This window comes from Lolium perenne, unplaced genomic scaffold, assembly GCF_019359855.2.
Source record: "Lolium perenne isolate Kyuss_39 unplaced genomic scaffold, Kyuss_2.0 unplaced101, whole genome shotgun sequence".
In the NCBI taxonomy this organism is placed as follows: domain Eukaryota; kingdom Viridiplantae; phylum Streptophyta; class Magnoliopsida; order Poales; family Poaceae; genus Lolium; species Lolium perenne.
This window is the reverse complement of record NW_027249059.1, coordinates 87,562-159,650: the sequence shown is the minus strand read 5'-3', so window position 1 is coordinate 159,650 and position 72,089 is coordinate 87,562. Positions and strand designations below refer to the sequence as shown.

Here is a 72,089-nt window from a genome sequence, read left to right as displayed (position 1 = left end):
AAACCTCGGTCAATGGAACACTTTTCAAAGATTGGTCCAAAGAAAGAATCGGAAGGGTAAAGTTCTTTTATCTCCTCAAGACCCAAAATGTGAAACTCCAAGCGGGTGAGTAGGAGAGTAATCTTGCGGGAAGTGCGTCGCAACCACATTTTCCTTGCCCTTTTTGTATTTGATAACATAAGGGAAGGACTCGATGAACTCAACCCACTTAGCATGTCTCTTGTTCAAATTGTGTTGACTTTTCAAATACTTCAAGGACTCATGATCCGAATGGATAACAAACTCTTTTGGCCAAAGGTAGTGTTGCCAAACTTCAAGAACACGAACCAAAGCATAAAGCTCCTTGTCATATATAGGATAGTTGAGGCGTGCGCCATCCAACTTCTCGCTATAGTATGCCACGGGTTTTCCATTTTGCATGAGGACACCACCGATTCCAAGGCCACTCGCGTCACATTCTATCTCAAATGTTTTGGCAAAATCGGGAAGAGCAAGTAGTGGTGCCTCGGTGAGTCTCTTTTTCAATTCATCAAAAGCTTTTTGTTGTGCTTTGCCCCAAACGAACGGAACATTCTTTTTTGTAAGCTCGTTTAAAGGGCAAGCAATGGTGCTGAAATCTTTCACAAAACGGCGGTAAAATCCGGCAAGTCCATGGAAGCTTCTAACTTGACCAACATTTGTGGGAGTGGGCCAATTGTGGATGGCCTCAACTTTGGAAGAATCAACTTCAATCCCGTTGGCGGAAACCACAAAACCAAGAAAAACCAATTTGTTTTGAGCGAAATGGCATTTTGGAAGGTTGGCAAAGAGCTTCTCGTGGCGCAAGATGCATAAGACTTCTCTCACATGTTGAACATGGTCCTCGAGATTTTTGCTATAGATGAGAATATCATCAAAGTAGACAACCACGCTCTTGCCAATGAGAGGTCGCAAAATGTGATTCATAAGACGCATGAAAGTGGAAGGAGCATTGGAAAGACCAAACGGCATGACGAGCCATTCATAGAGACCAAGCTTGGTCTTGAATGCCGTCTTCCATTCATCACCAATTGCCATGCGAATTTGGTGGTAGCCACTACGCAAATCAATCTTCGAGAAAATGGTGGCACCACTCAATTCATCAAGCATGTCATCTAAACGCGGAATGGGATGTCGATAACGGACGGTAATGGCATTGATAGGGCGGCAATCCATACACATCCGTTGCGTCTCATCCGGTTTAGGCACAAGAATGACGGGAACGGCACAAGGGCTAAGGCTTTCTCGGACGTACCCTTTAGCGAGGAGGTCTTGTATTTGTCGTTGGATCTCCTTGGTATCTTCGGGGTTGGTGCGGTAGGCGGCGCGGTTTGGTAGGGGAGCGCCGGGTATGAGGTCGATGCGATGCTCGATGCCCCGAAGCGGTGGTAGTCCATGGGGTAGCTCGTCGGGGAAGACGTCTTGGAACTCCTTCAAAAGAGACAACAAAGACGAAGGAATGTTGGTTAAGTCATTAGTCTCCGACGAGAGGCCCTTGCAAATGAGCACGTAGTGTATGGTGGTGGATGGGTTGTCTTTCACTTCTCTCCACTCGCTTTTGGTGGTTAGGAGGACACTCTTTCTCTCACTCATATGTGGGTGGTGGCGCTCACTCTCTTTTTGGTGGGTAGCTCCCTCTCCTCTCAACTCACTATGGTGGATGTGGTGTTGTGCCCTCGCTAAAGCCTTCGCATTGTCGGCGATGATTTGGCTAGGAGTCATTGGGCGAAGCTCGAACTTCCTATCCTTGACCTTGAAGGTGTATGCATTGGAGAAACCATCATGTATGGCCTTCTTGTCAAATTGCCATGGGCGGCCAAGCAACATGTGGCACACGGTCATAGGCACCACGTCACACTCGACGGTGTCTTCATAGGGTCCTATCTTGAAGTTGACGGTGACGGTGTGTTGAATCTTGACATTGCCCTTGTCACTCAACCATTGGACATGGTATGGATGAGGATGCTTGCGAAGCGTGAGGTTGAGCTTCTCACATAGCTCGGTGCTTGCCAAGTTGTGGCAACTCCCACCATCGATGATGACCTTGATTGACTTGCCACCAATGCCGGCACGCGTTTGGAAGATGTTGCATCTTTGGTCTTCCATAGCTTGGGGTTGAGTGGTGAGCACTCGAGTGACCACAAGAGAAGGGCTTGGATCATGTGTGCATAAGAGAGGGTCTTCTCCACTTTCTTCATCATAGTCTTCCTCATTAGCAACGGCGGCTTGCACTAGGGCTTCATATTCACCTTCACTTAGAGTCTCTATGTCACCATTCTCCATAGTGATCATGACCTTGGTGTTCTTGCACTCAAAGGATTTGTGGCCTTGGGTGCCACACTTGAAGCAAGTGACATTGGAGGGTCCCGTAGAGGCCTTAGAGGAGGCGGTGGAGGATACCGTTTGCTTCATGCGACTTTGTATGGAAGGTTGCTTGGAAGGTGTAGAGGATGCGGTTGGCTTGACACTTGTTGTAGGAGTTGATGTGGCAAGCTTGGAGGCGAAGTATTGCTTGGACTTCGAGTACTTGATGTCCTCATTCACTTGACGCTCGGCCTTGGAAGCTTGGTGAACCAACTCAACCATGTTGGAGTATTGTTGGAACTCCACAATCCTCTTGATGGGGTAGTTGAGGCCATTGAAGAACCTAGCGATGGTTTGATTCTCGGACTCTTGGATGTTTGCTCGCATCATGGTTAACTCCATCTCCTTGAAGAATTCCTCAACGGTCTTGGTGCCTTGCTTCAACTTTTGTAGCTTGTTGAAGAGATCGGTCTTGTAGTGTTTAGGAACAAAGCGAGCTTCCATCTCCTCCTTCATGTCTTCCCAAGTATCAATAGGAGGATCACCCTTTTCTTCCCTAAGAGTGACAACTTGTTCCCACCAAGTGTTGGCATAATCTTCAAACTCGAGGGAGGCCATGGCTACTTTCTTGGCACCGGAGTAGTTGTGTATGCGGAAGATCTTGTCAACCTTGAGTGCCCATGAGAGGTAGGCCTCGGCATCGTCTTCACCCTTGAACTTGGGCATGTTGAACTTGAGCTTTCCATACATATTCTCTTCATCTTCCATGTTCCTTCGGCGAGGACGGATGCCTTCATCTCTTGCGACTTGAGGTGGTAGAGGAGGTCTTACACGACCAACCATAGCATTGGGTTGGCGTTGGAGGTGAACACTAGCTTCACTTGGCTCATGTTGAGGATGTTGTTGCGGGTCTTGGTGAGGTTGTTGGCGTTGCCCAATTATGGCCCTCTCATCTTGATCATGTTGTGGTTGCCCTCGGCCCCTTTGGTCATGGCGAGGATGGTTCCGGAGGTCACGCCTTGGTGGATCATGATGACCTTGGTCTTGAGCATCCACATGGGCTTGACGATGAGGTGCCGGGTCCATGTTGTGGAGGACGTTGTCTTGGGGTTGGTCGTCATGCCCATGGTGGGCATGGCGAGCCGCTTGATGACGATCTTGGTGAAGAGCTTGTTCTTGTTGCGGACGTTCATGAGGACGAGCATGGCGATGGAACTCTCCGCGCCTTGAGTTGGAGCGAGAATCATCATGACGAGCGTGCGGTCGACGAGAGCGATGATGATCTCCATGCCTTGAGTCGGAGCTTGAGGACGAATGGTGATCATGGGAGTAGTCATCATGGGAGGTAGTCGATGACGATGAGGAAGTAGAGCGATGTCGATGTCGGCGTCCCAAGTTGTTGATGGCGCGCTCGAGGCTATCCATGCGCCGCTCCATGTTTGCATCATTGGCCGTCACTTGGTCATGCAAGTTGTCCGTAGCTTCACGAAGAAGATTCATATCTTGGTTCACTTGGCCGAAGTTGTGAGCCACTTCTTCATATTGTTGGTCGATGCGTGTCTCGAAGAGTGATAGTTGTTCCTTGAACTCTTGGCGTTGAGTCCATAGGTTGTGTTGAGTAGCTAACCTCTCGGTGTTCCGGAGGACTTCTCCATCCCTTGTTTCATCTCCGTTCCTATCCATGATCACAAGACAAGAACTATGTTGTGGATGTTAGTGGAAGGAGACTACCTCTCACTCTTACCGTGGCAAGATAGTATTGAGGCAATCAACCAAGCCGAAAGTAAGACCAATTGTATCGGGACACACACAAAGGCACACGCAAAAGCTAGCAAATATGGTGTTAGGAATGGATGGTGGAAAGCCAAAAGACGAAATCCAAAATCGAGTATGTTGTTAAGAGTGGGTAAGGTCCAAAAATCCAAGTGTCAAAGTGGCGATCACTATAAACACGGAAAAATGTGGAACTCACACACGGGATGAGCGGGGTTAGTGCAACCAAGGAACGAGCGGAAAAAGGAAAAATCCCTAAGCAAGGGTGCTCAATGTCACACTAACGCAAGAAGAGATCGAAGCTAGGTTGCATAGATTAGAAACACCAAGATTCGCACGAGGTCTCTCTTCTCTATCTCTCTTGCTTGCTTAAAAGCTTTTCACTCTTTTTGTATCGGTGGCACTTTGCACTTTGCACTTTGTTTTTTTGTTTTTTTTTTTTCACTAGCACACTATGCTCTTACTCTTTTGCTGGCCACTCACGAGCTCTACTTACGAGCTTTACTCACACAACGCACACCCTCACGGTCGGGACCTCGTGCGATGTTTCGCAACACTCGGAAGCTTCGCTCGTGGGATAGATCGCAAAAGAAGAGGGCTACAAGGGTTACTGCAAGTTATACCTGCGATGGTGGAGATGGTGGTGGTGGTGGTGGTCGGCGGTGGTGTTAGACGATTTCGAAGACGAGGAGCCCGGTCGGTGGTCCGGTCGGACCGGGTGCTGCGCCGGCTGCTCCGGTCTGGGGTCCGGTTGACCGGCTTACGGACCGGCTGCTCCGGTTTGCGGCGGTTGACTGGTTCTGCGCCGGACGGTCCGGTCTGGGGGCCGGTTGACCGGGTTCGAAACCGGGTTCGTCGATTTGGAGCTTTCTCTCTCCTGTTCTTCCCCAAACCAAAACCAAATCGGCCAAAACGAAGGGAAACGATGGAATTGGAGGCTAAAAGTTGGGGAAATAGTAGATCAAGCACAACAACACCAGATCCACGGAGCAAAACCACTCAAAACTCAACCAAATCACAGATCCGTCCAAAGGCAATTTAGGGCTATTTTTTGGAAAATTTTCTAGAAACGAAATTGGGTGGGTGGAGGGTCAAATCCGCGGAAACCAAAGGCTGCTGATACCATATGATGAGGTATCTCTGGCTCTGATTACCATATGATGCGGTCTGAGACCCCGATTGTGGCCCGATCTCGCGAATGACCCAAGGAATCAAGGGGGAAAGAGGGGGAGAGGTGGAAGAACACTAAGAACACGAAGAACACACGAAGATCCACGCACACCAACCCGATACAATCGATGCTTACCCTCACGGCTCGATGGACCGTGCCAATAGAATCCGCCCGGAAGAGACTCGAGGTAGAATTCCGAGAGGAGAGACCGGTGGGAAGGACGAATCAAGGAGTGGGAGAGAGAGTGTAAAAACACTAGAATCTCACACTACCAAATCCATACATCCACAAGGGTTGCCTTGATTACAGAGGGATGATACCCAAGGGAGACTAAGCTCAAAGTTAGGTTTGAGTTCTAAACAAGTCTAAACAGTAAAGGAGGGGGTCCAGCTACTTAAATAGGCAGGCACAGCCAGCAAGGGCGAACAGGTACGCGAATGGATAAGTCAAGGCAGTTTGGTGGGGTATTCTGTCGGATCCGGTTGTGCGTCCGGTCAGACGGGCCGTGGCCAGGCTGTCGGTCAGTGGGTCCGGTCGACGGGCTGTGACCGGGCTGTCCGGTCATGGATCCGGTCGACCGGTCGCCAACCGGGAATCTGCGAAGAATCCGGTCTTGGGTCCGGTCGTCGTCCGGTACGAGGGAGCTGGCCCGGTTTGCGCCCGGTTGACCGGGCCTGTGGCCGGGGCGTCCGGTCGTGGGTCCGGTCCGACCGGGTCCTGGACCGGCCAGCGTCCTTTTCTTCCTTGGCGATCTTCGGGCGACGGTGGCTTCGGCTTCATGTTCATCTCCAGGTTCTGCTGCTCCTCTCCTTCCCTTGACCATGACGTCTCATCCTCTCCGGGGTCTTGGTGCTCCATGTACCTAATCACACAAAGTGTTTCGGCATGAGGTAGCATTCCATCCAATGTGGAGTCGAGGTCGAGGGTAGTGAGGAGCGAGTTCACCTTGTCATGTATTGCTTTGGCTCGAGCCCGTGTCATGGGTCCACTTGGGGGACTTGTTGGCCTTGATGTAGTGTCGTTGGCGAGCGGGGCTACATCACACGAACTCCACCAACAAATCGAATTATCCTCGTCTCATCGAAAGATCGGCCACCTTTGCCCTATCAGAGCCACGAGGGTAAGAATCGGTTGTATCGGGTTGGTGTGCGTGGGTTTGCTCTTCGAGGTCTTTGTGTTCTTCGTGTTCTTCATCCTCTCCCTCTTTCCCCCTTTTGGATTTGGGTCAATCGCGAGATCGGGCCACAATCTAGGTCTTAGACCACATCACCTACGATGGGATTAACATGATATATATTCTAGTAAATTTTAAGTGAAGGCAGTTGGGTTCATATATGTTTACATTGATCTTGGACCCACCACCATAAATTAGAAGAATAGTAGTGTAGGACAATGGTACGCATTGTCAACGACATACATCATTAGAACTCCCAATCTTAAATAGCTTACCACATCATCATGTAACCATGCATTCAAGACCACATCGTAAATAAGCAGTCTCAGTTCATCAAGAAATGGAGTTGAGGCATACCTAGTGTGGTGCCAGCACCGAGATTGAGCCAGCCCACACACACAATCCTGACAATATTTGGGGCACCTAGGATAATAGAGAAAACAAAAACATCAGTTATGGTCAACACATATCTGCAGCGAGTAACATGAGAATTTTTGTACATCAAGTATATAACAAAATAAAATTTTAGACAAGAATTTTCTGTAGTGCCTATATTACCTTCTCTAGTGAATAACAGCAAATGGCAGCCACATCTACATACAAATGACAAAACCAGGTGATGATTTACTATATTGCTGCACCAAATATTATGTATTTGAACAGAATGGGCCGTAATCATTAAGCACCTATCGTAATCCCACTAAGCTAGACTAATACTACCCCATTTCGTGCTTAATATGTGTAAGAAAACTGATTATCCAATAGCCCTTCACAAAGATTTTGCATAATGCGGTGTTCTCCTCAAACTCGTCATTATATGCATATCTTCAAGAGTGCTACAGAAAATCTGAAAATAACAATGTTAAATCAACCATCCAGCCTGCATGGCAAGACAATTTCTTACTTAATCTGTGTAAGATAACTGGGCATCCAATTAATAGCTGTTCACAAAAAGAAAAAACCGATGAAAACAACAACGAACTTAACATACGCCTCTATGCGGTGGTGTCCTCATGCTCTTCATTACATGCATATGACGTCGAGAGTGCAACCGAAATACTGAAAATAACAATGTTCAGTCTTGGTTTCGCTTTAAACTTTGAGGTGAATATGGGCATCATGAGCAGGCTTTAAAATTCTTCGTTGCTAATGATGGTAAACTATTTTCTTCCAACCTCTATTGTTTTCTCTCCATGTAATGTATGCAAAGTTGGACAAGCTCTTGAGAGCTAGGATCATTGTTCAACATACCATGTATTGTGATTCTCCCATAATTGGCCATGTGTATGTGCTATTTATCAGTCAGATTATCACTCTGAAAATTTCAGTCAAACAAATTATCCATCCATGGCCTGTGAGTTCAGTTTTAAAAGTATCTTTTGCACTCTTGTGAATAGTAATATGAGGAGCTACGATCACGATATTAAATACTCCCTCCGTTCCTTTCTATAGTGCCTATTGTTTTTTGGCACGGAAATTAGCGCAAGCAAATTTATTGACACAAAACCCCCCAGGGCTATTTGAGAGAAAAAAAAGGAAACTGGAAACAGATCGGAGACGTGATCTGCTCCCTACGCGGTCTACTCCTTCCTAATCTCACGTGATATGTATTTGCTATTTCCTTAACAGACGCGTGCGTGATCTACTCCTTCCTATTCTCACGTCCAGATTTTCTCTACGTGATTTGATAGGGCAAAGGTGTCTGATCTTTCGATGAGATGTGGATAAATCGATTTGTTGGTGGAGTTCGTGCTTGACGATCCGACTACACGTGCAAAGCTCGTGCGCCAATGCAATCGCTAGGACAATCTCCGGGAGTTACTGATCTTGCGGGAGCACGATCAGCCTGACCAGCAAGGGTCTTAATTCCTACCTGAAATCGAGAACAAGTAAGAACTAAAGATGCAGTCAGAATATTGCGAATAGAGATGAAAGCTTTATTGAAAAGGTGGGATTCCGAATAGTCGGTCTTGTTCTGGGCGTTGGCCTCAAAAGAAGTACACGAGAGTTGCAGCAATGGCTAACTTTTAGTCTAATCAAAATCCAAGTTCTAATGACGGCTACAGAGGGATATATATGGGGGAAGTCAAGGGATTTTCGTCCAACCAGCTAGGGTTGGCCAAAAACACCCCTAAATGGGCCTTACTCCACTTATATGGCCTCTTAAAATCCCCTAAAATACCTAATCCGAAAATACATGGGCCTGGCCCATTAAATAAGGTGACGCAGCACCAAAAATAACTCTTTGGACGAATTTTATGATGGAGTAACTTGTATAATTCATCCAAGCATCGTTGCTTCACTATGGTGGCTTCAATGTTCTGAAATCCCCGCTTGCAACACCATCCTGAATCCTTGCAGGTCTGCTGCCATCTCCATGCACGTCCCAATGCTTGGCGTCCATGCTAGATCCATTCCTAAATAATATAAATACATTTGATTTAGGCAGCATCATATTCTCATATATATCAGGAAGGATTCCTAGTAATGAAGGTACCTGAGATGTGGTTGTAGGAGTATTGGTTGTATCTATCATAACGATGTCCTCATCATCCTCCCCAACTTGAATTGAAGTCGTCCTCGACGTAGTCTCATCTTTTGCACCAAAATATGCCTTCAAATCGCAGGTAATCATGTCCTCATCATCCTCCCTTTCTTGAAAGAAAAGCCGTCCTCGGCGATGTTTATTCTGTAAACATGCTAACAAAAGAGACAAGGTATATGCATGGTATATGTATAGGTCATCCGTTTTAACATATCTCTCATGTTTTCCATTTAAGTTTGTACATATGCCAGTATTGTAGTAGCGTAGAAGCTTATTAGTTCCCATTAGACATTTATCACAACTCAATTTGCAGATATAAGTGAAGCACATATTAACTCCTTTCAAATTATAATGCTCATCATTAAACCATCCCAAAGTTGGTAAACCAAAATGTAAGGTCTCAAATTTACTAGCCACACAATGTTGAATTAAACAATTTTGCAGCAAGTTATTTGACATAGAATGAATACCAACATTGGAGGTCATATCAAAATGAGAAAGCATATACACAAATTCAGTTTTATTGGAACTATAAAAATCTTCACACATGATGCAAATCCTATGTACCATAAAAGCATTGGTGCTGACATACTCCCCAACCAAATGAAAAGTAACATCAGGGGCGTAGACACTCTTTAAACAAGGAAGTTCATCAATTTTATGTCTAGCATGTGACAAAGATATAGGTGGATCCATCACAACAGAAAACAAAGAATTAGCATGAGAAATCTTAGCCAACACTTCATTGTTCATAACCAGTTTTATATGATCCCTACTAGAGTCATCTTTCAAGTCACAAGGTGCATTATCAGGAGCAAGAATTTCAGTTTGTGCACTCATAGACATGGAAGAATTAGCTTGTACAGTAGGTGTACTCAACATAGTTGGTATATCATTTACACAAGTTCCTAACACATGGTCATCATTGGAAACAAAATTCTCCGTTGGTACACTCATATCAATAGAGGAACGAAAAACAGCACATGGTACACATAAATCTGTAGGTTTGTCATAACTAGAATCAACCAAAAGATTGCTAGTCATATCAATGATAATTTCAGTGGGTGTTCTCATATTCCAAGACAGATTAAAGTGATCAATTGGTTCACCCAACCCAAAATATCTCTTAGCATGTAACTCATTTGGGCCACTCGAATTGATAGATGCATGAATATCCGCAAAAGAAGCACCCAAAACATTTGGTATTGTAGCATGCAATTCAGTGGGTGTACTTAAATCAATAGAAAAATCCAATTCAGCACTAATAATTTCGGTGGACGCGCCCATCATCAAAGAAGAATTGAATACAGGACTAATTGCGCTCACAACAACACCAATCTCAGTGGTACTATCACATGCTACTTGCAAATCAGTAGTATGATCCTCTAATATAGGCGGTGTGGCCAAATCATCAGTGAACTCAACACATGGTATATTAATATCAACATGGCAGTTATCAATTTCAAGTTCATGAACAAAACTAGGCAGCATCTCCATTGTTATATCAGAAGATTGATTCAAAGTGACAACTCTATCCTCAATCAACTCAATAGACAAATCATCACATGACATATGTAGAACATCATGTAATGCATCAGTCACATGTGGAAGGACAAAATCAACACCTTCATTTTTACCTTGTGACTCCCACGTAGAAGATGTTCGCAGCGACGTGTCACAAGTCTGTGGCTGGGCGACTCGCACAACAATATTCATGCGTGGAACGTTGGAAGAAACAACCGGTGCTACTGTGCATGACTTGAAGGAGTTGGAATGGTCCAACGTTTTCTCCTGTATGTGCTTCTCAAAAGAACAAGCTCGAACATATATACCAATAGTAGATTGAGGAATATACGTAAACAAAACCTTAATATGAGGGTTCAAGCCATTGAAAAACATGTTTCTAGTACTTTCCTCAATTTCCTTTATATCACAACGGTACATGTAAAATTTAAATTCCTGATAGTAAACATGCACAGTATTACTACCTTGTTCTAATCGTTCAAGTTTGCGGAGCAGTTCACGTTGATGAGAAAGAGGCACAAATTTACGTCTCAAAACAGATTTTAAATCTACCCAAGTAGTAGGTGTATTATCAATATTTTCTTTATAATTCCAGTCCCACCAAACGGAAGCAAGATCAATAAAAGTTTGGGCGGCAATTCTTACTTTCTCATGTTCATTAAAATCATGGCATCCAAAAATATTGTCAACCTCAAACTCCCAATCAAAATAAGCATCTGTATTATATCTACCCTCATAAACTGGTAAGGATATAACCTGATCATGATCTCCTGTAAATGGTTGCACATGCAGCTCTGTAGTCGTCATGGTACTCGGGTCGATGGCTTGCTCCTCAATTCCTGTCATGGTTAGTACCCAAAAAGCACAAATGTATATGCCTACAAACTACGGAATATGGTAGTTCACGCGCAATTCGTCAAGCAAAATACAAAGCTCTTACAAGTTCTTACCAAACAGGAGGAAGGCGATATGGCAACCAGCAAAGATCAGCTTCTCCAAAGATTGCCAAAGCGATTACCAGGGGTCGACATAGTGCACGTGGAGATATCTGTGGAGCTCTAGGAAGGCAAAGTATAGTGATATGGTGGCACAGTAATCAAATCAGCGATGCAAATTGAGTAAACGCTCAACGAAGGTACTGTGCTGGTCCTAGGCTAGATCGTATTAGAGACGCGAGCCTAAATCACCAACGAGATCACGACGCGGCACAAGATACAAGAGGCAGCAAAACTGGCACTGGAGGATAGAGGCACCTATGGTAAGGCGCGCAGGTTTTTTTTTTGACTCAATCTTGGCGCTTGACCTTAGAGGTCTCTATGGTAGGGCGCCCAGATTTTTTTTTTGCGGATTTTTTTTTTTTGCAGATCTACCCCTTGGCGCTAGACCATAGAGGTCTCTATGGTCGGGCGCCCAGAAAAATTTTTTTTTTGATTTTTTTTTTCGATTTTTTTTTTTGCAGCTAGACTGCTATCAGAATTCCGACGGAAAACGCGAAATTGACCAAGAAAATGGATCTAAAACCCGGAAAAACTCAGAAACAAAGATCAAGAAAGACCCTACGATGATGGGAATCAAAGGGGAACAACAAAGAGTTGATGGCAGATGTGGCGGAAGTGTATGATGGCGGTGATATGGTGAGGACTGCAAGCGGAGATGGTGCGGCGGCGACGTGACTACTATGACCAGAACTCGAAACTCTAACGACTCTAGACGCTAAGACCAGCACGCGACACGACGATTGCAGACGAAGACTCAAAAAGCAAAAAACTGAAAAGATCATGCAATGGCTTGGCAGGGGCTATGGGACGGATGATCTAATCTAACTTCTTTTTGTGGGGCTTTTTCTGGGTTATAGGTAAAATAAATCTACACTAGGAAAACTGTAAATCTCACCGAGCAACCTGAAATCTGATACCACTTGATAGGGCAAAGGTGTCCGATCTTTCGATGAGATGTGGATAAATCGATTTGTTGGTGGAGTTCGTGCTTGACGATCCGACTACACGTGCAAAGCTCGTGCGCCAATGCAATCGCTAGGACAATCTCCGGGAGTTACTGATCTTGCGGGAGCACGATCAGCCTGACCAGCAAGGGTCTTAATTCCTACCTGAAATCGAGAACAAGTAAGAACTAAAGATGCAATCAGAATATTGCGAATAGAGATGAAAGCTTTATTAAAAAGGTGGGATTCTGAATAGTCGGTCTTGTTCTGGGCGTTGGCCACAAAGGAAGTACACGAGAGTTGCATCAATGGCTAACTTTTAGTCTAATCAAAATTCAAGTTCTAATGACGGCTACAGAGGGATATATATGGGGGAAGTCAAGGGATTTTCGTCCAACCAGCTAGGGTTGGCCAAAAACACCCCTAAATGGGCCTTACTCCACTTATATGGCCTCTTAAAATCCCCTAAAATACCTAATCCGAAAATACATGGGCCTGGCCCATTAAATAAGGTGACGCAGCACCAAAAATAACTCTTTGGACGAATTTTATGATGGAGTAACTTGTATAATTCATCCAAGCATCGTTGCTTCACTATGGTGGCTTCAATGTTCTGAAATCCCCGCTTGCAACACCATCCTGAATCCTTGCAGGTCTGCTGCCATCTCCATGCACGTCCCAATGCTTGGCGTCCATGCTAGATCCATTCCTAAATAATATAAATACATTTGATTTAGGCAGCATCATATTCTCATATATATCAGGAAGGATTCCTAGTAATGAAGGTAACTGAGATGTGGTTGTAGGAGTATTGGTTGTATCTATCATAACGATGTCCTCATCATCCTCCCCAACTTGAATTGAAGTCGTCCTCGACGTAGTCTCATCTTTTGCACCAAAATATGCCTTCAAATCGCAGGTAATCATGTCCTCATCATGATTGCATACCAGATTTTCTCAACGTGAACAGATTCGTTCCAGATTTTCTGGACGGAAACAAATCGGTGGAAGGGGTAATTTGCAAAAAAACACAGTTTTCCTCTTATATTCTGAAACAATTGCGAAAAAACAATATGCATTATAGAAAGGAACGGAGGGAGTAGAACATAATGGTAGGCAGTGCAATATGGAAATAATTTATAAGACATAAAAGAGACATGAACATTATGGGGAGAACAAAATTACTGCACGTTTTCTCATTGCAACAGCGTCAATCATGCCGTGGCTCAACCATGTAGCCTGCATGTCATGAGAATTTTTCAATGTGAATAATTAACCACAACTGGAAGGGACAAAATCCTGACCTAAAATATTTACACTTGCTCGACTGATCCGATGTTACCAAAAAATGATGGATGGACCAAATAGCTAAAAAGGGTTCAATGAAAAGAATCAACACTTCAATGTCAGTTTCACGCCTAATATCAACCAATCAGACAAGCTGTTGTCCTATCATTAAAATCTCAATGTATTTATCTACATCATGTGCCTGCCTGAACCCAAAATTTGCAATCCCTAAAATTTACATCATGGAGAGGAGGTAAACCTGAAATCCGTCCTAGGTGCCTCCCCTTAGCGATTATATGCATCCAAGAAGTGCATTGGCGCAGAGGAGTGGGGCTCTCCTAGTCTCCTGCATGATCCCGGTTACGACCTGGTGGTCCGGTAGAGCGGCCGGCTGGGGAGGCTGCGCTGCAGCGGGGCAAAGATATGCAGTGATATAGGAGGGAGAGGACGACACGTGATGCGGCGAGCTCGGCTCCATCCTCAGCTATGTTTGCCTCTCCATAGTGGCGGCGACACCGGGGCTCTGCTTCCATACGTGCCTTAGACGGTTGACCTCGGCGGTGGCCTCCTTCAGCGAGCGGCGATTTCTGGAGAGTGGGGAAGGAGGCGGACGCGTCCACGCCGGAGGGAGCTGATCTGCAGCGGCTAGGTTTTCGTGAGTAGGAGGGTGGCGTCCAGGCCTGAGTCGAAGGAGTGATGCGCGTGCGGGGTAGTTTGTGGCGTAATTTGTGGATCCAATCCCAAGAGTTGCGTCAGCATTGTTTACGCGGGCGTGGTCTGGTAATTGGGCGAGGGGAGAATAGATGATTGTGGACCGTGTGATCTACATATGTGGACGGTGCAGATTCGATTTTTCTACGGCACTTCGTGCCTTTATAAGTAGTAGAGAAGAGATAGAGATAGAGAAGAGATAGAGATATATGGAGTATTATAGAAAGGAAAAAGTTCAAAACCAACCTTGAACTCATAGGCAGAAGCTAAATGGAACCCTCAACTTGAAATCCCTGAAATTGACACTCTGAACTTGTTAATCTCGGTCTATTTTAAACCCTGGATCTGTTTGGTAAACCAGGAAGCTACAATCCCGGCCGGGATTACACGCTACCTCCAATGACAGTGGGATCCACATGTCATATTCATCAAAAAAAAATTACCAATATCAAAAAATCATATTGGTTAACGCCCTCCTCCCGTCTGTCTCTCTCATGTCCGGCACAGTCTAGCGCCGCTCCCCCATCCCTTCGCCGGCAGGTCCTGTACGTCGTCGCCCCGTATCCCGCACCTTGGCCCTCCTTCCCTCCACCAGGCCCACCTCGCACCACCCTCAGTTCGTCCGTCACCACTCTCCCGTGTTAGATCGACACTACACAGAGATGGACCATCGTGGTTGTCGGCCATGGAACAGGGGTGTGTGGCGCGAGACGCTCGTTGCGAAGGAGCGGACGACAGGAGACCGACTCGAGCGCGTGCTGGTGCTCTGCAGCAAGAACTGGAGTTGATGTGGTCTAAGACCCCGTGTGTGGCCCGATCTTGCGGATTGACTTCGAAACCAAGCGGGAGAGATGGGAAAATGCGAGGGGGACGAAGAACACGATGAACTCCGAGACTCACGCACGCACACCAACCCGATACACCCGATGCTTACCTCCGTGGTTCGATGGACCACGCCAATAGAATCTCCGTGGAAGAGGCACGAGGCAGAATTCCCGGAGAGAGATTGGGATTGGAGAGGATGAGCTTGGTGAGGGAGAGAGAGTAACAAGTACTAGAATCTCACTCAACAAGATCAAAGTCAACAACCAAGGTGCCTTGATTACAGAGGGATGATACCCAAGGGAGACTAAGCTCAAAGGTAGGTTTGAGTTCTAAACAAGTCTAACCCTAATCTGGAGGAAGGGGTGAGGTACTTATAGGCCCAGATTCGTACAGGGGTAAAATCGGCACTACATAAATTATCCTGGTCCATAGATGTGAAATGAACGGTTGAGATTAAGTCAACAGGGGTGGGGCCGGCAGTGCCGGTGAGGTTTGGCCGGCAGTGCCGGTGTGGCCGGCAGTGCCGCTGCGCGCTGCCGGCAAAGGCCGGTCGTAGTCTTCTCCGCGTGGGGGCCGGCAGCGTCGGGTGTACCGGCCAGCGATCTTGCCGGGTGCACAGTCGGCGATGCCGGTGCACGGAGGCCGGCAGTGCCGGCCCCGGGGGCGTCCTTCGGCGGCCACTCTTCTCCTCCTTCTTCTGGTCCATCTTCGGTCTGCTGCGACGTCCTTCTCGGCCGTTGCTTCTCTCCTTCCCTCGACCATGGCGTATCCTCTTCTCCGGGGTCTTGATGCTCCACGTACCTAAGAACACAAAGGGTTTCGGCATGAGGTAGCATTCCATCCAATGGGGTATCAAGGTCGAGGGTAGTGAGGAGCGAGTTCACCTTGTCATGTAGAGCTTTAGCTCGAGCCCGTGTCATTGGTCCACTTGGGGGACTTGTTGGCCTTGATGTAGTGTCGTTGGTGAGCGGGGCTACATCATCTCCCCCCCCCTTGGGAGAGAGTCGTCCTCGACTCTTGTTCCTCCTCATCTCCATGATGTGGGGAGAGGTCCGAGATGTTGAAAGTATTGCTCACCAAGTACTTGGATGTTGGTATGTCGATGACGTAGGCGTTGTTGTTGATGCGCTTGAGTACCTTGAAAGGCCCATCTCCTCTTGGCTTGAGCTTGGAGTTCCGTTCTTGAGGGAACCTTTCTTTCCTTAGGTGAACCCAAACTAGGTCTCCTTCTTCAAACACTCGTTCTTTCTTCTTGGCGTTGAGGCGGTTAGCTTGGCGAAGTACATGGTCTTGTATGGTTGCTCTTGTTTCTTCATGTAGTTTCTTCATGGCGGTGGTGCGCTTGTCGAAGTCCATGTTGGTCCTTTGATGAAGAGGGAGTGGAAGGATGTCGGGAGAGTGCTTAGTTGGAGGTTCGAATCCATAGACGACCATGAAGGGACTCCGTAATGTTGTGGAGTGTTTGGCTCGATTGTAGGCGAACTCCGCGTGGGGGAGGCAATCTTCCCATGACTTCAAGTTTTTCTTCACAAGTGTGCGGAGGAGTGTGGAGAGGCTTCGATTGACCACTTCGGTTTGTCCATCGGTTTGGGGGTGCGAGGACGATGAGAACAAGAGCTTCACTCCAAACTTGGCCATGAGCGACTTCCATAGATAACTCATGAACTTGACGTCTCGATCCGACACAATGCTTGCCGGTATCCCATGTAGGCGAACCACTTCCCTGAAAAACAATGAAGCAATGTGTGAAGCATCATCGCTCTTATGACATGGTATAAAATGTGCCATTTTTGAGAACCTATCCACTACCACAAAGATTGAATCATGCCCATGCTTTGTTCTTGGTAAGCCTAACACAAAGTCCATGCTTATATCCGACCAAGGTGCATATGGAATGGGTAAAGGCATGTAAAGACCATGGGGATTGGATGTTGACTTAGCTTGTAAACAAGTGGTGCAACGGTTGCAAAGGCGCTCCACGTCTCGCTTCATGCGTGACCAATAATAGTGCGTGGATAGCATTGAAAGAGTCTTGTCGCGTCCAAAATGACCCATGAGGCCACCTCCATGTGACTCTTGCAAAAGCAACTTACGAAGAGAAGACTCGGGTATGCAAACCTTGTTAGCTTTAAACAAGTAGCCATCATGCAAGTAGAAATCATCTAAACCTCGGTCAATGGAACACTTTTCAAAGATTGGTCCAAAGAAAGAATCGGAGGGGTAAAGTTCTTTGATCTCCTCAAGACCCAAAATGTGAAACTCCAAGCGGGTGAGTAGGAGAGTAATCTTGCGGGAAAGTGCATCCGCAACCACATTTTCCTTGCCCTTTTTGTATTTGATTACATAAGGGAAGGATTCTATGAACTCAACCCACTTAGCATGTCTCTTGTTCAAATTGTGTTGACTTTTCAAATACTTCAAGGACTCATGATCCGAGTGGATGACAAACTCTTTTGGCCAAAGGTAATGTTGCCAAACTTCAAGAACACGAACCAAAGCATAAAGCTCCTTGTCATATATAGGATAGTTGAGGCGTGCGCCATCCAACTTCTCGCTATAGTATGCCACGGGTTTTCCATTTTGCATGAGGACACCACCGATTCCAAGGCCACTCGCATCACATTCTATTTCAAATGTCTTGGCAAAATCGGGAAGAGCAAGTAGTGGTGCCTCGGTGAGTCTCTTTTTCAATTCATCAAAAGCTTTTTGTTGCGCTTTGCCCCAAACGAACGGAACATTCTTTTTTGTAAGCTCGTTTAAAGGGCAAGCAATGGTTCTGAAATCTTTCACAAAGCGGCGGTAAAATCCGGCAAGACCATGGAAGCTTCGAACTTGACCAACATTTGTGGGAGTGGGCCAATTGTGGATGGCCTCAACCTTGGAAGAATCAACTTCAATCCCGTTGGCGGAAACCACAAAACCAAGAAAAACCAATTTGTTTTGAGCGAAATGGCATTTTGGAAGGTTGGCAAAGAGCTTCCCGTGGCGCAAGATGCATAAGACTTCTCTCATATGTTGAACATGGTCCTCGAGATTTTTGCTATAGATGAGAATATCATCAAAGTAGACAACCACGCTCTTGCCAATGAGAGGTCGCAAAATGTGATTCATAAGACGCATGAAAGTGGAAGGAGCATTGGAAAGACCAAACGGCATGACGAGCCATTCATAGAGACCAAGCTTGGTCTTGAATGCCGTCTTCCATTCATCACCAATTGCCATGCGAATTTGGTGGTAGCCACTACGCAAATCAATCTTAGAGAAAATGGTGGCACCACTCAATTCATCAAGCATGTCATCTAAACGCGGAATGGGATGTCGATAACGGACGGTAATGGCATTGATAGGGCGGCAATCCATACACATCCGTTGCGTCTCATCCGGTTTAGGCACAAGAATGACGGGAACGGCACAAGGGCTAAGTCTTTCTCGGACATACCCTTTAGCGAGGAGGTCTTGAATTTGGCGTTGGATCTCCTTGGTATCCTCGGGGTTGGTGCGGTAAGCGGCGCGGTTTGGTAGGGGAGCGCCGGGTATGAGGTCGATGCGATGCTCGATGCCCCGAAGCGGTGGTAGTCCATGAGGGAGCTCGTCGGGGAAGACGTCTTGAAACTCCTTCAAAAGAGACAACAAAGACGAAGGAATGTTGGTTAAGTCATTAGTCTCCGACGAGAGGCCCTTGCAAATGAGCACGTAGTGTATGGTGGTGGATGGGTTGTCTTTCACTTCTCTCCACTCGCTTTTGGTGGCTAGGAGGACACTCTTTCTCTCACTCATATGTGGGTGGTGGTGCTCACTCTCTTTTTGGTGGGTAGCTCCCTCTCCTCTCAACTCACTATGGTGGATGTGGCGTTGTGCCCTCGCTAAAGCCTTCGCATTGTCGGCGATGATTTGGCTAGGAGTCATTGGGCGAAGCTCGAACTTCTTGTCCTTGACCTTGAAGGTGTATGCATTGGAGAAACCATCATGTATGGCCTTCTTGTCAAATTGCCATGGGCGGCCAAGCAACATGTGGCACACGGTCATAGGCACTACATCACACTCGACGGTGTCTTCATAGGGTCCTATCTTGAAGTTGACGGTGACGGTGTGTTGAATCTTGACATTGCCCTTGTCACTCAACCATTGGACATGGTATGGATGAGGATGTTTGCGAAGCGTGAGGTTGAGCTTCTCACATAGCTCGGTGCTTGCCAAGTTGTGGCAACTCCCACCATCGATGATGACCTTGATTGACTTGCCACCAATGCCGGCACGCGTTTGGAAGATGTTGCATCTTTGGTCTTCCATAGCTTGGGGTTGAGTGGTGAGCACTCGAGTGACCACAAGAGAAGGGCTTGGATCATGTGTGCATAAGAGAGGGTCTTCTCCACTTTCTTCATCATAGTCTTCCTCATTAGCAACGGCGGCTTGCACTAGGGCTTCATATTCACCTTCACTTAGAGTCTCTATGTCACCATTCTCCATAGTGATCATGACCTTGGTGTTCTTGCACTCAAAGGACTTGTGGCCTTGGGTGCCACACTTGAAGCAAGTGACATTGGAGGGTCCCGTAGAGGCCTTGGAGGAGGCGGTGGAGGACACCGTTTGCTTCATGCGACTTTGGATAGTCGGTTGCTTGGATGTTGTAGAGGATGCGGTAGGCTTGACACTTGTTGAAGGAGGTGTTGTTGTCGCGAACTTGGAGGCGAAGTATGACTTGGACTTGGAGTACTTGAGGTCCTCATTCACTTGGCGCTCGGCCTTGGAGGCTTGGTGCACCAACTCAACCATGTTGGAATAAGGTTGGAACTCCACAATTCGCTTGATGGGATAGTTGAGGCCATTGAAGAAACGAGCGATGGTTTGTTGCTCGGATTCTTGTATGTTAGCTCGCATCATAGTCAACTCCATCTCCTTGAAGAACTCCTCAACGGTCTTGGTGCCTTGCTTCAACTTTTGGAGCTTGTTGAAGAGGTCGGTCTCATAGTGGGTTGGTACAAAGCGAGCATGCATCTCTTCCTTCATCTCTTCCCAAGTGTCAATTGGAGGTTCACCCTTTTCTTCCCTTAGAGTGAGGACTTGCTCCCACCAAGTGTTGGCGTAGTCTTCAAACTCAAGCGATGCCATGGCCACTTTCTTGGCTCCGGAGTAGTTGTGGATGCGGAAGATCTTGTCCACCTTGAGTGCCCATGAGAGGTAGGCCTCGGCGTCGTCTTCACCCTTGAACTTGGGCATGTTGAACTTGAGTTTGCCATACATATTCTCTTCATCTTCCAAGTTGCGGCGGCGAGGACGGTTGCCTTCATCTCTTGCGGCTTGAGGTGGTAGAGGAGGTCTTTCACGTCCAACCATAGCATTGGGTTGGCGGTGGAGTTGAACACTTGCTTCACTTGGTTCACGTGGAGGATGTTGTTGAGGGTCTTGGCGAGGTTGTTGGCGATGTCCAAGGATGGCCCTCTCATCTTGATCATGTTGTGGGTCTCCTCTTCCACGTTGGTCATGGCGAGGATGATTTCGGAGATCACGCCTTGGTTGCTCTTGACGACCTTGGGCGGGAGCATCACCATGTGGCGCCATGTTGTGGAAGACGTTGTCGTGGGGTTGATCGTCACGCCCATGGTGGGCATGGCGAGCCGCTTGATGACGATCTTGGTGAGGAACTTGTTCTTGTGGAGGTCGTTCATGAGGACGAGCATGGCGATGGAATTCACCTCTCCTTGAGTTAGAGCGAGAGTCTTCTTGACGAGCATGTGGTCGATGAGGACAAGGATGGTCTTCATGCCTTGAGGAGGAGCTTGATGACGAACGGTGGCCATGAGAATAGTAATCTTGTGACGAGCTTGATGATGATGAAGTAGAGCGGTGTCGGCGATGACGACCCAAGTTGGTGATGGCGCGCTCGAGGTTATCCATGCGTCGCTCCATGTTCGCATCATTGGCCGCCATTTGGCCATTCAAGTTGTCCGTAGCTTCACGGAGGAGAGCCAAGTCTTGGTTCACCGTGGAGAAGTTGTGAGCCACTTCTTCATATTGTTCGTCGATGCGGGTCTCGAAGAGTGATAGTTGCTCCTTGAACTCTTGGCGTTGAGTCCATAGGTTGTGTTGAGTAGCCAACCTCTCGGTGTTCCGGAGGACTTCTCCATCCCTTGTTTCATCTCCGTTCCTATCCATGATAGCAAGACAAGAACTATGTTGTGTATGTTAGTGGAAGGAGACTACCTCGCACTCTTACCAAGGTAAGATGGTATTGAGGCAATCCACCAAGCCGAAAGCAAGATCAAGTGTATCGGGAACACACGCAAAACCACACGCAAAAGCTAGCAAATATGGTGTTAGGCGAGTGTTGTGGAAAGCCAAAAGACAAATCCAAGATCGAGTATGTTGTTAAAAGTGGGTAAGGTCCAAAAATTAAATGTCCAAATGGTGATCACGAAAACACGGAAAAGTTGTGGAACACACACACGAGATAAGCGGGGTTAGTGCGACCAAGGAATGAGCGGAAAAGTGTATGTATAAGTGCTCGGTGTCGCAATAACACAAGGAGAGCCAAAGCTTTGGTTGCAACGAAGAGACAACAAGATTCACACGCGGCCTCTCTTCTCGTCTCTCTCTTTGCTTAAAAGCTTTTTCTCTTTCGTGTATGGTGGCACTTGCACTCGTTTGTATCTTTGGTGGCACGTGGACACTTTTTGTATGTATGGGTGTATGGATGTATGGATGTATGGATGTATGGATGTATGGTGCTACTCGCACTCTTTTTGTGTTTTTGGGGCTTTTGCACGCACTATGTTAGCGTTAGCCTCGCTTTTGCTATCTTGCCACACGAGTGTTTGCTTGGATGCTTTACTCAACACGACACACACACCTCACAATGCGGGGCCACGTGCAATGTCTCGCAACACTAAACAAGCAATGCTCGGGAGGGTTGGATCGCAAAAGGAACGAGGAGTTGCAAGTTATACCTAGATGTGGCGTAGGCGGTGATGATCACGCAACTTGCAATATGGTGGAAGGATCAAGAGTACGTTTGCAAGTTGGGGTGCCGAGAGTGTCTTCGCTTGCGTCGTCGCTGCGGGTTAGTGTTACACAAAAGGCACTCAAACCAGAACTAGCAAACACAAAGGTAAAAATGTGGTCGAAAATGGAGCTGGCGAGCTTGTTTGCTCTGGGCGGCAGTGCCGGCCTAGACTTGGCGGCAGTGCCGGCCTCGACGTCTTGGCCCGGACGCGGCGGCGATGCCGGCCTCGGCGGTAGTGCCGGCCTGGATGGGGCGGCGATGCTGTCCTCGATGAACAACTCGAATCGTTCTTCGCGAGATGCGGACCAAAATCGACCAAATCGACCAAAATCGATGGAATTGACGTCTAGAAAGTGGGGAAAACGTAGATCAACCGAGAGGAGCACGAAATCCATGGATCAAAACCACTCAAAACGCAACCAAATCACGAGATCGGTCAAAAGGCAATTTAGGGCTATTTTTTTTTTGGAAAAATTTTCTAGAAACGAAATCGGGTGGGTGGAGGGTCAAATCCGCGGAACCAAAGGTCTGCGATACCATATGATGTGGTCTAAGACCCCGTGTGTGGCCCGATCTTGCGGATTGACTTCGAAACCAAGCGGGAGAGATGGGAAAACGCGAGGGGGACGAAGAACACGATGAACTCCGAGACTCACGCACGCACACCAACCCGATACACCCGATGCTTACCTCCGTGGCTCGATGGACCACGCCAATAGAATCTCCGTGGAAGAGGCACGAGGCAGAATTCCTGAGAGAGATTGGGATTGGAGAGGATGAGCTTGGTGAGGGAGAGAGAGTAACAAGTACTAGAATCTCACTCAACAAGATCAAAGTCAACAACCAAGGTGCCTTGATTACGAGAGGGATGATACCCAAGGGAGACTAAGCTCAAAGGTAGGTTTGAGTTCTAAACAAGTCTAACCCTAACTGGAGGAAGGGGTGAGGTACTTATAGGCCCGCATTCGTACAGGGGTAAAATCGGCACTACATAAATTATCCTGGTCCATAGATGTGAAATGAACGGTTGAGATTAAGTCAACGAGGGGTGGGGCGGCGATGCCGTGAGGTTTGGCCGCGATGCGGTGTGGCCGGCAGCAGCCGCGCGCCCGGGCCGGTAGTGCGGCCGTAGTCTTCTCCGCGTGGGGCCGGCGATCTGGGGTGTACCGGCCGGCGATCTTGGGTGCCTGAGTCGGCGATCTTGGGTGCACGGAGGCCGGCGATCTGCCGGCCACGGGCGTCCTTCGGCGGCCACTCTTCTCCTCCTTCTTCCTGGTCCATCTTCAGGTCTGCTGCGACGTCCTTCTCGGCCAGCTGCTTCTCTCCTTCCCTCGACCATGGCGTATCCTCTTCTCCGGGGTCTTGATGCTCCACGTACCTAATAACACAAAGGGTTTCGGCATGAGGTAGCATTCCATCCAATGGGGTATCAAGGTCGAGGGTAGTGAGGAGCGAGTTCACCTTGTCATGTAGAGCTTTAGCTCGAGCCCGTGTCATTGGTCCACTTGGGGGACTTGTTGGCCTTGATGTAGTGTCGTTGGTGAGCGGGGCTACATCAGGAGTAGAGGAGGGAGAGTTCGCCAGGAAAGTTTCGTCTCCGTGCAACCGCTGCATCAGCTGCGCGCGTGTGACAATGCAGGGAAGGGCCTCGCCAACCGATGATGCCATCAAGACGCAAGGGAGAGAGGGCCCAGCACCTAGCGGCTAAGGGTGAGCTTCGTCGCGCCCACCACGAATGATGGACGGCACGTGTGCAAGAGATGGTGGAAGGGGATTGGGGTTAATGGGATGAAGATGAATATGACAGTGGGCTACGTATGTAAGTGGGAGTAGCTAATTATCTAGGCTAATATGATTTTTTATTTTTTTGGTTTTACTTGCCACGTCAGCAAAATTCCAACTCAGACAGATCTAGGGTTTAAAATAGACCGGGATCGACAAGTTCAGAGTGCAAATTTCAAGGATTAGGAGTTGAGGGTTTCACTTAGCTTTTGCCTATGAGTTCAAGGTTTGTTTTGAACTTTTTCCTTATAGAAATATAATACGGTGGCTTACGTGCAAGATGACTATTGTGTGAAACGTTGGTGTTACCCCTTTTTTTTTATTATTTATTTTATACAGGGACTCTTTCCCCCACTTCATTGCTTCCTCCCCTGCTCTCGTCACTCCGAGGAGGCCAATGGCCTACGCCGACGAGAAGCCCTCTCTCAAATCGGACCACGACGTAGACCCGATCGCTTCGATCTCCCGCTCCTGCCAATCCTTCGGTGCTGGGGATGCCGAGAGAATCGAGAGCCAGTTCGCAGTCTTCACAGTCGCTGATGAGCTACCCAAGCCTTCGGGGTGGGACGATGGCCCCGTCCTCGGTTTCTCCGGCGGCGATGAGATCACCGGCGATAAAGTTCCGGTGCCGGCGAGGCCCGATTCGAGGCCTCGGTTTCCGCGGCGTCCGCAGGAACCGGATTGTGCTTACTACTTGAAGTTCGGGACTTGCCGCTTCGGGATGAAGTGCAAGTTCAACCACCCGGCGCGAAAGAAGAAGAATAGGGTGGGTAGCCTGGGGTTAGGGATATTAATAAAGGATTTTTCTTTTGTTCTCGCTCCTTTTCCACCTATTTGGGGGATTTTTGCGTGGAATTTCGATCTGGTTCTTGTGATGGTGAGTTGGGGTTTGGTAGTTAGTGGATGGGTGAAATAGACCAGGCCGAACTTGTGTATTTTTTTCTCAGATGTGTTGTGGCCTTATGTTGTTTTGTGCATGCATGTGTGTGTTTGTCTACAGGTGAAATCGAGTGGAAGTAGCGGCAGCGGGAGCAACAGCAGCATTAATAAAGCTTCTTCACCCGATGGTGATCAGGTGATTGGCTCTTCACACTTGCTTTTGCATGCGTGTGGTTTTTTCCTGTGCGCATGCATGTCTGTCTAATTTTGGCACCTTGCTGAGATTCTGGGAACAGATTGGCTCTGTGACTGCTGAAGAGGTTGGCTGGATCATGGGATACTAGTCTAATCTAACAGATTGTGTTGCAGATTACTTATTTTAGTTGACCTTGATATTGTGGTCGGTGGGGGTAATGCAGATCAGTTAGAGAATACTTGGAAACACTTTATGCCCTTTTCAATTTGTTCACCGACAGAAACTGAGCGATTTAGAAGCACATAACTTTAATATGTTGTCGAGGTCTAGTAAGATGTATCCCTTGGCACGAGTCTTCGTTCATGTGGTTTAGCCGTTTACATATTCAGTCAAAGTTCATGTGGTTTAGTTGTTTGCCTTTTCAGTCAAAGTTCATGTTTGATCTTATGGCCATGTGAAGTTTATTTACTCATCTGATCGGTGTGCATTCCTTTATGATTGTGTAAGTAGAGCACCTAAATAGGATATATCTTATCTTTATACAAGAGTGCACCTAGATCCTGATTTATTTCCCGAACTAGATTAATTGGAGCCACTTGTTTTGATTTCATATTTCATTTTATGTTTTCAATATTCAATTAGTCACTTTTCAATTCGAGGCTATCCACTTTTTTGTGTGCAAAATACAAACCAATTGTGCAATTACCTTATTGTTTAAGGAGATTTATAAGCACAGACTAGATGGTATTTTGATCTAATTTGTAGCATGCACATGCGGTGAACCTTAACTCTGCTTTTATTTTCCTGGGAAAAGTATGTGGTATTTTGGATTTTTCTTTTCTTCTGGGCTAATATATGGATAAAAAGAACGAACAATTCATAAGCACCCAAGCCCCAAATGACTTTACATAGTTTGAGCCTGGCTGAAAATAGCTCTGCTAGATATTATTCCTTGATGGCTTGACCCTTCAGGTCTTGCACATGTTACTTCTTGTTTCTAAATTATACATGCTGGCCTTATCCCTCATCATCTCACTACATAATCCATTATGACATTCCTATGAAATGATCATCTACTGAAGCTCATTCAATTATCTTTAATTTTTAAGAGAACCTCTATACCAACATGCATATTGCAGTTATGATCAAGGAGAATGAATTTGATTTCCTCCATCCATACTGATATAAAAAGCACGACCCATTGTTGATCCAATCAATCTAAACCATCCAAAGTAAAAGTCAATCCAATTAATGAAAAGAAGTTGGAACCTTGCACCTTTAAAGTAATCACACAGAAATTACCCTCTTAATTGCGCAATTGTTCTTAGTTTTGTGCCAAATAATTTCCTGTACATCTCCCTTCCTTTCAGTTGCGTTATATGTTGTAAAGCATGCATTTGACATACAAAATTGCTAGTATGTTCTAAGGATTACAATAGTTCGATGGCGATTGCATGTATGAAGCAACCAATCCTGAAGTATAGTAGTGTTCAACTCTTGATTGCTATATTCCTGATCCCTCTTTTCATTCATACTCCCTCCAGCCTACCCCAACTTGCCTGGGAAAAAAAGCTTTGATGTTTGTTATCCATAGTCCCTCCATTCATATATTTTTAGTCAAAAGTCAAAATCTTGCAAATTTGACCACTCTTATAGACCAGAAAATATGAACATCCACAATACCAAATCAATAACAATAAATCCACCATAGAATATATTTTCATAGTGTATAGTATATTTTTGTCTATAAGATTGGTCAAACTTATAAGGCATTGACTTTTGACAAAAAATATACACCCTGTTTTGTGGAAAGGAGGTAGCAATTCTTGAACCGTGTGAAAAATTGTGGGCTACTATATGATTTATGTTTGAATTTTGTGTCAGACTCCTAGAGAAGAATATGAAGATCTTGTTCCAGATATATCAGCTCAAGTAGATACGTTGGTGAGTCTTTTTACTTCATTCTAGAAGTGAACATGAATATTTAATTAAACAGTTTATCTATTGTTTGAAAGGATTAAAACTACCATTGTGCTATGTGCTTTTTTCTCTATGAGAAGAGCGCAAACGACTCACGTCTCGATATATTTAGAAGGTAGAATGAAGTTTTAGCCCTAAATGCTGGGTACATCATACAGTAAAAAAAAAGAGCATAAAAATCACAGTACATCCCAAGTAGCTCGCAACACGACGCGCAAACCTAGGGCTCCAGCATGAGCCCATTGATGTGCTTCCTCCTTGATCAAAGCCACAAGCCGACATAGGCTGGTTGATCGCCATCAAAGGTGCTCCCGTTGCGGTGTGGCGTGGTTTGTTTTCTGACCAAGTCTGTTGTCTTCCATAAGGAGCATAAATGAATTTGACTAGTTTCTAAGGAACTGCAAAGGTGTGCTTCCATAATATGTTCCATGGAATTGTTTGAAAGGATTAAACTACTGTTTTCCTATGTGGTTTGTTTCTGACCAAGTATGTTGTCTTCCACAAGGAACATAATGAGTTTAACTAGTTTAAAGGAACTGTGTGACAGTGTGCTTTCACAACATGTTGACATGTAATGAAAAAAATAGCATATCGTACCATACCTAAGTGTCAACTTTGACCATGAATCAAACAGATTGAGCTATCAATGGGGAAAGTTATTGCACACACGGATTATAAGTTCTCTGCTCTATTTCACACTCAGATTATAAGTTCTCTGCTCTATTTCACACACTTGTAAATGCTAACATATAGTCTTATGTAGGGCTTTGTTGACAAGGAGAATACATCTTACTTAGGAAACCTTAAGAAGACATCATATGAGGTCAGCAATCAACATTGTCTTTCAACATTTTATGTAATGTTTCAGATATCTTATCTCTCTGTCAGCTAGGTTATAGTATGCACATGAACATTGTATGTGTAGTTTGCCTGTTTTCCTGTTTTCATTATTTCATACCTCCGTTTTTCTTTATTACATTACATGTTATTGATGTGAAGAAGGGAAGATGGGATCAGATGCAACTTAAGGTCTGTTGCATCTGTGTTGGCACAAATAATTGAGTTTTCTTAATAAATGTAATTAAAAAAGGTTGCCAGATTGAGGAGGCTGAAAAAAGAATATATTTGAAGAAGTTTGATGACAGAGATCAAAAGGTTGCAAGCTTTTGCATTATGCATTGTGTTGAATTTGTCTACCATTTATCTTAGAGATCTCTTCATTTATGCCTTTATCTGAGATCTTTTGTTCACCCATGCATGTTAAGTTCATGACTACATACCATCTCTCTTGGCTACAGTACATATGGCCTTTGCTTGAAACTTTCTGCTGCTGAACCAATCTAGTTGCTACAAGTTTACAACACTAGTATAAAGTAATAAATTCATGCTTGCACAAGATGTTTTCGTCCATTATATAAAACTATGTACTGTAAAACTTTGATGATCTCTATATTTCTGAAGCATTTGGTTTTTCATTATCTGATTATTCTGTCTGCTGTTTTTTACATGTTGAGATTCTGAAGGTTGCCAAGGAGAACAGAAAGGAAACTGCTTCAGAAGGTAGTGCTCGGGAGGAATGTAAGGTTTGTTTCTGATCTTTAAACCAGTTCATCAATACGATGATTCAGTGTACTCTCTCGTCCCAAAATATAAGGCACGTTTTTTCTTGCAGTCTTTGATGCACAACTTTGACCACTAATATTTACAAAATTACATGGTTTCAGAATATATAAATGGCATCGTTGCATCTTGCAAATCTCTTTCATTCTACAAATTTTGTGGACATAGTATAAGTATACATCATAGTCCATCATCAAAGTTATAAGTTGTTGACCAGCGAAATTTGAGGGAGCCGTATATTTTGGGATGGAGGGAGTAACTATATTTGAATGTTATCCACATTGAGTATGGAAGCCCAGTCCGTACCAACTAATTCAATGTCGAAGGTCCAGTGAACTGTCCAGTTTGTCAATAGCAGAAAAAGGGGCATCTCTGTATACAAAATTATATTATTTCTATATGCCAACAAATACATATTACAGGTGAAATACCTGATTATCTAATTCGTCAGATTAAAATTGGGTGCAATCAGTTGACGTGCCACGTAACTTCTTGCATGGCTCAACAGATCAGATAATATAGTCATTTGTTCTAACGTTGGAAATATTGGTAGCTTGATCCCCAGGTAAAGTAGAGGGACCAAATGTCGCATAAACGGTGAAATTTCTCAGTCTGTACGAGATATTTATATTTGTGCATATGCACCAACACATTAGAAGTGAATCAACTTGATTTAAACCCCAGTAAACTATTATGTTCACAACCTATCCCATGTCTTGTATGACAACCTTTCCCTGCAGCTGGCCAAGTGGAGCTGTGGAGCTAATGGCCAGGTTGCATCTTGGCAAAAATTTACTGTTCTCTAGCACTGTTGGACATCCCTCTTTGCCGTACATTAATCCGGTCAATGTTAATGTCACGTCCCGTGGCCGGCAGCGATCGCACGTGAGAATGACACAAGGAGGATACAGTGATGGCTTGTGGTAGCTGCCGGACCTTGGATGCTTGTGGAGAACTCCCGGACCCGTTGAAGATGGGACGAGGAGGAAGACAGACGAGAGAGAAGGAGAGTTTCAATTCATAAGTTCTGTTCGATCCCTTCCTGTTGACCTTCGGCATCTCTTTATCCCATCCTATCCACGCCTTGGTCTGTTGGGCCAAGCCCACCTCCGCAGTTCTCAACTGTGGCCCACGCGGTATGTGGGGTGTTACACAACCGCCCTGGCAAAACATTGCTTGTCCCCAAGCAATGGCATGCTCAGGTCGCAACAGGGTTTAGCTCCCACTTCGGCATTGCGGTCGCGTGGCCTTGACACAAACTGGTACAACTGATGCACAGATGGAGACTCTTCCTGGATCCCAAGGTACTGACAAGTCATCCATGCCTATGATCAGTCTGTCTCCTCGAGCACCATCCTCGGCAGCCTTCGTGATCGTTCAGTACAGTCCGTCTTGTGTTCACCACTCATGGCTGACCAGAACCCGCCGGGATCCCATTGTATGTGTGTGTACAAGACCTCAGCACGAATCACAACAGGCATGAGACCTATCCAGTACACATCTTGAGTTTCAAGAACTTTATGAAGATCCAGCTCTTGTGGTTGTTGAAATGGCAGCAGAAGTTCGGGTAGCACCACAAACACAATAGTGTTCTGCTCATGGTTCACTACTAGCACAAAATCCTCCGCATTATGCTTGATGTACTTATCTCTCAAACTGACGCGTATTAGTTCCCAAATCTGAGTTGTTACAATCCAACTTAGCACTACCAAATGACGAGTCAAGTCTCCATCAAAACACCGTGATTCCTTAGTGGTATCCATCAAGCCACACAGAAAATGATAGTGATGGGGATATGCCCTAGGGGGTGTACCTCCAGTCTCACTCGCCACGGAGTAAAGGGCTCAAGGAGGGTTCCAGGACCCGAGCGACTGGGCACCCAGCCCCTGGTGCTACTGGACACCCGGCCCCTGGTGCGACTGGGCTAAAACCCTCAGATGGGCCGACTAGACGGGAGGCCCAGGCGACTGGAGGAGGGTATTGTAGGAAGAGCAACAAATCCCGGATCAGTAGCAACTGATGTGATTCGGGCTTATCCTCATGTAACCCTAGATCGGGGGTGCCTATATAAGCCCCCGAGCTAAACCCTAGAAGGACACATCATCTGAGATCCAATCTCCCTCTCATTGCTCTTGGCGTAGCCGCCGACTGAGCACCCCCATTGTAATTCTCCACTGAGTAATAAGATCTAGCAGGACGTAGGCCTTTTACTCTCCGGAGGTGCTGAACCTGGGTAAAACCTTGCATCCCGTGCACCTCGTTCCGCAGATGGCTATGTCCCCTTGCTCCCGCATCAACGAAGTGCTGCACCCTGTAGCACCTGCCGTGGTTACATCCACGACAGTGGCGCCCACCGTGGGGCATGGGACATCAGGCCTCCGAGCTGCGGCGAGGCCCTACTCGCCTGTGCGCCGGCTGGTCGCCTCCGACAGGATGATCGCCACGGGCAACTTCTTCCACATCCAGCCGAGCACCTACCACCTGGCGTCGTCGCCCCTCTCCCACGCTTGGATGGTGCCGGTCGGCACGATCAACCTCTTCGTCGGGCTCGCCGGCGTAAGGACCCCACTGAGGTCCGCCCCGGCCGGCTGCATGACCCCTTCGCGCCGGGGCAGCTCCTCACTGCCACTCTCCCCCTCTCCGATAACGCGCACGTCGAGGACGAGTCGGCCCTGGAGGACGACGCTGATTCGGCGGCCGCGGCGTCGGTCGCCGGATCCATCGTCGCGGCATCATTGGGGGACTCCATCACCCTAGTCTCCCACCCGAGCGACTACGAGGAAAATTCCATCCTCCCCCTCTTCGACTTCGACTCGGAGACCGACTCAGTCGACGCCCCGCGGTACTAGTATCCCATCGCCGTCCTCATGGCGGCTGGCGACGAAGCGCCTCCGCCCGACCCCTTCTCCACGCCCCTCCCCGTGACCGCGAACGCGACAGAGATCGAGGCGCACCGGACGGCCCTCGAGGCGCAGAGGAAGAAGGAGCTCGCCGAACGACAGAAATTCCGCCTCGAGCAGGATTCGGTGCGAGCCGTCTCCCAGTACCGCCAGCAGCGCAATCGCCTGCGCATGGAGCGAGCTCACTAGCAGGGCTTCCCCTCCGCTTGCCTTAACTTCGACGATCCGGATGTAGAGGTCTGGGTCGCCCAAATCCACAACCATGGCGTCCCGGAGTCGAGCCGAGCCGCCGCTGGTCGAGTGGCGCATGGCGCACCACCGCCACCACCACCACCACCACCTCCACCTGGCGCCCGACCAGAGGTCGACGCCAACGGGCTGCCTCTTCACTCGTCGCCGGCGGACAACATCGCCGCCACGCAGGCCGCCCTGGCCAACCTCCTAGATAACGGGGAGGGAGCTATCTTCGTCCAGCACGCCAAGGCCTTGGTCGCCAAGGCCCTGGAGCAGCAACATGCTGCGGCGGACTCCCAGGGGCGGCTCTACTCGCGCTCCTCGGCCAGTCGCGCCGCGTCCTCAACGGCAACAAATCGCGCAGTCGCCAACGTCAACAACTGCCCGCCTTCGGCACCGCGCGCCGCTCACTCGACTAACAACCGAGTTGAGCCCCGCCCTCCGCGGGCAATGGTCGCCGCAAACGGACAGCCAATCGACGCGCGCACTCACATCGTCAACGACCAAGCGTGGCGAGCGCGCAACCGCTTGAACGACCACTACGTGGACGAGCCCCCGCGCCAGAGCGCATTCAACCGGGTCGGCCCAACATGCTTCGGCCCCATGATTAGGGGCGAGCCCTACCCTGCGGGGTTCAAGGGCCCCCGCGACATGGAGAAGTACGATACACACATCGACCCCACGGTCTGAATCAATTCGTACACAATGGCAATGGGCATCCAGGGCTACTCCGAGCTACTCGCCGCCCGTTACCTACCCCTCATGATGGACGGGGTGAACCGACATTGGTTCAATACCCTCACCCCAAACAACATCGACTCATGGGAAGAGGCCCGCGCGGCCTTTATTCAGCACTTCGCCAACGCGTACACCCGCGCCACCACCATCGAGGACCTGGATCCCTGCATCCAAGGTCCCCGCGAGTCGACTCGACGGTGGGTGCAACGTTGGCAGGACATGTGGACGACTTCCAGTGGCATCAACACAGACACATCGATCTACTGCTTTCGGCTGTGTTGCCGATACGAGTCACTCGGCGCCAAGCTCCGGCGCGTCAGCAGGGACAACATCTCCATCGCTGAGCTATTCGACGTCGCCCAACGCTACGCCGACGAAGACCCGACAATCGACTCGGACGATGAGTACGGGCAGCGGCGCAATCTTCACCCCAGCAAAGCGGACACTCGCCGTGGCGACTATCGCTACAACACCCGCCCAGGTAACGGCAAGCGCCGAGCCGACGGCGGCAACACCGAGTTCGTCAATGCCGACTATGGGCAGCGCGACCAGAAGTACTCTCGCCGCGACAACCGTGGCCCAAGAGAATATCGCCCCCAGGCAAGCGCTTCGACGCACACAGCCTGCTGGATGCCCCGTGCATCTACCACAGCAGAGCGGGCAAGCCCTCCACGCACACGACTGCCAACTGCTTCTCCCTCAAGCAGATCGAGAAGGCCCGCCGCGCCAAGGAGAATGGCGGCGGCGACCAGAACAAGGACCGCAACAAGGATCAAGACCAACCAAAGGAGGACTGGTTCGGCCGCAGCGTCGGATCCCTCCACACCTTCACAGGAATCGGCGACCGTCGCGACAAGAAAGTCCTCACACGAGCAGTCGCCGTGAACGCGGTCGTCGCAGACGTCCCGCACTGGCTAAACTGGTCCGAGCAGAGCATCACGTGGAGCCGCGAAGACCAGGCTCCACGCATCGAGTACCCAGGACGAGTAGCCCTAATCGTCAAACCCAAGGTAGCCGACTACTGGCTCCCGAAGACCCTGATGGATGGAGGAGCTCCATCAAAATCATGTATTACGACACCTTCCGGCGACTCGGCCTGCCCGATTCACGCCTCGAGACGACGAGCGTCACCTTCCACGGTATCGTCCCGGGGCGGAAGACTTCCCCAATCGGCAAGATCACACTGCCGGTGACCTTCGGCACGCCGACAAACTACCGCACCGAGCGGATCTCCTTTGAAGTGGTCAACTTCCGCAGCCCATACCACTGCGTCCTCGGTTGCCAGGCGTTTGCCAAGTTCATGGTCGCGCCTCACTACGCCTACAGTATGATGAAGCTGCCTGGACCACGGGGAGTCGTCACCGTCCGCGGCGACCCGGACCTCGCCGTGGAGTGCGAGGACAACGGCGCCAAGCTCGCCGACGCCGTCATCGCAGCAGAACGCGACAACTCCGCCGAGCTCGCCAAGTACCCGGTCGGCCACAACGACCCCGCCATCCTCGAGAAGCCAACTGAGCTCGACTCGTCTGCGGCCACCTTCCAGCCGACGACTGACACTCGCCGAGTAGATTTGGTAGAAAATGACTCGTAGACAGGTTATCATTAGGACGGGCCTGTCCGCCCAATAGCAAAGCGCGCTCATCAAGTTCCTTCGTGAAAATCGAGATATCTTTGCCTGGAAACCCTCTGATATGCCAAGTGCCCCGAGAGAATTTGCTGAGCACAAACTACACGTTGATCCCACCGCGCGTCCCGACAGGCAAACGATGCGACCTGTAGGTGAAAAACGCCGGTGCGCAATTGCCGAAGAGGTGAGCTACTCACCGCCGGCTTCATCATGGAAATCAAGCACCCCAAATGGCTGGCAAACCCAGTCCTGGTGTTGAAGAAGAACAAGACGTGGCGAATGTGTATAGACTACACATGCCTCAATCGCGCCTGCCCCAAAGATCCGTTCGTCCTCCCACGGATCGACCAGATTATCGACGCAGTCGCGGGCTTGGAGTCGCTATGCTTTCTCGACGCATACTCCGGATACAACCAGATCAAGATGGCAGTTGAAGACAAGGAGAAAACGACGTTCATCACGCCACTCGGCGCCTACTGCTCACAGCCATGACCTTCGGCCTCAGGAACGCCGGAGCCACCTACCAATAGTGCATGAACAGCTGCCTGGAGAGCCAAATTGGGCGCAACGTCCACGTATACATCGACGACGTGGCAGTGAAGTCGACTCGCCAGGATGACCTAGTCGCCGACCTCACCGAAACCTTCGCCAACCTCCGACGCTACCAGATCAAGCTCAACCCCTTGAAGTGTGCTTTCGGAGTCCCCTCGGGACAGCTACTCGGCTACGTTGTTTCCAAACGCGGCATCGAGCCCAACCCGGAGAAAACTTCGGCAGTCATGCGCACGAAACGACCTGCCTGTCTCCTCGACGCACAGAAACTCGCCAGGCGGGTCGCAGCGCTCAGTCGCTTCATACCACGACTCGGTGACAAGGCCACACCACTCTACCCCCTCCTGAAGAAGTCCGATTCCTTCGAATGGACAGAAGAAGCACAGAAAGCCTTGGAAACTCTCAAAGACGCCCTGCAAAACGCACCCATCCTTGCCGCTCCGCTTCCACGAGAAACAATGCTCCTCTACGTCGCCGCGTCCAATCGCGCCATAAGCGCAGTCATGGTCGTCGAGCGCAAGGAAGAAGGGAAGGAGCAGCTCATACAACGCCCGGTATACTACATCAGCGAGGCCCTCACCGAGTCAAAACAACGGTACCCGCACTACCAAAAGCTAGCGCACGCCGTCCTCAGGGTCCAGCGGCGATTAGCCCCCTACTTCCACGAGCACCCCGTCAAGGTAGTCGCTTCAACGCCGTGCGGTCAAATTCCAGGGGCTAGCTGACTTCTTCGTCGATTGGGAGGAAGCACAGCAGCCAACCTCCCCGGCGGACCTCAAACACTATGAGGTACGTCCTGCAGCTGCAATTTGAGCCCTGCAACAATAACATGGCCGAATACGAGGCACTCCTCCATGGCATTCGGATCGCCAAGGAGATTGGCGCAACAAGACTGCGCTGCTTCGACGACTCTGACCTCGTCGCCAGCCAGACCTCAGGCACCTGCGACGCCACCGACGCCAACATGATCGCGTACAAACGCGCGGTCGAACAGGCCGATGCTAGCTTCGCTGGGCATGTCGTCGAATGGGTCGACAGGCGCAAGAACGAGGAGGCCGACGCACTTTCCAGGCTTGGCTCCAAGCGACAACCACCTCCGCCAGGCGTCTTCCTCGAGATTCTCACACACCCGTCGGTGCGAGTACCGCGCGAGGTCGACGTCGCAGAGCCACCCGCACCCGACTCCGTGCTAGTCGCAGTCGTCTCAGACATTGGGGACTGGACGGAGCCGTACATCAACTATCTCGAGCAGCAAGTCCTGCCCATGGACGAGACGGAGGCACGTACGATCGTGCGCCGATGCAAGTCCTTCACCATCATCAACCAAGAAATGTACAAGCGCAACATCTCGGGAGTATTCCAGCGCTGCGTCACCACCGAAGAGGGAGGCAAAATCCCGCGCGACATACACGCAGGGAACTGCGGCCACCATGCGGGCGCTCGATCGATAGTGGCCAAAGCCTTTAGGCATGGCTTCTATTGGCCAACAGCTCGTCAAACTCGTCCGCGCGTGTGTCGGGTGCCAGAAGTACGCGAGCCAGTCGCACATGCCGGGCTCGGCACTCAAGACCATACCCCTCACTTGGCCATTCGCCGTGTGGGGCCTGGATATGGTAGGAAAGTTCAAAACGGCCCCAGGCGGATATACTCACCTCCTTGTCGCCGTCGACAAGTTCACGAAATGGGTAGAAGCAAAACCATCAAGAAGTGTGACGTCAAAACCGCCACCAAGTTCCTGCGAGAGTTGATCTATCGCTACGGATACCCGCACAGCATCATCACCGACAATGGCACAAACTTCGCCAAAGTGAAGATGGCAGACTTCTGCGAGGAAAAGGGGATCCGACTCGACCTCGCCTCAGTCGCGCACCCCGAGTCCAATGGCCAAGCAGAGCGAGCAAACCAGAGCATCCTCCACTGAATCAAGCCGCGACTGGAGGTACCTCTGGAACACGCGGCCGGGTGCTGGGCGGAAGAACTACCCTTCGTACTCTGGGGCATCCGCACAACTCCAAATACGTCGACGGGCTATACGCCTTTCTTCCTAGTATACGGCGCGGAAGCAGTCATGCCCACAGACATCGACCACGACTCGCCACGTGTCATGAACTACGCCGAGGAAGAAAACGAGCTCGCCCGTCAGGACGGAGTCGACCTCCTCGACGAGGAACGAGACCTCGCACTCTCCAGAACGGCCATATACCAGCAAGGCCTCCGACGCTATCACAGTCGCCGGGTCCGCAGTCGATCCTTCCAGGAAGGCGACTTGGTCCTTCGGCTCATCCAAGACAAGAAAGGCATGCACAAGCTATCTCCGCCATGGGAAGGGCCATTCGCCATCAGCTGCGTACTCGGCAATGACGCCTACTACCTCACCGATGTGCGCAAGGACGACAAAGGCCGCTCACCAGAGAAGTCGAACGCCCTTGGAACATCAATCTCCTTCGTCGATTCTATACTTAATCGCCATGTAAGCAGCAGCCGCATATCAATAAAGATGAAGTTTACCCCTTCCCACATTCGCTGATCTTCATGTCCAATCGTGCTCCACACAAAACATATATCCCAAGGTCGTCGTTACGAGCTCGCCGCCAAGCTGCGCAGCTCAGGAACCGGGAAACTTTCGCTTGCTGCTACTGGTAGAGCAATCCAAGATCAGCCAAGTAGCTCGGCTAACAAGGACGCGGTGGTCAAGCAAGTCGCAACACCAGGGCTAGCCCATTCCCCGCTCCTCACGCCATCAAGCAAAAACGGCGACTGGGTCCTACAGTAGGGTCTCTCGCTCGACCAGCCCACCGGGCCCTAGCAACCGATCAATGCTACGCCATACAGCACTCAAACGCCCTCATCTACCCTAGGATGGTGACTTGGAAAGGCTAAGTACTATGACTGGGGACTCCGCAAAACGGACCCGCGGCTCGCTAAGGAAAAACGCCGAAGCAAGAATCTCCTTCAGGGTCGCCATGCGACTGGCTCACCGGGCCACGATGAGCGGCGCGCTACCAAAAAACAGCGCACCTCAATCGCCAATTACCCCTTTGAAGCAGCTAATCGCCCTATACGACTACGTACGGCGACTTCGCAAAAATGAACCCCCAGCTCGAACAGGAACAGTCACGCCGATAGCCTTCATCGGAGTCGCCAAGCGATCGACCATGTCGACCAGCCAATAATATAAATAAAACAACTCGGAACAACACAAATAATACACTGCAGTGAATTAAAAATCGCCCAACAAAGTAGAACACATTTGATTATCGCTAAACAAAAGCCCACGCGAGTCGCCTATAAAGACTCGCGGGTGTACAAAGGTCCTTTTTCTTTACAGGAATAAAAGGGGGATTGCCCCTACAATGCCACCTTATTCGGAAGGGCCAGCCTCGGAGTTGACCACCGGCTCCGCCCCACCGGCTCCATGAAGGAACTTCGGCGTGTACTTCACGACCGGATAGGTCGACAAGGTGTTCGTGGCGGCGGCGTGGAACAAGCGCTCAGCGGGGAAGTCCTTCGGCTTCTCCGCGGGTTGGTCCGCTTCAGCGTCCTCTAGGTCCGCCGTCGCCAACACACGGTCCGCGAAGGGACGGACCAGGTCCATGAGGCGTAGCACCTCCGCGACGTCGAAGTCGCCAGTCTCAGACGGGAACCCCGCTGTCACCTCCTCCACGTCGAAGCCCTCGGAGTAGTGGGCGAGCACCATGCTCAGAGCCATGGTGATCCCTACCCGACAAGCCGAACGACGCAGCCAGTCACCACGGCAGGGACATCGACGACGTCCCTGAAGATCGAAGCAGCGTCGCGCGGATTCTGCTCCCGTGGGCTCAAATACTGAAGCGCTGCCAGGATATCCCCTGCACATTTAATAATGCGCGTCGTCGCGGTCTCCAGACACTCGCGGGGGGTCGCCGTCTCCACGAAATTGCAAGCTCCTGTGAAAACAAAACGAACAAGTTAGCACTCGCCATGCTCGGCGACTGGATCCCCAAACGAACTCGCCACGCTCGGGGACTGGGAATCCCAAGCGGACTCGCCACGCTCGGGGACTGGACCCCCAACCGGACTCGCCACGCTCGGAGACTGGGAATCCCAAGCGGACTCGCCACGCTCGGGGATTGGACCCCCAAACAGACTTGCCACGCTCGGGGACTGTGACCCCCAAACGGACTCGCCACGCTCGGGGACTGGCAATCCCAAGCGGTCTCGTCACGCTCGGAGACTGCCAACTTTAGCACGAAAAACAAGATACTCACCAAGGAGCTACCGCGACATCTCCCGGACGAACGACTCGAAGCCGGTCTTCTCCTGATGGTGGCAGACGAAGCCTCCTTCTACGCGGCGAGTTCCTTGGCATGCTGCCCCTTCAACGCCGCGAGTTGCTCTCGCAACGCTGCGGCTGCCGCGTGCGCCGTGTCTCTATCCTGCTGCGCAGCTGCGAGCTTGCCCTTATGTTCGGCGATGACGTCCTCCAGCTCCTTGCTTCTGCGGTCTTGCCTTCAAGGACCTTGGTGAGGTCGGCAACCTCCGACTTCGCCCGCTTCGCCGCAGCGTCAGCTTCTTTCGCTCGAAAGTCGGCTTCCCGGTAGAACGACTCCTTCACGTATCCCTCGCACGCTTCGGCGAGCGCCTTCTCACGCGCCTCTGCTACAAAGAGACAACTATGAGGAGCAGATCAATCAGTAGACCAATTGTCACAGGTGAACGGGGAGGACGCTTACTGCCAATAGCGATGAGGGCGCGGTTCTTCTTGGCCGCATCCTCCACCATTGCAGTCAAGCGCTTCACCTCAGTCTGCAACAACAAAAACATCAGCCGTCCGGTCTAAAAAGAAGAGACTCGACTCGCCCCTTCAGCCGAAGTCGACCCTCGGGGACTGGGGGAGACTGTACCACCCATGATATGATACTCACCGAATGAACTTCGCCAAGAGCATTGTGTAGCTCGACAAATGTCAGAGACGGAAGCGGCAGTTGGCGGGAGGTGCGCAACTCGTCACTATCCTCGGGCCCGGTAGCGTGCACCACAAACAGTCCCCGAGAGCTTGGTTTGAAAAATTCAGGCGTGCAGTCTGTGACATGGGATACAGACAGTGCAATGGGGACCATACAGTGTTTTATAGACATTTTAAGGGAAAGATTACTATTCTTGCGGTGTATGTGGATGATATCATTATTACCGGGGATGACGAAGGAGAGATAGCAAGGCTAAAGAAGTGTTTGAGTAAGGCCTTTGAAGTAAAGGATCTTGGCCGACTAAAGTACTTTCTTGGTATAGTAGTGGCCAGGTCAGCAAAAGGAATAGCTCTGTCTCAAAGAAAGTATACTTTGGATCTTCTCAGTGATGTTGGTATGCTGGGCTGTCGTGCAGCTTCAACCCCAATCGATCAAAATCATAAAGTGACAGCACAATCAGGGGATCATGTGGATAAAGGAGATATCAGAGACTAGTTGGGAGGCTGTTGTATCTATGTCATACACGACCAGACATTGCCTTTGCAGTGAGTGTAGTGAGCAGATATATGCATGAGCCTAGAAGTGAACATCTTGAAGCAGTCTACAGAGTCTTGCGATACTTGAAAGGAACTCCAGGAAAGGGCTTGTGGTTCAAGAGCAACGGACATCTTGATGTCGATGGATACTGTGATGCTGATTGGGCAAGTTGCCTAGATGACCGAAGATCAACTTCAGGGTATTGTGTTTTCCTTGGAGGAAACTTGGTGTCATGGAGGAGCAAGAAACAACAAGTGGTTTCCAAATCAACAGCTGAAGCAGAATATAGGGCCATGTCTCAAGGGCTGAGTGAAATGTTGTGGGTAAGGAATCTGTTAAGTGAACTAAAGGTGTTGAAGAATAGCTGCATAAATGTATGGTGTGACAATGTGTCTGCTATTAACCTAGCACATAACCCAGTGCAGCATGACAGAACAAAGCATATTGAGATAGACAGATTCTTCATCAAAGAAAAACTCGATGATGGGATCATTAAGATAGAGCATGTCAGATCAGCGCAACAAATTGCAGATTGCTTAACCAAAGGTTTGGGAACTAGAGAATGCAACCTGGCATGTGACAAGATGGGAATGATAGATATCTATCACCCATCTTGAGGGGGAGTGTTGAAGAGGTATTGGGCCTGGCTGTGTGACTTACTTGGCCCATGTGGCCCATGTTAGAGAGTGTTCTGAAGATGCTGCTTTATAAGGGACTCGTTCCCTTCATCCTGACCTAGCCGCCACAGCTCTTAGAGCATTCAGGTTAGACACTATCTCTTTGTACATCACAAAGAAAAAGCTAAATATATACAGTCCTAACCAAATAAACCTGTAACTTACATGAGGTGGCAGGTAGTTCGAAACACATGCCTGAGATTGTGCATTGGCTCTGTTCAAGAAATGAACTGATGGACAAGTGTTCCTCGGCCTTTTTCTTATTCTCTCAATCCAAAAATATCTGCTGCTGAGATATATGAGGAGAGTGATATGGTGACACTTTTTCATCTGCCTATGTCGACTCAAGCCTTTGAGGAATTGCAGCAACTTCGTTTAAATATGAGGCTATCGCCACTTTCTTTGGATCGGGACCGTTGGGAGTATATTTGGGGAGGTACCGTTCAAGCTTCGCATTACTATAAGCATCTTCATGTGGGTATTCACACTATGGCCGTGTCTAAATGGATTTGGAAGTCATGTTATACGATGAAAACAAAGTTTTTTGCATGGCTGTTGCTTAACGACAGGTTAAACACACGTGATATCTTGCATCGGAGACATTGGAAGGTTACCGAGGAGAAGCATTGTGTCCTATGCCCATGGAGATTACATGAGGATAGGTTGCATCTATTTTTTCAGTGCAATTTCAGTCAGAGGGTTTGGTCTTATTTACAAATTGATTGGTCTCTCAGTCAGGATATGCAAACAGCTGCAAATTTGGCCAGAGCAGAGTTTAATCCTTTCTTCATGGAGGTTGTCGTTTTGGCATGTTGGAGCATTTGGAAACAGAGGAATGGGAAATTTTTTGAGGCAGAAACTCCCACCTTCAGAGGGTGGAAAAGAGTTTTTATTCATGATATATCCATGTTGGGCATAGGATTAACAGGAAACACCATGCTCAGATGCGTAGAACTTCTGGCACTGATAAGGTGGTCGCAGTAATCGAACTCTTGAGAACTGACTGAACTCTGCACGAACATCTCCCATACACAACTCTCTTGCCTGAAGTTCTAGTACTGATGCATCGACAAGGACTTGAAACTGAGTTCCAGCAATATGTTGTTCACGCCAAACCGCAGGAGCACGATAAACTACACTGATAGGTTGCACGCATTGGATATCTTGCCCTTTCCAGGAATATTGATGTACCATGACGAATTTCAGAGTACCAACTGAATGCATCTGAAAGATGCCAACTAGGATTCCAGTTTCCAATTGGTGTGTAACAGTATAGGTTGCCTTGCAAACTGAGCCAAACTTGTGAAAGCTCAATTGTTCCATAGAGTGGTTTGCCTCGGTTAAACAAGAATCCCACAACAAGCAAAAGCATCTGGGGAAAGCAATAGGTGCACAGCCTGATTTCAACATACCACCTGGATCCCAGCTTTTTGTACAAATCATTCCCGTACAGAGGTAGCTTAGGACTGGAGAAGTTCCAACAACTTGCAAGTAATTTCAGGTTACCACTGAAATACAAATGTTCCCAGCATCTTGGACCTTTACTAAACAAATCCTGAGAAGTGTACACCCATGGGGGTTTTGGCTGCAAGCTCCCCAAGGAAGTTAGATGCTTGCCGTCTCCTTTACACGGAAAATTCGGCCATGGCAGTGGGCACAGCACACCGCTAGCATCAAGGCTCCCATCCACAAAAGGATACGGACAAATTGTGGGCCCAGGCACTCGTACCTGATGAGTGATGCGCTTGTTGACATTGTCACAGGAACATAATGTCTAACAACTGCCGGCAGAAGCAGTCAACCCGTGTTGGTGCTCGCGAGCATCCTCTAAGTTGCTAGTGGCCGGTGCCAAGGTGTCGTGGGGCGCCGGCAAGGCGAGCAACACCTTGCACTCGAGAGCCTTGTCGATGATGGGGCGGGTCATGGCAAAGTGGACCTCGGGGAAGGCCTCACAGATGGTTGTGGATGTGATGACAGCGAAGGGCATTGCTGTGGTGGAAGCCGATGGAGTTGAAGAAGAGGCGAGTGTCGCCACCTTCATCCCACTCAACTACGACCGCTTCGGAATTGGGCATCCTCATAACGCTGATGGACAGCAGGGCATGCTGGATGTCCAGAAGGCAGCATCCATCGTAGATGCGTCGCCCATTCAGTGCACTGTGAGCTTTGCTCGCCTCATACATGACTGGAACTCAACGAATGCCTCTAGATGTGTAGATTGATGTAACATGCACACATCCCATGCACATAAAAAAGCTGACCAAGTACCTTCTCTGTCAAATGATTTTTTTTTCAGTTTTAAATAAGGAATAAATGATGTATACACCTAAGTTAAGGGTAGATCAGATGGTAATGGTGATATGCAAAACGCAGCTATGTGTCAGATCATAGTGGTCTGCCATTTCCTCGAACAGCTGGTGAGCGGTGGAAAGGGAAATGAAATTTGGTTCAAAATTTTCTGGGATTTGTTGTGGATTTGATAGGTATGTGAGCTAGTTGAGGAATGAACAAATGAAACGAAATTTGGTGGCAAATCGGAGCAACTAGAACATAAATTTCTAGGATTTTTGTATGGCTCTGATACCAAACTTTGCCGCCAGCGATCGCCGTGACGTGAGAATGACACAAGGAGGATACAAGCTCCTTCCCATCAAGCTCCCCGAGCTAGTGCTTCCGCGGGTGAGAAAGCAGCTGCTCGCCGTTCTGGTGGTCGTGGCGGCAGATCAACGTGACAGCCTCAGCGGGCAGATGGCAGACACGGGATGGCAGGGGGAGTGGCAGCTGGCACCAGGAACGGGACGCCTAGGAGACAGTGAGGACTGGGAGGGGAGGGAGGGCGCTGCGGAGTAGAGGTTGGCCAGAATCAGGCAGCAGCACGTGCCCAGTCAGGAGGATAGGTAGAATCGCTAAAGTAGGATCTGGTGACGACGGGAGGAGAGAAGAGTTTTCGATGGGAACCACCACTTCGCACAGATGGGGTTGTCCCCAAACGTTCCGCAAAATAAACCAGTTTTTGCTTGAGCACCAGTGCTAATTTATAGAGGGCTAATTTACTGAGGCACCTCAACTAGAGAAATAAGAAATGGTGCTGGAGGAAAAAACTGGTTTATTTTCGTAAGCACATCTTTAAGCACCTTTCATTGTAGATGGCCTAACCCCCACCCACCCCAAAAGAAACAAATTGTGGGTTAGTGGAATAACTGGACCCCCACCTGTAATCTGGTGATGTCGGGAGGGGAGGAGTTTTTGATGGGAGCAAGAGTTTGCACAGATTGGGGTGTCCCTACATGTCCCCAAAATAAACTAGTTTTTGCTTAAGCACCGGTGCTAATTTATACAGGGAAAGTGCTTAATTAGGCACCTCAACTATAGAAATAAGCACTCGTGCTGAAGAAAAAACTGGTTTATTTTTGTAGATGGCCTAATCCCCACCCACCCCCAAAACAATTATGGGCTAGTGGAATAAGCCCATGCTTCTGCCAACAAATTGCAGATAGATTAATAGAGCTCTGTTTTGACAAGCAGGAGAGGTTCAACAGATTATCCAGATTATACCAATGTTAAAATATGTCTCCAGCCCTCGAAGCATGGGAAAGACACACAACCTTATGTCGGAGTTCAAGAGGTCTGCCATTAGAGAGTGAATGACAAAAAACTACCACAATTGTGCCAAACGTGACAACCATGTAGAACAGAACTACCGGAAAACACGTCAAATGGTACGTGTTTGTCACGTTTGGCACAATTGTGGTAGTTTTTTGTCATTCACTCGCCATTAGAAGATCAGCAAAGCAAAGAGCAAGTTAACTGTAACACCCCACGTACCGCATGGGCCGCAGTTGAGTGATGGACTGCTGCGGTGAGCTTGGCCCAACAGGTCGTGGATAGGATGGGATAAAGAGATGCCAAAGGTCAACAGGAAGGGATCGAACAGAACTGACGAATTCTCTGCTTCTCTCGTCTGTCTTCCTCCTCGTCCCATCTTCAATCCATCACAGCCACCGGCCTTGGCTTTGCAACCTCCTCCAGTTCCCGTTCGTCGGCTATCCCCCTCCGCTTCATGAGCAGGGCTCCGCCACCTCGGCGGCCATCCTGACCAGCGGCGATGCGTTTGGCTGGGAGAACAAGGGAATAGGCTAAAGAAAATAAAATAAAATAGTGGTGGCCACTGATGAGTGGGGTCTCCACATGTCAGGAACAAATGGGGTGCATAGATGGGGCAAACTGTTGGGTACCATGCTAGTGTGGGTCAACCGCATGAGTCTTTATTAACTTAAATTATTTGCAGTATTATTCAATGCCTGGAGGATGCAAATTTGGGAAATCTTGCAAATACATACATTGTGAAGCGAAAGAAAGGAAAACAGAAGCTGAAAATGCTGACCTGAATTTTCTAGGTCTTCCACTCCGTCCAGTAAGTCTCATTTCATTTATGCAAGGTTCGTTTCAGGCTCATTATTTTGCTGTTTTATGAGCTTTTTTCTGATCTCTCATGCTGTAGATGTAGTAATGAACTTAAGGGATATGTATATTGGTGACTTGGCACAGTTCAGTTTACACCCATAACAAAAATTGATGTTCAAGTTCAGACCAATGTTGTAAGGTACGAAAATGATAGCAGTTCCCCTTTCAGAAATGGTGTACTAAATGGAGAAGGGATAAAAGCTAATCCATATAGAACTTCTTTGTTCCACCTGTCACTTTGTTTGTGGGGTTGGAATTTTAAAGGACACTACAATAGAACATAAACTCATTTTCTCTCCCAGAATATTAGTTTCGATTTTGCCAATACGGCAATACCGAAATGCATGTGCAGTGGACAAGTTTGCTGGTATTGTTGCAAATGGCCTACTTATAGCCCTATTTATACCCTTTCTCGGGCACTCCAACGGCCTTACAAGCTCAATAAAATGCAATTCTTCACCTTTTCCTCAGACATTGGGAATGCATTTTCTTACTTGATTGGCATTGACAGATATGTGTACCACACAGAACAAGCAATATGTCATATGCTTGATTTACCAGCTAAGCCAGCTCTTTTTTTCTCACATCTCTTATCCTTAGTGCAAAAGACAAAAGAAAATGAAAGAGTTTGTATTTCTTTGGTTTAGTTATAAGAGATAACTATGCTACAGCTTAGTGAACAAATTGCCATTGCCATTTGTTAAGTTGGATTTTCATGAATGTGGTGTTTTTTATCTTGCAGGGAGCAAAAGAGTGTCCTTACTATATGCGCACTGGAAGCTGCAAATTTGCCACTAATTGCAGGTTTCACCATCCAGATCCTACTAATGTTGCTTCAACAGATTCAATGTTGGAGCATGAGAATGGGGATATTCCACAGAAAAATATTCAAGGATCCTCTCAGCTTAATGTTTCAATATGGCATGCTGACCAGAGGGCATTGAATGAGCACCATGCTCCTTTTTTAGCTCCAGCACCGTCATACAGCATGGGAATGATTCCACCTCAAGGAATGTATCCGTCTCCAGAATGGAGTGGGTATCATCAGGTAATTATGTTTATGTTCATATGAAAATGAAAATGATATTTTCGCTTGGTGATATTAGCGACTGTTGCAAGTTGCTTTATGTTGCATTGAGAAAAGTTAACATTTGTCAGACTTACAGACTTGTGTATTGGCACTGTTTTGAGTGGTGATATGAAAATTCTTTCAACCCCGTGCCAGTTTTTATCCTTTACTAGGACTGATTGATTTCTTAAAAAGTATTGTGTAGAAGTTAAATTTGCCAATTTATTTCACAATAGGTTTATTAATATTCCTAATATGTATTGACACCTTATCTCCTTATTTTATGTCAAATGCTCTTTTCAGGTCCCATTGGGCCCGTATTACCCTCCTGGTATCTCTTTTCATCCTTTTCCAGCTCCTCCTGTTAATCATCCTATGTACAGGGGAGCAGATGTACTTGGACATCAGCAAGTTCCTTCCGATGAATACCCTGAGAGACCTGGCCAACCTGAATGTCAACATTTTGTTAAAAGTGGGTTTTGCAAGTTCAGGGGAAAGTGCAAGTATCACCATCCAAGCTTACTTGTGCCTCCACAACCAGCAGGAGCTCTTAGCCCTCTCGGCCTGCCACTCAAACCTGTAAGTGTTTTGCTAATATTTTTTAAAGTATGCTATGTTGTTTGAGCAGGAAGAAGTGGTGCATGCTATTCCTGAATATTTCAGTTTTAACTTATTGCTTTGGAACCATTGTTTTAAGATATCATATTTTCGTATTTTCTACTTACTATCCGGCCTCTGGATTTGGGCGGCTAACCTTTTTTTTTTCTTGGTATATGTTTTTATTGCAGGACCATCCTGTCTGCACATACTATGAACGCTATGGAGTCTGCAAGTTTGGTCCAGCTTGCATGTACAATCACCCCTTCAATTTTGGCCATCCTTTACCGGCAGTAGCGCCACCTCTCTCCGCCCAATACCTCACTTCAGGAAACAACACGGTCTAGCAAGCACGGACGATAATTTTCGGCAGTTGGCATGATGCTTGAAATAAACTACCACTTGTAAAATAGCGCAGTTGAAAGAGAGTGTACAAATGGAGGCCAAGCTACATGTAGCTCTTTATTTTCAAAAATTCGGAAATCATCTTTTAAGTTTTAAAAAAATTTGAAAAAAAATCCTGGATGTAGCCAAGATGGAATCTACAAACATGCAAAATTTAATTTGAAATTCTTAGTACTTCAGACTACTAAAAAATGACAAATGTGTGGATCTGAGAATAGTGAATAGTGCACATTTCAAAACTATAAAACCTGTCAGTTTTTTTTTTTCATTTTTGTGTAGTCTACAATACAAAGAATTTCACATTGAGATTTTACACGTTTGTAGATTTCATCATTGTCTATATCTAGGATTTTTTTCAGATTTTTTTAAAACTTAAAATTAAAATTTCTAAATTTTTAAAAATAATGGGCTACATGTAGCTCGGCCTCCGTTTGCGTGAAAATTGCGAGTGGGCTTTACATGTTGATCGTAGAGGTCTGGCTCACAAGTTGCAACGAAGTTGCATGAAGCTGGATACTTCGCCGCTGTTATTCTTATTTTTTTTTGAGGAAACCAACTGACTTACTACTAGATGAGTTAATTTTAAAAAACCATCACATTTGCGCGTGAAGTTCAGAAAACCACCTAGCCACCTTTTTGCGCGGATTCGTTGCAATGTCCACTAATTTGAGTTTTAAGCCGAGTTAACACGAAAATTGACAATGGGACCTAGTGTGAGTGATGTTGTGGACCTAGTGACGGTTGGTAAGAGAGCCGTCTACCACCGTTAGCGGCGTAGTGGGACCCACTATTAGATCAGATGCAAAATCATCTCCCCCCTCCCCCAATCTCCATCCATGTGCTCCAGTTCTTCCTCCGCTTTCACACTGGAGCATCGCTGCCGACAGGAGGAGCTTTGATGTTGGCCGCGCGGCATGCTGCGGGCGAACAACAGAATGCCGAGCTGGCACTCGCATGTGATTCTAGGGTTTCTGTCGCTAAAGTTGGTCTGATTTGCTCTGATTTGCTTCGATTAGCTCTAATTTCGCTACCATTTTTTTCCGATTAGGATCTTACCGACATGTACTGACACCACTGATGACTTGACATTTGGTGGCTTAGTTGTGGGATCCGAAGAACGTTCCCGCATCCACCACATCGAGCCGGTCAAATGTGTGGCCTTTGAAGGCATGAACATGGGGGGGGGGGGGGGTGATTCTACCTTTGCTGTGGGGAATGTGAGTGATTTTTTCCATGGCTAACCTTCATTTGACCAAACATTTATATTAGTGACATGAAACCATAGTTTAATTGCAGTGTTAGTGATGCGGGGTGGCCTTCGGACACCTCCACACCAAGACCAACAAGTCCCCCAAGTGGACCAATGACACGGGCCCGGGCTAAAGCGATACATGACAAGGTGAACTCGCTCCTCACCACCCTTGACCTCGGTACCCCTTTGGATGGATTGCTACCTCATGCCGATGTGCTATGTGTCATTAGGTACAAGGCGCACCAAGACCCCGGAGAGGATGAGACGCCATGCTCAAGGGAAGGAGAGGAGCAGCGGAACCTGGAGATGAACATGACGCCGAAGCCGACGTCGCCCGAAGAGCGCCAAGGAAGAGAAGGACGCTGGCCGGTCCATGACCCGGTCAGACCGGCCCCACGACCGGACGCCCCGGCCACAGGCCCGGTCAACCGGGCGCAAACTGGGCCAGCTCCCTCGTACCGGACGACGACCGGACCCAGGACCGGATTCTTCGCAGAATCCCGGTTGGCGACGGTCGACCGGACCCATGACCGGATAGCCAGTCACAGGGCCCGATCGACCGGACCCATGGCCGGACAGCCAGTCCACGAGCCCGGTCTGACCGGACGCCCAACCGGATCCGACGGAATACCCCACCAAACTGCCTTGACTTATCCATTCGCGTACCTGTTCGCCCTTGCTGGCTGTGTGCCCCTATTTAAGTAGCTGGAACCCCTCCTTTACTTTTCAGACTTGTTTAGAACTCAAACCTAACTTTGAGCTTAGTCTCCCTTGGGTATCATCCCTCTGTAATCAAGGCAACCCTTGTGGATGTATGGATTTGGTAGTGAGAGATTCTAGTGTTTACGCTCTCTCTCCCACTCCTTGATTCGTCCTCCCCACCGGTCTCTCCTCTCGGAATTCTACCTCGAGTCTCTTCCGGGCGGATTCTATTGGCACGGTCCATCGAGCCGTGAGGGTAAGCATCGATTGTATCGGGTTGGTGTGCGTGATTCTTCGTGTGTTCTTCGTGTTCTTCCGCCTCTCCCCCCTCTTTCCCCCTTGATTCCTTGGGTCATTCGCGAGATCGGGCCACAATCGGGGTCTTAGACCTCATCATATGGTATCAGCAGCCTCTGGTTTCCGCGGATTTGACCCTCCACCCACCCAATTTCGTTTCTAGAAAATTTTCCAAAAAATAGCCCTAAATTGCCTTTGGACGGATCTGTGATTTGGTTGAGTTTTGAGTGGTTTTGCTCCGTGGATCTGGTGTTGTTGTGCTTGATCTACTATTTCCCCAACCTTTAGCCTCCAATTCCATCGTTTCTCTTCGATTTGGTTTTGGTTTGGGGAAGAACAGGAGAGAGAAAACTCCAAATCGTGAAATCCGGTTTCGAACCCGGTCAACCGGCCCCCAGACCGGACCATCCGGCGCAGCACCCGGCCAACCGGCCGCCCGACCGGACATCCGGCCCAGAGACCGGTCCGACCGGCCGCCAGACCGGACACGCCGGCGACGCCTACGGTCCAACCGGACCAGTGACCGGGCTCCCGTCTTCGACATCGACTAACACCACCGCCGACCACCACCACCACCATCATCTCCACCATCGCAGGTATAACTTGCAGTAACCCTTGTAACCCTCTTCTTTTTGCGATCTATCCCACGAGCGAAGCTTTTCGAGTGTTGCGAAACATCGCACGAGGTCCCGACCGTGAGGGTGTGCGTTGTGTGAGTAAAGCTCATAAGTGGAGCTCGTGAGTGGCACGCAAAAGAGTAAGAGCATAGTGTGCTAGTGAAAAAAAAAAGAGAAAAGCAAAGTGCAAAGTGCCACCGATACAAAAAGAGTGAAAAGCTTTTAAGCAAGCAAGAGAGATAGAGAAGAGAGACCTCGTGCGAATCTTGGTGTTTCTACTCTATGCAACCTAGCTTCGACCTCTTCTTGCGTTAGTGTGACATTTAGCACCCTTGTTTTGGGTTTTTCCTTTTTCCGCTCGTTCCTTGGTTGCACTAACCCCGCTCATCCCGTGTGTGAGTTCCACATTTTTCCGTGTTTATAGTGATCGACACTTTGACACTTGATTTTTGGACCTTTACCACCCTTAACAACATACTCGATTTTGGATTTCGTCTTTTGGCTTTCCACCATCCACTCCTAACACCATATTTGCTAGCTTTTGCGTGTGCCTTTGTGTGTGTCCCGATACAATTGGTCTTACTTTCGGCTTGGTTGATTGCCTCAATACTATCTTACCACGGTAAGAGTGAGAGGTAGTGATGCGGGGTGGCCTTCGGACACGTCCTCACCAAGACCGACAAGTCCCCCAAGTGGACCAATGACAAGGGCTCGAGTTAAAGCCCTACATGATAAGGTGAATTCGCTCCTCTCTACCTCTACCTTTGACACCCCTTTGGATGGCTTGCTACTTCATGCAAATACACTATGTTCAATCAGGTACATCGGTCAAGAAACAAGCCATGGAGTCCAAGCCAATGGAGAGAGAGCTGGAAATGATGAAGATGGAGCTCCAGCGCACAGGCCGGAACTTCCGCCCTCCAGGACCGGAACTTCCGGCCAGATTCCTCCCAGATGCTGCCAAGATGCCGTCCAGCGCCCAGAGAAGTGGAACCAGCCGGAACTTCCGCCCCCAGGGACCGGAACTTCCGCCCACCCGGAACTTCCGCCCAAGTTCCGCCCAAGCTCCGAAAGTCCGTCAAAACGCCCCTGGATGTTACTGCAAGGAAATGGGCTAATTTCGGAACTTGACCGGAACTTGGCCGGAACTTCCGGCCGGGCCGGAACTTCCGCCTTCCAGGACCGGAACTTCCACCCCTGACCGGAACTTCCGCCCAAGTCGGCCGGAACTTCCGCCACCGCGAACTTCAGCACAGCACTATTTTTCAGCGTGTAACTTACCCATTCGCCTACCCGACTATAAATAGCCTAGTTGGCTCAGATCTGAGATTAGACTTGTTTAGAACTCAAACCTACCTTTGAGCTTAGTCTCCCTTGGGTATCATCCCTCTGTAATCAAGGCACTCTTGTTGTTGATTTGTGAATTGCTAAGTGAGATTCTAGTGCAAGGCACTCTCTCTCCCTTACCAATCCCCTTCTCTCCAACACCAATCTCTCTCCGGGAATTCTGCCGCGTGCCTCTTCCTTGGAGATTCTATTGGCGTGATCTACCGAGTCACGGGGGTAAGTATCGGGTGTATCGGGTTGGTGTGTGTGCGTGAGTACCGTGTTCCCCGTGTTCTTCGTGTTCCTCACGTCCTCCCACCTTTTCCCCCTTGGTTCTTGGGTTGAATCGCGAGATCGGGCCACATCCGGGATCTCAGATCTCATCATAGGGTATCAGCAGCCTTTGGTTACCGCGATTTTGACCCTCCACCCACCCGATTTCGTTTCTAGAAAATTTTCCAAAAAATAGCCCAAATTGCCTTTGGACCGATCTGTGATTTGGTTGAGTTTTGAGTGGTTTTGATCCAATAGAAACTTGTTTTGGGTGTTGATCTACAATTCCCCACCTTCCCACAGCTTCTAGTGCCAATTTTTCCCACGAATTCGAAGATTTTCGGCCCGGATTTCCGCCCAAATCGACGAACAGCTCGCAGATCTGATTGCGACCGGAAGTTCCGCCCCGGAGGACTGGAAGTTCCGCCCCCGGACCGGAAGTTCCGCCCCTCAGGACCGGAACTTCCGCCTGGCCGAAATTTTCACAGCTAACTTCGTTTTTCGTTTTGGCACTAACCCCTTGTGTTTGGACTTCGTAGTGTGTGCCATTTCAGCTAACATAAAGCTTCCGCAACATCATCTACGACGACGGCACCCCGAGGATCCAAGCGGTTCATTTGACACCTCCACCATAGCAAGTTCAAGCTCGTCGACCACCGTCATCACGTGGTATAACTTGCACCTAACTTGTAGCCTTAGCTTCCTTTGCGTACCTTTCCTATCGAGAGTGGCTTTCTAGTGTTGCGAAGCATTGCGCAAGCGTCCCGACCGTGAGGGTGTGCGTGTGTTGAGCAAAGCTACGAAGCAAGCTCGTGTGAAAAGATAGGCAAAAGAAGTGTGACATACTTACATAGATAGTGAGAAAAAGAAAAAGAAAAAGAAAAAGAAAAAGAAAAAGAAAAAAGAGTGTGAGTGACACCTATACACAAAAGAGTCCAAAGCTTATAAGCAAAAGAGAGAAAAGAGAAGAGAGGCGTCTTGCGCAAATCTTGTTGCTTCTCATTTTTGCAACCAAGCCACGGTCTCTCTTGCGTTAGCGTGACACCGAGCTAGTAGTCTTCGTTAGGACCAATTTTGTTCGTGCTCATTTTCCGTCGCGCTAACCCCATTTTGTCCCACGTGTGTGTTCCACATTGTGTATGCCTTTTGTGATCACCACTTTTGACTTGTGACTTTTGCATCTTACCCACTTTTAACAACATACTCGATTTTGGATTTCGTCTTTTGGCTTTCCACCATCCACACCTAACACCATATTTGCTAGCTTTTGCGTGTGCCTTTGTGTGTGTCCCGATACACTTGGTCTTACTTTGGTCTTGGTTGATTGCCTCAATACTATCTTACCAAGGTAAGAGTGCGAGGTAGTCTCCTTCCACTAACATCCACAACATAGTTCTTGTCTTTCCATCATGGATAGGAACGGAGAGGAGCCAAGGGATGGAGAAGTCCTCCGCAACACCGAGAGGTTGGCCACCCAACACAATCTATGGGTGCAACGCCAAGAGTTCAAGGAGCAACTTACCTTGTTCGAGACTCGCATCGACGAACAATATGAAGAGGTGGCTCACAACTTCGCTCAAGTGAACCAAGATATGAATCTTCTTCGTGAAGCTACGGACAACTTGCATGGCCAAGTGACGGCCAATGATGCAAACATGGAGAGGCGCATGGATAGCCTCGAGCGCGCCATCACCAACTTGGGACGTCGACATCGCCACCGCTCTACTTCTTCATCGTCATCAACCTCATCATACGGTGACTACTCCCATGATCGCCATTCCTCATCAAGCTCCGACTCAAGGCATGGAGATCATCATCGCTCTCGTCGACCGCACGCTCGTCATGATGATTCTCGCTCCAACTCAAGGCGCGGAGAGTTCCATCGCCATGCTCGTCCTCATGAACGTCCGCAACAAGAACAAGCTCTTCACCAAGATCGTCATCAAGCGGCTCGCCATGCCCACCATGGGCATGACGACCAACCCCAAGACAACGTCCTCCACAACATGGACCCGGCACCTCATCGTCAAGCCCATGTGGATGCTCAAGACCAAGGTCATCAAGATCCACCAAGGCGTGACCTCCGGAACCATCCTCGCCATGACCAAAGGGGCCGAGGGCAACCACAACATGATCAAGATGAGAGGGCCATAATTGGGCAACGCCAACAACCTCGCCAAGACCCGCAACAACATCCTCAACATGAGCCAAGTGAAGCTAGTGTTCACCTCAACCGCCAACCCAATGCTATGGTTGGTCGTGGAAGACCTCCTCTACCACCTCAAGTCGCAAGAGATGAAGGCATCCGTCCTCGCCGAAGGAACATGGAAGATGAAGAGAATATGTATGGAAAGCTCAAGTTCAACATGCCCAAGTTCAAGGGTGAAGACGATGCCGAGGCCTACCTTTCATGGGCACTCAAGGTTGACAAGATCTTCCGCATACACAACTACTCCGGTGCCAAGAAAGTAGCCATGGCCTCCCTCGAGTTTGAAGATTATGCCAACACTTGGTGGGAACAAGTTGTCACTCTTAGGGAAGAAAAGGGTGATCCTCCAATTGATACTTGGGAAGACATGAAGGAGGAGATGGAAGCTCGCTTTGTCCCTAAACACTACAAGACCGATCTCTTCAACAAGCTACAAAAGTTGAAGCAAGGCACCAAGACCGTTGAGGAATTCTTCAAGGAGATGGAGTTGACTATGATGCGAGCAAACATCCAAGAGTCCGAGAACCAAACCATCGCTAGGTTCTTCAATGGCCTCAACTACCCCATCAAGAGGATTGTGGAGTTCCAACAATACTCCAACATGGTTGAGTTGGTTCACCAAGCTTCCAAGGCCGAGCGTCAAGTGAATGAGGACATCAAGTACTCGAAGTCCAAGCAATACTTCGCCTCCAAGCTTGCCACATCAACTCCTACAACAAGTGTCAAGCCAACCGCATCCTCTACACCTTCCAAGCAACCTTCCATACAAAGTCGCATGAAGCAAACGGTATCCTCCACCGCCTCCTCTAAGGCCTCTACGGGACCCTCCAATGTCACTTGCTTCAAGTGTGGCACCCAAGGCCACAAATCCTTTGAGTGCAAGAACACCAAGGTCATGATCACTATGGAGAATGGTGACATAGAGACTCTAAGTGAAGGTGAATATGAAGCCCTAGTGCAAGCCGCCGTTGCTAATGAGGAAGACTATGATGAAGAAAGTGGAGAAGACCCTCTCTTATGCACACATGATCCAAGCCCTTGTCTTGTGGTCACTCGAGTGCTCACCACTCAACCCCAAGCTATGGAAGACCAAAGATGCAACATCTTCCAAACGCGTGCCGGCATTGGTGGCAAGTCAATCAAGGTCATCATCGACGGTGGGAGTTGCCACAACTTGGCAAGCACCGAGCTATGTGAGAAGCTCAACCTTACGCTTCGCAAACATCCTCATCCATACCATGTCCAATGGTTGAGTGACAAGGGCAATGTCAAGATTCAACACACCGTCACCGTCAACTTCAAGATAGGACCCTATGAAGACACCGTCGAGTGTGACGTGGTGCCTATGACCGTGTGCCACATGTTACTTGGCCGCCCATGGCAATTTGACAAGAAGGCCATACATGATGGTTTCTCCAATGCATACACCTTCAAGGTCAAGGACAAGAAATTCGAGCTTCGCCCAATGACTCCTAGCCAAATCATCGCCGACAATGCGAAGGCTTTAGCGAGGGCACAACACCACATCCACCATAGTGAGTTGAGAGGAGAGGGAGCTACCCACCAAAAAGAGAGTGAGCGCCACCACCAACATATGAGTGAGAGAAAGAGTGTCCTCCTAGCCACCAAAAGCGAGTGGAGAGAAGTGAAAGACAACCCATCCACCACCATACACTACGTGCTCATTTGCAAGGGCCTCTCGTCGGAGACTAACGACTTAACCAACATTCCTTCGTCTTTGTTGTCTCTTTTGAAGGAGTTCCAAGACGTCTTCCCCGACGAGTTACCTCATGGACTACCACCGCTTCGGGGCATCGAGCATCGCATCGACCTCATACCCGGCGCTCCACTACCAAACCGCGCCGCTTACCGCACCAACCCCGAAGATACCAAGGAGATCCAACGCCAAATACAAGACCTCCTCGCTAAAGGGTACGTCCGAGAAAGCCTTAGCCCTTGTGCCGTTCCCGTCATTCTTGTGCCTAAACCGGATGAGACGCAACGGATGTGTATGGATTGCCGCCCTATCAATGCCATTACCGTCCGTTATCGCCATCCCATTCCGCGCTTAGATGACATGCTTGATGAATTGAGTGGTGCCACCATTTTCTCTAAGATTGATTTGCGTAGTGGCTACCACCAAATTCGCATGGCAATTGGTGATGAATGGAAGACGGCATTCAAGACCAAGCTTGGTCTCTATGAATGGCTCGTCATGCCATTTGGTCTTTCCAATGCTCCTTCCACTTTCATGCGTCTTATGAATCACATTTTGCGTCCTCTCATTGGCAAGAGCGTGGTTGTTTACTTTGCTGATATCCTCATCTATAGCAAAAATCTCGAGGACCATGTTCAACATGTGAGAGAAGTCTTATGCATCTTGCGCCACGAGAAGCTCTTTGCCAACTTACCAAAGTGCCATTTCGCTCAAAACAAATTGGTTTTTCTTGGTTTTGTGGTTTCCGCCAACGGGATTGAAGTTGATTCTTCCAAAGTTGAGGCCATCCACAATTGGCCCACTCCCACAAATGTTGGCCAAGTTCGAAGCTTCCATGGACTTGCCGGATTTTACCGCCGCTTTGTGAAAGATTTCAGCACCATTGCTTGCCCTTTAAACGAGCTTACAAAAAAGAATGTTCCGTTTGTTTGGGGCAAAGCGCAACAAAAAGCTTTTGATGAATTGAAAAAGAGACTCACCGAGGCACCACTACTTGCTCTTCCCGATTTTGCCAAAACATTTGAAATAGAATGTGATGCGAGTGGCCTTGGAATCGGTGGTGTTCTCATGCAAAATGGAAAACCCGTGGCATACTATAGCAAGAAGTTGGATGGCGCACGCCTCAACTATCCTATATATGACAAGGATCTTTATGCTTTGGTTCGTGTTCTTGAAGTTTGGCAACATTACCTTTGGCCAAAAGAGTTTGTTATCCACTCGGATCATGAGTCCTTGAAGTATTTGAAAAGTCAACACAATTTGAACAAGAGACATGCTAAGTGGGTTGAGTTCATAGAGTCCTTCCCTTATGTAATCAAATACAAAAAGGGCAAGGAAAATGTGGTTGCGGATGCACTTTCTCGCAAGATTACTCTTCTACTCACCCGCTTGGAGTTCAAAATTTTGGGTCTTGAGGAGATCAAAGAACTTTACCCTTCCGATGCTTTCTTTGGACCAATCTTTGCCAAGTGTTCCGTTGACCGAGGTTTTGATGATTTCTATTTGCATGATGGCTACTTGTTTAAAGCTAACAAGATTTGCATTCCCGAGTCTTCTCTTCGTAAGTTGCTTTTGCAAGAGTCACATGGAGGTGGTCTCATGGGTCACTTTGGACGAGAGAAGACATATGCCATGCTATCAACCCACTACTATTGGCCAAGAATGTACCGCGACGTGGAACGCCTTTGCCGCCGGTGTACAACATGCTTACAAGCTAAGTCTACTTCCAATCCTTATGGTCTTTACATGCCTTTACCCATTCCATATGCACCTTGGTCGGACATAAGCATGGACTTTGTACTTGGCTTACCACGCACAAAACATGGTCATGACTCAATATTTGTGGTAGTGGATAGGTTCTCTAAAATGGCTCATTTCATACCATGTCATAAGAGCGATGATGCTTCACACATTGCTTCATTGTTTTTCAGGGAAGTGGTTCGCCTACATGGAATACCGGCAAGCATTGTGTCGGATCGAGACGTCAAGTTTATGAGTTACCTATGGAAGTCACTCATGGCGAAGTTTGGAGTGAAGCTCTTGTTCTCATCGTCCTCGCACCCTCAAACCGATGGACAAACCGAAGTGGTCAATCGAAGCCTCTCCACAATCCTCCGCACACTTGTGAAGACAAATTTGAAGTCATGGGAAGATTGCCTACCCCATGCGGAGTTCGCCTACAATCGAGCCAAGCACTCCACAACCTCAAGGAGTCCCTTCATGATCGTCTATGGATTCGAACCTCCAACGGCACTCGACATCCTCCCACTACCTCTTCATCAAAGGACGAACATGGATTTCGATGAGCGCACCACCGCCATGAAGAAACTACATGAAGAGACAAGAGCAACCATACAAGAGCATGTACTTGGCCAAGCTAACCGCCTCAACGCCAAGAAAAAGGAACGCGTGTTTGATGAAGGAGACCTCGTTTGGATCCACCTACGGAAAGAAAGGTTCCCGCAAGAACGCAATTCCAAGCTCAAGCCAAGAGGAGATGGACCTTTCAAGGTCCTCAAGCGCATCAACAACAACGCCTACGTCATCGACATACCAACATCAAAGTACTTGGTGAGCAACACTTTCAACATCTCGGATCTCTCACCCTATCATGGAGATGAGGAGGAACAAGAGTCGAGGACGACTCTCTCCCAAGGGGGGGGGGAGATGATGCGGGGTGGCCTTCGGACACCTCCTCACCAAGACCGACAAGTCCCCCAAGTGGACCAATGACAAGGGCTCGAGTTAAAGCCCTACATGATAAGGTGAATTCGCTCCTCTCTACCTCTACCTTTGACACCCCTTTGGATGGCTTGCTACTTCATGCAAATACACTATGTTCAATCAGGTACATCGGTCAAGACACAAGCCATGGAGTCCAAGCCAATGGAGAGAGAGCTGGAAATGATGAAGATGGAGCTCCAGCGCACAGGCCGGAACTTCCGCCCTCCAGGACCGGAACTTCCGGCCAGATTCCTCCCAGATGCTGCCAAGATGCCGTCCAGCGCCCAGAGAAGTGGAACCAGCCGGAACTTCCGCCCCCAGGGACCGGAACTTCCGCCCACCCGGAACTTCCGCCCAAGTTCCGCCCAAGCTCCGAAAGTTCGTCAAAACGCCCCTGGATGTTACTGCAAGGAAATGGGCTAATTTCGGAACTTGACCGGAACTTGGCCGGAACTTCCGGCCGGGCCGGAACTTCCGCCTTCCAGGACCGGAACTTCCGCCCCTGACCGGAACTTCCGCCCAAGTCGGCCGGAACTTCCGCCACCGCGAACTTCAGCACAGCACTATTTTTCAGCGTGTAACTTACCCATTCGCCTACCCGACTATAAATAGCCTAGTTGGCTCAGATCTGAGATTAGACTTGTTTAGAACTCAAACCTACCTTTGAGCTTAGTCTCCCTTGGGTATCATCCCTCTGTAATCAAGGCACTCTTGTTGTTGATTTGTGAATTGCTAAGTGAGATTCTAGTGCAAGGCACTCTCTCTCCCTTACCAACCCCCTTCTCTCCAACACCAATCTCTCTCCGGGAATTCTGCCGCGTGCCTCTTCCTTGGAGATTCTATTGGCGTGATCTACCGAGTCACGGGGGTAAGTATCGGGTGTATCGGGTTGGTGTGCGTGCGTGAGTACCGTGTTCCCCGTGTTCTTCGTGTTCCTCACGTCCTCCCACCTTTTCCCCCTTGGTTCTTGGGTTGAATCGCGAGATCGGGCCACATCCGGGATCTCAGATCTCATCAGGTAGTCTCCTTCCACTAACATCCACAACATAGTTCTTGTCTTGTGATCATGGATAGGCACGGAGACCAAGCAAAGGAGGATGAGGTCCTACACCCCTCCGAAAGGTTGGCCACCCAACACAACCTATGGGTGCAACGCCAAGAGTTCAAGGACCAACTCAACTTGTTCGAGACACGCATCGACGAGCAATACGAAGAAGTGGCTCACAACTTTGGCCAAGTGAACCAAGATATGATTCTTCTTCGCGAAGCTACGGACAACTTGCATGACCAAGTAACGGCCAATGATGCAAACATGGAGCGGCGCATGGATAGACTCGAGCGCGCCATCAACAACTTGGGACGCCGACATCGACATCGCTCTACTTCCTCATCGTCATCGACCTCCTCACATGATGACTACTCCCATGATCGCCATTCGTCCTCAAGCTCCGACTCAAGGCATGGAGATCATCGTCGCTCTCGTCGACCGCACGCTCGTCATGATGATTCTCGCTCAAACTCAAGGCGCGGAGAGTTCCATCGCCATGCTCGTCCTCATGAGCGTCCTCAACAAGACCAAGCTCTTCACCAAGATCGTCATCAAGCGGCTCGCCATGCCCACCATGGGCATGACGACCAACCCCAAGACAACGTCCTCCACAACATGGACCCGGCACCTCATCGTCAAGCCCATGTGGATGCTCAAGACCAAGGTCATCAAGATCCACCAAGGCGTGACCTCCGGAACCATCCTCGCCATGACCAAAGGGGCCGAGGACAACCTCAACATGATCAAGATGAGAGGGCCAACATTGGACAACGTCAACAACCTCGACAAGATCCGCAACAACTTCATCAACGTGAGCCAAGTGAAGCTAGTGTTCACCTCAACCGCCAACCCAATGCTATGGTTGGTCGTGGAAGACCTCCTATACCACCTCAAGTCGCAAGAGATGAAGGCATCCGTCCTCGCCGAAGGAACATGGAAGATGAAGAGAATATGTATGGAAAGCTCAAGTTCAACATGCCCAAGTTCAAGGGTGAAGACGATGCCGAAGCCTACCTCTCATGGGCACTCAAGGTTGACAAGATTTTCCGCATCCACAACTACTCCGGTGCCAAGAAAGTAGCCATGGCCTCCCTCGAGTTTGAAGATTATGCCAACACTTGGTGGGAACAAGTTGTCACTCTAAGGGAAGAAAAGGGTGATCCTCCAATTGATACTTGGGAAGACATGAAGGAGGAGATGGAAGCTCGCTTTGTCCCTAAACAGTACAAGACCGATCTCTTCAACAAGCTACAAAAGTTGAAGCAAGGCACCAAGACCGTTGAGGAATTCTTCAAGGAAATGGAGTTAACCATGATGCGAGCAAACATACAAGAGTCCGAGAACCAAACCATCGCTAGGTTCTTCAATGGCCTCAACTACCCCATCAAGAGGATTGTGGAGTTCCAACAATACTCCAACATGGTTGAGTTGGTTCACCAAGCTTCCAAGGCCGAGCGTCAAGTGAATGAGGACATCAAGTACTCGAAGTCCAAGCAATACTTCGCCTCCAAACTTGCTACCTCAACTCCCACAACAAGTGTCAAGCCAACCACATCCTCTACACCTTCCAAGCAACCTTCTATCCAAAGTCGCATGAAGCAAACGGTATCCTCCACCGCCTCCTCCAAGGCCTCTACGGGACCCTCCAATGTCACTTGCTTCAAGTGTGGCACCCAAGGCCACAAGTCCTTTGAGTGCAAGAACACCAAGGTCATGATCACTATGGAGAATGGTGACATAGAGACTCTAAGTGAAGGTGAATATGAAGCCCTAGTGCAAGCCGCCGTTGCTAATGAGGAAGAGTATGATGAAGAAAGTGGAGAAGACCCTCTCTTATGCACACATGATCCAAGCCCTTCTCTTGTGGTCACTCGAGTGCTCACCACTCAACCCCAAGCTATGGAAGACCAAAGATGCAACATCTTCCAAACGCGTGCCGGCATTGGTGGCAAGTCAATCAAGGTCATCATCGATGGTGGGAGTTGCCACAACTTGGCAAGCACCGAGCTATGTGAGAAGCTCAACCTCACGCTTCGCAAACATCCTCATCCATACCATGTCCAATGGTTGAGCGACAAGGGCAATGTCAAGATTCAACACACCGTCACCGTCAACTTCAAGATCGGACCCTATGAAGACACCGTGGAGTGTGACGTGGTGCCTATGACCGTGTGCCACATGTTGCTTGGCCGCCCATGGAAATTTGACAAGAAGGCCATACATGATGGTTACTCCAATGCATACACCTTCAAGGTCAAGGACAAGAAGTTCGAGCTTCGCCCAATGACTCCTAGCCAAATCATCGCCGACAATGCGAAGGCTTTAGCGAGGGCACAACACCACACCCACCATAGTGAGATGAGAGGAGAGGGAGCTACCCACCAAAAAGAGAGTGAGCGCCACCACCCACATATGAGTGAGAGAAAGAGTGTCCTCCTAGCCACAAAAAGCGAGTGGAGAGAAGTGAAAGACAACCCATCCACCACAATACACTACGTGCTCATTTGCAAGGGCCTCTCGTCGGAGACTAACGACTTAACCAACATTCCTTCGTCTTTGTTGTCTCTTTTGAAGGAGTTCCAAGACGTCTTCCCCGACGAGCTACCTCATGGACTACCACCGCTTCGGGGCATCGAGCATCGCATCGACCTCATACCCGGCGCTCCCCTACCAAACCGCGCCGCCTACCGCACCAACCCCGAAGATACCAAGGAGATACAACGACAAATACAAGACCTCCTCGCTAAAGGGTATGTCCGAGAAAGCCTTAGCCCTTGTGCCGTTCCCGTCATTCTTGTGCCTAAACCGGATGAGACGCAACGGATGTGTATGGATTGCCGACCCATCAATGCCATTACCGTCCGTTATCGCCATCCCATTCCGCGTTTAGATGACATGCTTGATGAATTGAGTGGTGCCACCATTTTCTCTAAGATTGATTTGCGTAGTGGCTACCACCAAATTCGCATGGCAATTGGTGATGAATGGAAGACGGCATTCAAGACCAAGCTTGGTCTATATGAATGGCTTGTCATGCCATTTGGTCTTTCAAATGCTCCTTCGACTTTCATGCGTCTTATGAATCACATTTTGCGACCTCTCATTGGCAAGAGCGTGGTTGTTTACTTTGATGATATCCTCATCTATAGCAAAAATCTCGAGGACCATGTTCAACATGTGAGAGAAGTCTTATGCATCTTGCGCCACGAGAAGCTCTTTGCCAACCTACCAAAATGCCATTTCGCTCAAAACAAATTGGTTTTTCTTGGTTTTGTGGTTTCCGCCAACGGGATTGAAGTTGATTCTTCCAAAGTTGAGGACATCCACAATTGGCCCACACCCACAAATGTTGGTCAAGTTCGAAGCTTCCATGGACTTGCCGGATTTTACCGCCGCTTTGTGAAAGATTTCAGCACCATTGCTTGCCCTTTAAACGAGCTTACAAAAAAGAATGTTCCGTTTGTTTGGGGCAAAGCACAACAAAAAGCTTTTGATGAATTGAAAAAGAGACTCACCGAGGCACCACTACTTGCTCTTCCCGATTTTGCCAAAACATTTGAGATAGAATGCGATGCGAGTGGCCTTGGAATCGGTGGTGTTCTCATGCAAAATGGAAAACCCGTGGCATACTATAGCGAGAAGTTGGATGGCGCACGCCTCAACTATCCTATATATGACAAGGAGCTTTATGCTTTGGTTCGTGTTCTTGAAGTTTGGCAACATTACCTTTGGCCAAAAGAGTTTGTTATCCACTCGGATCATGAGTCCTTGAAGTATTTGAAAAGTCAACACAATTTGAACAAGCGACATGCTAAGTGGGTTGAGTTCATAGAGTCCTTCCCTTATGTAATCAAATACAAAAAGGGCAAGGAAAATGTGGTTGCGGATGCACTTTCCCGCAAGATTACTCTTATACTCACCCGCTTGGAGTTTCACATTTTGGGTCTTGAGGAGATCAAGGAACTTTACCCTTCTGACGCTTTCTTTGGTCCAATCTTTGCCAAGTGTTCCGTTGACCGCGGATTTGATGATTTCTATTTGCATGATGGCTACTTGTTTAAAGCTAACAAGATTTGCATTCCCGAGTCTTCTCTTCGTAAGTTGCTTTTGCAAGAGTCACATGGAGGTGGTCTCATGGGTCACTTTGGACGAGAGAAGACATATGCCATGCTCTCAACCCACTACTATTGGCCAAGAATATACCGCGACGTGGAACGCCTTTGCCGACGGTGTACAACATGCTTACAAGCTAAGTCTACTTCCAATCCCTATGGTCTTTACATGCCTTTACCCATTCCATATGCACCTTGGTCGGACATAAGCATGGACTTTGTACTTGGCTTACCACGCACAAAACATGGTCATGACTCAATATTTGTGGTAGTGGATAGGTTCTCTAAAATGGCTCATTTCATACCATGTCATAAGAGCGATGATGCTTCACACATTGCTTCATTGTTTTTCAGGGAAGTGGTTCGCCTACATGGAATACCGGCAAGCATTGTGTCGGATCGAGACGTCAAGTTTATGAGTTACCTATGGAAGTCACTCATGGCGAAATTTGGAGTGAAGCTCTTGTTCTCATCGTCCTCGCACCCTCAAACCGATGGACAAACCGAAGTGGTCAATCGAAGCCTCTCCACACTCCTCCGCACACTTGTGAAGACAAATTTGAAGTCATGGGAAGATTGCCTACCCCATGCGGAGTTCGCCTACAATCGAGCCAAGCACTCCACAACTTCACGGAGTCCCTTCATGATCGTCTATGGATTCGAACCTCCAACGGCACTCGACATCCTCCCACTACCTCTTCATGAAAGGACGAACATGGACTTCGACAAACGCACCACCGCCATGAAGAAACTACATGAAGAGACAAGAGCAACCATACAAGAGCATGTACTTCGCCAAGCTAACCGCCTCAACGCCAAGAAAAAGGAACGCGTGTTTGAAGAAGGAGACCTCGTTTGGATCCACCTAAGGAAAGAAAGGTTCCCGCAAGAACGCAACTCCAAGCTCAAGCCAAGAGGAGATGGGCCTTTCAAGGTCCTCAAGCGCATCAACAACAACGCCTACGTCATCAACATACCAACATCAAAGTACTTGGTGAGCAACACTTTCAACGTCTTTGATCTTTCACCCTATCATGGAGATGAGGAGGAACAAGAGTCGAGGACGACTCTCTCCCAAGGGGGGGGGGGAGATGATGCGGGGTGGCCTTCGGACACCTCCACACCAAGACCAACAAGTCCCCCAAGTGGACCAATGACACGGGCCCGGGCTAAAGCGATACATGACAAGGTGAACTCGCTCCTCACCACCCTTGACCTCGGTACCCCTTTGGATGGATTGCTACCTCATGCCGATGTGCTATGTGTCATTAGGTACAAGGCGCACCAAGACCCCGGAGAGGATGAGACGCCATGGTCAAGGGAAGGAGAGGAGCAGCGGAACCTGGAGATGAACATGACGCCGAAGCCGACGTCGCCCGAAGAGCGCCAAGGAAGAGAAGGACGCTGGCCGGTCCAGGACCCGGTCAGACCGGCCCCACGACCGGACGCCCCGGCCACAGGCCCGGTCAACCGGGCGCAAACCGGGCCAGCTCCCTCGTACCGGACGACGACCGGACCCAGGACCGGATTCTTCGCAGAATCCCGGTTGGCGACCGGTCGACCGGACCCATGACCGGATAGCCCGGTCACAGGCCCGGTCAGACCGGACCCATGGCCGGACAGCCCGGTCACAGGCCCGGTCTGACCGGACGCCCAACCGGATCCGACGGGAATACCCCACCAAACTGCCTTGACTTATCCATTCGCGCACCTGTTCGCCCTTGCTGGCTGTGTGCCCCTATTTAAGTAGCTGGAACCCCTCCTTTACTTTTCAGACTTGTTTAGAACTCAAACCTAACTTTGAGCTTAGTCTCCCTTGGGTATCATCCCTCTGTAATCAAGGCAACCCTTGTGGATGTATGGATTTGGGAGTGAGAGATTCTAGTGTTTACACTCTCTCTCCCACTCCTTGATTCGTCCTCCCCACCGGTCTCTCCTCTCGGAATTCTACCTCGAGTCTCTTCCGGGCGGATTCTATTGGCACGGTCCATCGAGCCGTGAGGGTAAGCATCGATTGTATCGGGTTGGTGTGCGTGATTCTTCGTGTGTTCTTCGTGTTCTTCCGCCTCTCCCCCCTCTTTCCCCCTTGATTCCTTGGGTCATTCGCGAGATCGGGCAACAATCGGGGTCTTAGACCTCATCAGTTAGCCAGAATGATTCATTAGCAAGAATGTCTATATGTAGTGTTAGCCATAGTTTAATTGCATCATGTTGTTGGGAGGAATGTTTTGTTTGCAGCAGTTCAATTTAGGCAGAATATATGAGCAAGGTTTTGAGCAAGGTTTAGAATTTTTTCCAGTATATATGAGCAAGGTTTTATTGCAGTATATATGAGCAAGAGGTTTTTATTTTTGCAAATGTATGATCAAACCAATTATGTGACTAGGGTTTTAATTAATTGTAGCATGTCAACAACTGTGGGTTTCATGCATGGGTAGATGCTGAATGGCCAGTGACATTACAAAATGCTACCATTGCAGCAACTCAGCTAGAATTGATGACAAAATACAACATGCTAGGTTTGTTGAGGAACTAGCTACAGAGAAGACCAAGATAGAGAATAAATATGGTAGCCCGCTTGTTGATGTTAAGAAATTTGGAGGAGACAGAGAAAAGTGTGCTCAAGAATAATTACAAGAGGATGATGTATGATGAAATTGCACATTTGAAGAAGGAAGATGCTAACTAATGAAGTTACAGAGATCCCAAGCTGAAGTAATGAGGGCCAAGAAGGAGGAATGGGATGCAGAAAGGTAGGGTCTGCAGGCAGAAACGGATGGGTTTAAGGCAGGACATGTAGGGTGTGTTTGGTAGCCCGGGGCTACTGAGAAAGCCTTTTCCACATGAGATAATCTAACCACATACAAGTTGAGCTGAGATTTTACACATGTTTGGTAGCTCGGGTGTGCTCACCCATGTTGAGTCAAGATGTTGTTTGGTGATCCAATCTGAGCTCAACCAGTCACAACAAAAGTAATTTGAAAAGAGGTCCTATTTTTCACACAAAGAACCTTGAGCAGAAAAATAAAAAGCAATCAAGCCCTATCTCTCTCCATGGATGCTTGCGCGATGATCGGCCCAGGCGACGCTTGGTCGTCCGCTCTCGCGGCGTTGGGTCGACTGCCGTGGCTGCGCAGGGAGGCTGCGCTCGGTGGCTGCGCGAGGAGTGGCCAGGGGGCGGCGCGAGGAGTCACAGGGAGGCGGCTCTCGGGCAGAGAGGACCGCGTGAGGGAGGTGGCGCTCGGCGGGCGGGACGGCGAGGAGAGGAGGTGGTGGCGCCGGCGGGAGGAATGGACGCCGTTGGGCGAGACGGCGCCAGCAGGAGGCAGGGAGGCGGGTTGGAGCCACCACGGGAGAGAGGAAAATGGGGGAGAATGAGGAGAGGAAGAGGTGGGGTCTGGGGGGGGGGGGGGGCGGGGCGCGGCCTGATGGGATTCGTAGCATAGAAAACAAAAAATTTCCTACCGCAAGAACGAATAACAAGCCAAGATCTAATCTAGTAGATGGTAGCAACGAGGTGAAGATCAACATACCCTTGAAGATCGCTAAGCGTTAACGAGATTAGATCTCGTGGTGGATGTAGTCGATCACTTGCCGCTTGCAAAAGCGCGTAGAAGATCTTGACGGTGCCACAGTCGGGTAGCACCTCCGTACTCGGTCACACGTTCGGTGTTGATGACGACGTCCTTCTCCCTGTTCCAGCGGGTAGCGGAAGTAGTAGATCCTCCTCGGAATCCCGGTAGCACGACGGCGTGGTGGCGGTGGTGGTGGAGAACTCCGGCAGGGCTTCGCCTAAGCGTTTGCGGGAGGGGTGTGAGGAGGAGGGCGGCTAGGGTTTGGGGAGAGGGGGGTGCCGGCCTGTGTGCCTTGAGGGGTGCGGCCAAGGTGGTGTTATGGTGTCCGGCCCCCTCCCCTTGTCCCTCATTATATAGGTGGAACACATCTAGGGTTTGCCCAAGTCTTCGAATAAGACCCCAATTCAAAACTGCCATATGGACGAATCCTACTTGGGGTGGGACTCTCCCCTTTCCCTTTGGTGGGGTGGCCGGCCACCTTTTGTGGAGTCCACCTGGGACTCCTCCCTATGGCTGGCCGGCCAAGCTTGTGGAGTCCCTCCGGGACTCCACCTTCCATGGTGATTTCTTCCGGACTTTTCTAGAACCTCCTAGAACCTTCAATAAATACACCGGATCATTTTCAAACTTAGAAAATGACTTCCTATATATGAATCTTATTCTCCGGACCATTCAGGACTTCCTCATGATGTCCTGGATCCCATCCGAGACTCCGAACAAAACTTCGAACTCCATTCCATATTCCATATCTACTTAAAACGACATCAAACCTTAAGTGTGTCACCCTACGGTTCGTGAACTATGCAGACATGGTTGAGACTCTTCTTTGACCAATAACCAATAGCGGGATCTGGAGATCCATAATGGCTCCCACATATTCAACGATAACTTAGTGATCGACTGAACCATTTACATACGATACCGATTCCCTTTGTCACGCGATATTTTACTTGTCCGAGGTTTGGTCATCGGTATCTCTATACCTTGTTCAACCTCGTCTCCAACAAGTACTCTTTACTCGTACCGTGGTATGTCATCTCTTATGAACTATTCATATGCTTGCAAGCTAATCAGACGACATTCCACCGAGAGGGCCCAGAGTATATCTATCCGTCATCGGGATGGACAATATCCCACTCTTGATCCATATGCCTCAACTCATACTTTCCGAATACTTAATCCCACCTTTATAACCACCCATTTACGAGTGGCGCTTGATGTAATCAAAGTACCTGATAAGGGCTAAGCCCAGGGATGTGCCCGATCTTCACGGATTTGAAGGGATTCGTGGGGGTAGGTGGATGAACGCGATGAACACGTGGGGGGGGGGGGGGGGGAAACGCGGGGATACAACACACACACGCACACAATTCGAGTTTTCCCTCGTTGGCTCGATACACCAACTCGATAGAGATTGCAGGAAAAGACCTTCCGGTAGAAGTCCCACAAAGAGATCGACAAATCAAAGCTCGGGAGATCTAGAAGGGCGAAAAGACCGGAAGGTTTGATAGAAGTGCAAGCAAAAGACCAAATAGGTAGAAGTGCAAGCAAAAGATCAAACAAACGGTAGAAGTCGCCAAAGAGATCTTCACGAGTTGATAAGGAGCCCAGGTGGGGATACAAGATCATAGATCTAGGTAGGGTTCCCACAAGGGTGAGCTAAGCTCAGGTTTTCTTTCAAATCAAGTCTAATCTTAGATCTGAGCCAACTAGGCTATTTATAGGTAGGGGGCGAAAGGTTAAGTTACATGCTGAAAAGTGCTGTTGTGCTGAAGTTCGCGGTGGCGGAAGTTCCGGTCATCTTGGGCGGAAGTTCCGGTCAGGGGCGGAAGTTCCGGTCCTGGGGGCCGGAAGTTCCGGCCAGGCCGGAAGTTCCGGCCAAGTTCCGGCCAAGTTCCGAAAGTCGTCCATTTCCTCGCAGTAACATCCAGTGTTGTTTTCGCGTACTTTCGGAACTTGGGCGGAACTTGGGCGGAAGTTCCGACCGGGCGGAAGTTCCGGTCCCTCGGGGCGGAAGTTCCGGTCCGATGCTTTTTCCTGCGCGCTGGAGGGCATCTTGGGGGCATCTTGGAGGAATCTGGCCGGAAGTTCCGGTCTGGGGCGGAAGTTCCGGCCTGGGCGCTGTAGCTCCATCTTCATCGTTTCCAGCTCTCTCTCCAACGTCTTGGTCTCCATGGCTTGTGTCTTGGTCGATGTACCTGATTGAACATAGGGTATTTGCATGAAGTAGCAAGCCATCCAAAGGGGTGTCAAAGTCATAGGTAGAGAGGAGCGAATTCACCTCTTGGCGTAGTGCTTGGGCTCGAGCTCGTGTCATTGGACCACGAGGAGGGCTTGTCGGTCTTGAGGCGGCGGTGTCCATAGGCCACCCCATATCATCTCCCCCCCTTGGGAAAGAGTCGTCCTCGACTCTATGTTCTCCTCATCTCCATGATATGGTGAAAGGTCGGACACATTGAATGTGTTGCTCACCAAGTACTTGGATGTTGGTATGTCGATGACGTAGGCGTTGTCATTGATGCGCTTGAGGACCTTGAAGGGACCATCACCTTGGGGCTTGAGCTTGGAGTTTCTTTTTTGAGGGAAGCGGTCCTTGCGAAGGTGTATCCACACTAGGTCGCCTTCATTGAAGATCCGTGCCTTTTTCTTCAAGTTTAGTCTTGTGGCTTGACGGAGAACTTGTTGCTCGATCGTTTCCCTTGTGTCTTCATGGAGTTTCTTCATGTATTGTGCTCGCTTGTCGATGTCCATGTTCACTTGCTCATGTAGCGGAAGAGGTAGGAGGTCAATCGCCGTAGGTGGTTCAAACCCGTAGACGACCATGAATGGGCTTCTCATTGTTGTGGAGTGCTTGGCGCGGTTGTAGGCAAACTCCGCATGTGGGATGCAATCTTCCTATGCTTTCAAATTCTTCTTGACAAGGACTCGTAGTAGTGTGGAGAGGCTTCGGTTCACCACTTCGGTTTGCCCATCGGTTTGGGGGTGTGAGGATGATGAGAACAAAAGCTTGACGTTGAACTTGGCCATTAGTGTCTTCCAAAGATAACTCATGAACTTGACATCTCGGTCGGAGACAATGCTTCTTGGTACACCGTGGAGTCTCACAATTTCCCTAAAAAACAAGGAGGCAATGTGTGAAGCATCATCCGTTCGGGAACATGGTATAAAATGAGCCATTTTTGAGAATCTATCTGATGACCCACAAGTATAGGGGATCGCAACAGTCTTCGAGGGAAGTATTACCCAATTTATTGATTCGACACAAGGGGAGACAAAGAATACTTGTAAGCCTTAACAGCGGAGTTGTCAATTCAGCTGCACCTGGAAACAGACTTGCTCGCAAGGGTTTATCAGTAGTAACAGTTTTATGGCAGTGGAAATAGTGAAATAACAGCAGCGGTGAAATAAAGACAGCAGTAGTGATTATAGTAAACAGCAGGATTAAAATACTGTAGGCACAGGGACGGATTTAACGGGCGTTGCATGGATGAGAGAAACTCATGTAACAATCAAAGCAGGGGCATTTGCAGATAATAATAAAACGGTATCCAAGTACTAATCAATCAATAGGCATGTGTTCCATATTTAGTCGTACGTGCTCGCAATGAGAAACTTGCACAACATCTTCTGTCTTACCAGCCGGTGGCAGCCGGGCCTCTAGGGAAACTACTGGATATTAAGGTACTCCTTTTAATAGAGTACCGGAGCAAAGCATTAACACTCCGTGAACACATGTGATCCTCACATCACTACCATCCCCTCCGGTTGTCCCGATTTCTGTCACTTCGGGGCCATTGGTTCCGGACAGCGACATGTGTATACAACTTGCAGGTAAGATCATAAACAACGAATATCTTCATGAATCAATAACATGTTCAGATCTGAGATCATGGCACTCGGGCCCTAGTGACAAGCATTAAGCATAACAAGTTGCAACAATATCATAAAAGTGACATCTACGGATACTAGGCACTATGCCCTAACAATCTTATGACTATTACATGACCAATCTCATCCAATCCCTACCATCCCATTCAGCCTACAGCGGGGGAATTACTCACACATGGATGGGGGAAACATTGCTGGTCGATGGAGAGGCGTTGGCGGTGATGGCGGTGAAGATCTCCTCCAATTCCCCGTCCCAGCGGAGTGCCAGAACGGAGACTTCTGGCTCCCGCGACGGAGTTTCGCGATGTGGCGGCTCTCTGGAGGGTTTCTGGCGACTTCGACTTCTCTCCGTGCGTTTTCAGGTCGAAACCAATAAGTAGTCCGAAGGGGGGCGTCGGAGGCCGGACGAGGGGGCCACACCACATGGCCGCGCGGGCCCCCCCTGGGCCGCGCCGCCATGTGGTGTGGGGCCCTCGGGCCTCCACCTCCTTTGCCCTTCTGGCTCCGTCAATATTTTGGTAAAATAGGGCCTTCTGCAAGAATTCCGAAGATTTTCCCGAAAGTTGGATTTCTGCACAAAAACGAGACACCAGAGCAGTTCTGCTGAAAACAGCGTTAGTCCGTGTTAGTTGTATCCAAAATACACAAATTAGAGGCAAAACAATAGCAAAAGTGTTCGGGAAAGTAGATACGTTTTGGACGTATCACTATCCACTACCACAAAGATTGAATCATGACCATATTTAGTTCGAGGTAATCCTAGTACAAAGTCCATGCTTATATCGGACCAAGGAGCATAAGGAATAGGCAACGGTGTATAAAGACCATATGGATTGGAAGAGGACTTAGCTTGTAAGCATGTTGTACACCGA

The 72,089-nt window shown here is 48.8% G+C and overlaps 1 protein-coding gene across 7 annotated transcripts; it reads left to right on the top strand.

The window, feature by feature from the left end:
- The first annotated feature begins 24,389 nt into the window (after positions 1-24,389).
- On the top strand, positions 24,390-47,727 carry LOC127319577 (zinc finger CCCH domain-containing protein 65). Of its 7 annotated transcripts, none has more exons than XM_051349549.2 (9): positions 24,392-24,822; positions 25,057-25,131; positions 27,016-27,075; positions 27,875-27,934; positions 28,635-28,694; positions 45,231-45,356; positions 46,149-46,454; positions 46,779-47,054; positions 47,264-47,725. In XM_051349549.2, the coding sequence occupies exons 1-9, from the start codon at positions 24,454-24,456 to the stop codon at positions 47,417-47,419; spliced, it is 1,488 nt and encodes a 495-aa protein (XP_051205509.1). In that variant the 5' UTR covers positions 24,392-24,453; the 3' UTR covers positions 47,420-47,725. The 7 variants fall into 7 exon arrangements, with proteins under 7 accessions (XP_051205512.1, XP_051205513.1, XP_051205514.1 ...); XM_051349548.2 differs by having other exon boundaries at positions 28,626-28,694; XM_051349552.2 differs by lacking the exon at positions 45,231-45,356 and having other exon boundaries at positions 24,390-24,822; positions 28,626-28,694; positions 47,264-47,727.
- The last annotated feature ends 24,362 nt before the right edge of the window (positions 47,728-72,089 follow it).

What these genes read in the sequence shown, in the direction of transcription:
- LOC127319577 (XM_051349548.2), top strand. Translation starts at nt 24,454, where the DNA reads ATGGCCTACGCCGACGAGAAGCCCTCTCTCAAATCGGACCACGACGTA. An exon ending in TTAAGAAGACATCATATGAG is followed by an intron (nt 27,935 to 28,625) that starts GTCAGCAATCAA and finishes TTACATGTTGAG; the next exon opens with ATTCTGAAGGTTGCCAAGGA. An exon ending in GTGCTCGGGAGGAATGTAAG is followed by an intron (nt 28,695 to 45,230) that starts GTTTGTTTCTGA and finishes AATTATTTGCAG; the next exon opens with TATTATTCAATGCCTGGAGG.